Source organism: Carcharodon carcharias, chromosome 26 (assembly GCF_017639515.1).
Source record: "Carcharodon carcharias isolate sCarCar2 chromosome 26, sCarCar2.pri, whole genome shotgun sequence".
NCBI lineage: Eukaryota > Metazoa > Chordata > Chondrichthyes > Lamniformes > Lamnidae > Carcharodon > Carcharodon carcharias.
Window position 1 is genome coordinate 13,838,429 of NC_054492.1, and position 72,089 is coordinate 13,910,517.

At 44.0% G+C, this 72,089-nt stretch overlaps 1 protein-coding gene across 1 annotated transcript; it reads right to left on the reverse strand.

The window, feature by feature from the left end:
* Positions 1–7,162: 7,162 nt before the first annotated feature.
* LOC121269770 lies at positions 7,163–57,455 on the reverse strand. Its single transcript, XM_041174677.1, has 6 exons — positions 57,371–57,455; positions 54,493–54,571; positions 51,317–51,922; positions 47,509–47,678; positions 10,271–10,359; positions 7,163–7,172 (listed from the first exon to the last, which is right to left on the reverse strand). The coding sequence occupies exons 3-6, from the start codon at positions 51,786–51,788 to the stop codon at positions 7,163–7,165; spliced, it is 741 nt and encodes a 246-aa protein (XP_041030611.1). The 5' UTR covers positions 51,789–51,922; positions 54,493–54,571; positions 57,371–57,455.
* Between the last annotated feature and the right edge of the window lie 14,634 nt (positions 57,456–72,089).

Below are 72,089 nucleotides of genomic sequence, written 5' to 3' on the forward strand. Positions count from 1 at the left end.
CAGGTAAACTCCGCTCCGCTCCCTCACAGGTAAACTCCGCTCCGCTCCCTCACAGGTAAACTCCGCTCCGCTCCCTCACAGGTAACTCCTCCGCTCCGCTCCCCTCACAGGTAAACTCCCGCTCCGCTCCCTCACAGGTAAACTCCGCTCCGCTCTTTATGCAGCCACTCCGCTCCCCTCACAGGTAAACTCCGCTCCGCTCCCTCACAGGTAAACTCCGCTCCGCTCTTTATGCAGCCACTCCGCTCCCTCACAGGTAAACTCCGCTCCGCTCCCTCACAGGTAAACTCCGCTCCGCTCCCTCACAGGTAAACTCCGCTCCGCTCCCTCACAGGTAAACTCCGCTCCGCTCTTTATGCAGCCACTCCGCTCCCTCACAGGTAAACTCCGCTCCGCTCCCTCACAGGTAAACTCCGCTCCGCTCTTTATGCAGCCACTCCGCTCCCTCACAGGTAAACTCCGCTCCGCTCCCTCACAGGTAAACTCCGCTCCGCTCCCTCACAGGTAAACTCCCACTCCTGGGTTATCATGGTAGACCCTCAAAAAAATGAAAGCCATCAGCAACTTTTCACAACCAAGCTGGGTTATTTATTCCAGAGGCTCCTTGGAATGGTCAATCAGGTTGTCAAATTTATACCAAATCTAGCCACCATTACGGAACCTTGAAGAGGTCTCCTATGAATGGGCCAACAGTGGTTCTGGGGCATTGAATAAACCAATGTATTTCGACGCATCAAAGAAAGGCATGTGACTACAGATGTGCCGGCACATTAGGATCCAACATTGCCCACAGTGATGACTGCCAATGCATCCCCAACAGGTCTTGGAGCTGTACTCATTCAAGTCCAGAAGAAAAGCAATAGAAAGTCTGTAGGTTTTGCCTCTGGGGCATTGACAGAAACAGAGCAACGCTCTGTGACCATAGAGAAGGAAGCATTGGCAGTGACGTGGGCAGTGGAGAAATTCTCTGACCACCTGATGGGTTTACCTTTCCAAATTGAGACTGACCATAAAGCATTGATCACCCTCTTGAATTCCACAGCGATCATCAAAATGCCCCTACGCATATAAAGGTTCAGGCTTCGCTTGATACATTACCAGTATGCGGCTGTGTATATGCCAGGAAAGTCACAGACCACAACTGCCTATCCAGAGCTCTGGTGGGTCAAACCGTTACCTAGGACTTCATACTCCTTTCCGATGTGGAAGCATTCTCATTAACCAAAATAAATTTCCACCAGTCTCCAAATGAAAGCTGCAAGAGGTCTCAAAAGCAGAGAAGGAGCATGTGGAGACTGCCCAAACCTGAGAATTTTGCCAAGAAGGTTGGTCCAAATAAAATCACGCAGACCAGCTCCTACGCATGTATCATGAACAATGCAAGGCATCTAACAATAGTGGTTGATCCTCTGGTCTTCAACCATCACCTGGTCATTCCCAAGATAATGAGAGAAGAGATTCTGCACAGACTCCATGGCGGCCATTCAGGGGTAGTGAAATGCAGAGCACATGCTCAGCAATCTGTCTGGTGGCCAGGCATTTCATAGGTTATCCAAGATTTTGTCTTGTCCTGCTAAAATGAATAGCCAACCATTCATGGAGCCTCTATTAGCGTCTCACGTTCCAGACTGACCTTGGAAGAAATTGGGATGAGACCTCTTCGACTTTGGAGGAAAGCATACCTCGTTACAGTTGACTATTACTCCAGGTGGTTCAAAATTGCCAGACTCCACAACAGTCTGTATTATCAGGGCATTGCAGAACATATTTTCCGCACGCGTGTTTCCAGACGAGATTGTCTCGGACAACTGGCCACAATTCGCCAATGAGAAATTCAAAGAATTCACAGACAACTGCGGGATCACAAATTTAACCATTTCTGCTCTCTATCCACAGACCAATGAAGACCATCATGATGTTAATGACCAATGATTCTGAGTGGGTTTCAGACCTGCTGCACTACACATCTGCAGCTCTAACAAATGGCTTTTCACCAGCCGAATTGCCCATGGCTGAAGACACAAGTCTGTCTCCTGCCACAGAACCTGCAGCCCAATGTTACAGCAGATAACCACAAGAGGATGAGGAACATGGAGACCAGCCTACGCGAGAAGCAGAAGGACTGGTATACCTCCAGACATGGAGTCAAAACTCTAGCCCCCTTAACACCGGGCCAGAAAATCTGGATTCAGGATCGTAATTATCCTTCAACAAACTGAGCATCCACATTCCTACCTTGTCCAAACATCATTAAGCATTTTCAGAAGAAATAGGGAAGTCCTGCTCTCATTGGCGCCTATGAGAACACATGTTTGATTACCACATGATTTGGGATGAAGCTCCCAAGGATACATTGATCAGCTTCCAGAATGCTGTCCCATTCAATGACCTCGTTCAAAATCATCACTCCCGCTCAGCGGTCACAGCCATGTGATCACAGAGTGTTGTGAAGTCATCACAAAGACTTAACCTCTGAACTGTGGCCGGTGAGGGAGGAGGTGGGAGGGCAAATGCAATATAGTCTAAGGAATAGTTTAACATCATTGTTAAAGAATTTGATGGTATACTTGGGGGGAGGTTTGGTATAATGGGTTAATGGGCTAGTTATGGTACTGAGTGATGTATATCATGATGTAATAGTGAAATCAGTCGGCAACCTTTCAGAAGTGGCATGCTAAGTCTTCATTAAGTCACTCTAATTTAAGGTTTTGCGTGCCAGTAATACATTTTAACATTTATAAGTTCTTTCCATATAATTAAACTATGGTTGTATGTAAAGTAAATAAGGTTTTTAAAATGCTTCAGAAGCTTCATTTAAAATTAAATTAAAATGCAGATCTTACCGGTTTAGTGTGATCCTTGCCACAATCCTTTCCTTACAGTGAAAAAATTCATGATGGACAATATCAAACACAAAGCACTGTTCCACATTAGGTGATACTGATGTAAGCAGCAAATCAGGACTTAAAAAATATACCAGTAATGATTAAAAGACAAGCATTTACTATTTAAATTCTATACCTCTTTTATCCATGTAACATACCATCTCAGGATGAGTAATGACAAAATATTATTTTCTTTAGAACTTTTTGTCCTGTTCATTGGACTAGCAGTGTGAGTGCCACACAAAATCATCTTGCATACCACCATGCCAACCCCGGTGCTAGAGACTCTGGAGTGCAGATGGAATAGTCTGTACTAAAGATAGATGTGCCTACCTTGTAGCTTATCATATATGTAGTATTTATAGTATAAATAAAGCAGCCTGAAGTAACCCTCCAGAATCAAACCTCAGCTACTCAAGATAAGATTGCAACTGGCGTACGAACCATCTCCCACAGGGGTGATCCCTTCAGCATCCACTCTGCCAAGTCCCCTCAGGGTCCTATGGGCTGAATTCTTCGGTCGGCGAGCAGGGGCGGGGCCTGCTCACCGATGCGTGAAATGATGCGTGGTGACGTCGGGCGGGTGTCACCGTGCACCATTTAGATTTTCAGTTGGCGGGTGCGGTTGCGCGCCGGCTGAACTGTCAAAGGCCTATTAAGGCCTGTTAAAAGTGAATTTAAGCAATTAAATGAGCTGCCTGTCCAACCTCAAGGTTGGCGGGTGGGCAGGCGAAGAGCCCAGGCAGCCTTCGCATTTTTCATGGAACCTCATCCACAGGCGGAATGAGGCTTCATGAAGCATTTGAAAATTCAATTAAAATTTTTTTTAAAAAATCATTGATATGTCCCAGCTCATGTGACACTGTCACAGGAGGGGACATGTTTTCAAATGCTTTATTTAGAAATTTTAACCTTAAACAAATCTCCCTGAGGCTTCTCTGTGCCTCAGGGAGATTTCTGTGCTCTTCCGCGCGCAAGCATGAAAGAGTGCACTCCCGACTCAGGGAATAGCCCCCCCAACTACCTGCACAGGGAGCGCTCAGCACTTCCAGACAAGTGTCACACTGGGTGGGCCTTAATTGGCCTGCCTACGTAAAATGGCGGCGCAAATCCAATCGGGGCACAGATCGGGTTCACACTCGCTCCCACCCGCCGCCCACACAACCCCCCCACCGCACCCCCCCCACCTCCTCCAACGGGGGTCAAAATTCAACTTCATAAGTTTCAATAAGATCACGTCTCATTCTTCTAAACTCCAATGGATACGGGCCAACCTGTCCAACCTTTCCTCATAAGATAAACCCCTTTAAACAAACAAAAAAAAATCCCATTTGGCACACTGTTTTGGATGACTCTGCTTCACTCTAATTCATCTTTAAGCTGCGTATTTAAATAGCTGGGATGATCATCAGTTATTGCAATATCAGGTAGAGCTCTCAAGAAGGACTGCCAGCAGCAGAATAAAGAATTCCAAGCTAACACTTGCAGTGTGTATGCTGGCAGGCTGAATACAATATATGAATTTGACTTTCCATGAACTACTGATATCTATGGTATACTGCCATACATCTGGTGAGGCTTATCTCTCAGTTCACTGCCACCAGCCAGGCCCTGCAACACTAAGGCACACTCTCTGAATGTACACTTAGCTTCTTAACCCACCAGGCTCCAGGCTGTTAAGACAAACACACTTGTGTTCAGAAAGTTACAGCTGTGGCCCCGAATATTTACAAGTGGAAGGTAAAATGGCACAGAAGGTTTAGATACAAGTGCTGCTGAATGGATTTTAGGTGAATGTATTAGAACATGCTGGTTATGCAAGTAGATAACATTCATAAGAAAATATATATTATTGTCTGTCCTTGGCTTGCTGCATTGTTCCAGTGAAGCCCAACACAAACTGGAGGAACAGCACCTCATCTTCCGACTAGGCAATTTACAGCCTTCCGGATTGAAAATTGAATTCAACAACTTTAGATCTTGAACTCCCTCCTCCATCCCCACCCCCTTTCTGTTTCTTCCCACTTCCCTTTGTTTTTTCCAATAATTTATATAGATTTTTCTTTTCCCACCTATTTCCATTATTTTTAAATCTTTTATGCGCTGCTAGTCTTTCCACCCCACTCCCACTAGAGCTGTACCTTGAGTGCCTTGGCATCCATTCTTAATTAGCACATTCATTTAGATAATATCAGCACCTTCAATGCCTCTGTGTTCTTTTGTTCTTTTGTCTATGACATCTTTTGATTATCTGCTCCTGTCACTGCTTGCTTGTCCCTACAACCACACCACCACCCCCCCTCCCCCCACCTTAAACCAGCTTATATTTCACCCCTTTCCTAAGATTCACTCAGTTCTGTTGAAGGGTCATGAGGACTCGAAACGTCAACTCTTTTCTTCTCTGCCAATGCTGCCAGACCTGCTGAGTTTTTCCAGGTTATTCTGTTTTTGTTTTATATTATTAACTGGGAATCTAACTTTGAGAAGTGGGACTGTCACAATGTTGATTAAGAATAGCTACCAAGACATGATCCTGCAGCATCAGCCACACTTAGATTACCATCACTCAGGTCTGTGGTGATACAACTCTGTGAAGCATTTTCTATTATTGAATACTCCTGTGCTCTGCCGTTAAGTCACACTTTAGCGATTACATTAGGAGATTACGAGTTGCTTCACTATTAAAGATTAGACAGCGTAATCGCAAAGGTATTGAAGTAGCATTTATGAGAAGTAGTAAAATGAAAGAATTATTACTTGTTCCTTATCAGTTGTCTGTTCTGATGAAAGACTCACTTCTTTGTTCTTCAATGCTCGTCTGGATCCAAGGCTAACACATTCACCAATACATTTACATTTAACTTTGAAAGGAATGTTCCCAGGGTAGCATTACTTTACTGTAATTTATCCTCCATAAGACTAATTTCATTTTTTTTAACACTTTTTGATACCTGCTTATAGATGTAACTGAGAGTTTAAATAAGATGGTATAATAATTATAATGGTATAAGTGAATGTGCATTTAGAAGTACCATACCATGGGTTTGAGAGGTTCTAAAGGGTCAGACTTGAGTGAGAATGTTAGCCCTATCACTGACAGAATCTCATCTACATATCTGAGCAAAATGCAGAAACTTAAATTGCTAAATTAGATGGTGCTTGAACTTTAAATTTATGATAGAGCTCAGATCTGTGCCAATGCCAACAACAACTTGCATGTATACAGCGCCTTTGATGTAGTAAAACATCACAGGGGCATTATCAAACAAAAGTTGACAGTGAGCCAAGTTTTGTCAAAGAGTTGGGTTTTAAGGAGTCTCATCAAGTAATAGAAAGAGATAGAGAGATGTAGAGGTTTAGGGATGGAACTCCGGACTTTAGCACCTTGGCAGCTGGACATAGAATCGCCTTTTTCCAAACCAATGAAAACCTGGGATGACGAAGAGGCCAGAATTGGAGGAGCGCAGAAATCTCATAGGGTTGTAAGGCTGGAGGAAATTATAGAGATAGGGAGGGGCAATGCCAAAGGGGGATCTGAAAATAAGTATGATAATTCTAAAATCTGGGCATTGCTGAACTGGGAATTAATGTAAGAATGTGAGCACAGGGGTGAGGGGTGAACAGGGGTAATAAACACACACATAGCAAAACATGCAATCAGTGAAGAATATCCTGGCACATTGTCTGTCCACCATAATTCAACTCTGACCGCTCTTTCCTCTAAGTCAACAATTTGTGTGTTCAAGTCCAGGGCTTGAGCATTGAAATCAAGTCTGACACTACAGTGCAACACTGAGGGAGTGCTACGCTGCTGGGTGTGCAGTCTTTAGGACAAGATGTTAAAATGAGGGCCTATCTTGCCTCTCAGGTGGATGTAAAATATTTTGTGACATTATTTCAAAGAAGAACAGGTGAGTTACCCCTGGTGTCCTGGCCAATATTTATCCCTGAATCAACATCACAATATCAGATTATCTGCTGATTTTTACATTAGTTGGGACATTGCTATGTGTAAATTTGCTGCTGTATTTCCTACATTTCAACAGTGACTACCTCATTGACTATAAAGTGCTTTAAGACATACGTTGGTTGTGAAAAGTGCTAAATAAATGCAATTTCTTACTCTTTGTTATGTTTAAGAAAAGCTGCCACCCACAAATCTAATCTATTTCCGCGCACACAATGAATAATATAAGGCTCCCTTGCAAGCTGCCCAATAACACGATGGCAGAAATGACAAACAAAAATCAAAAATGCTGATTGGCCAGAAAATATGTTTACAACTTCCTGTTGGAGAAAGATTGATTAAACATTAACATCTTAAATATTTAGAAACTGTATAAACAAAGGTTTTATTAGAAAAAGCTGTATTTTGCTGCATTCACTCACAGACAGCCATTTACTCAGTCAGTGGTCAATTTAATAACGTTATAAGCTACATCTGGCTACCTTACTGAGGGTTCCCCCCACCACTTTTCTTAAAACTTCTTACACTTCAAGACTTAATGAAGCCCTCGGTACAAATAAAAAGCTTATTGTCAAATCTGAAATATGGTTCATGTTAATATGACAATCAACAGCTGGTGACCATTTTCACCTTTGTCCACTTTTCTACTATAAGAACATAAGAGCAAAAGAAACAGGAGGAGGAGTAGGCCATTCAGCTCCTCAAGCCTGCCGTGCCATTCAATAAGATCATGGCTGATCTGCCCTAGGCCTCAACTCCTCTTTCGTGCCAGCTCGTCATAGCCCTTAACTCCCTGATATTTCAAAAAGCTATCTATATCCTCTTTAAATACTTTTACTGATCTAGCCTCCACAACTCTCTGGGGTAGAGAATTCCAGACATTCACTACCCTCTGAGGGAAGTAATTCATTTGCATCTCAATTTTAAATGAGTGTCTCATTATTCTGTAACTGTGTCCCCTAGTTTGAGATTCCCCCATTAGTGGAAACACCTTCTCAACATCTACCCTGTAAAGCCCCCTCAGATTCTTGTACGTTTCAATAAGATCATCATTCATACTTCTAAACTCTGATAAATAAAGGCCTAAACTGTTTAGCCGTTCTTGATAAGTCAACCCCTACATCCCAGGAATCAGCCTAGTGAATCTCTTTTGAACTGCCCCAATGCCAGTATATCCTTTCTGTACACAGTACTCCAGGTGTGGCCTCACCAACACCCTGTACAGTTATAACAAGACTTCACTATTTTTAAGCTCCAACCCCCTAGCATTACAGGCCAAAATTCCATTTGCCTTCTTAATTACTTGCTGAATCTGCATGCTAACTTTTTGTGCTTCATGCACAAGAACACCCAGATCCCTCTGTGCTGCACATTTTTGAAGTCTCTCTCCATTTAAAAAATTGTCTGCCTTCTGATTCTTCCTACCAAAGTGCATGACCACACACCTTCCTACATTAAACTCCATCTGCCAAGTTTTTGTCCAGTCACTCAACCTATCTATATCCCATTGCAGATTCCTTATGTCCTCATCACAACATGCCTTCCCATCTATTTTTGTATCTTCAGCAAATTTAGATACATTACACTCTGCCTCCTCCTCCAAGTCATTAATACAGATAGTAAATGACTGAGGCCCTAGGACTGAGCCTTGTGGCACTCCATTAGTTAAGTCTTTCCAACCTGAAAAAGATCCATTAATCCTGACTCTCTGTCTTCTGTGTGTTAACCAATCCTCAATCCATGCTAATACATTACCCCCAGTACCGTGAGCTCCTATCTTGTACGATAACCTTTTATGTTGCACCTTATCGAATGCCTTCTGGAAATTCAAATACACTACATCTACCGGTTCTCCTTTATCAGCTCTGCTTGTTATATCCTCAAAGAACTCTAGCAAATTTGTCAAACATGATTTCCCTTTCACAAAACCATGTTGACTCCATTTGATTGTGTTAAGCTTTTCTGAATGTCCTGCTATTTCTTCCTTAATAATGGACTCTAGCATTTTCCCAACAACAGATGTTAGGCTGACTAGCCCATAGTTTCCTGCTTTTGTCTTCCTCCGTTCTTGAACAGGGGTGTTACATTAGCAGTTTTCCAATCATCTGGGACCCTCCCGGAATCCAGTGAGTTCTGGAATATTTTGACCGTTGCCTCCATTATCTCTGCAGCCACTTCCTTTAAAACACTTGGATGCAGGCCATCAGGTCCTGGTGACTTGTCTACCTTTAGTCCCATTAGCTTGTCAAATACTTTGTCCCTCGTGATAGAGACTGTTACCAGATCTTTCCTCCCATTACCCCCTCACTTATCTGATATCTTAGGGATGTTTATAGCATCCTCCACCATGAAGACAGATGCAAAATATTGGTTTAAATTATCTGCCACTTCCCTGTTCCCCGTTATCAATTCTCCAGTTGCATCCTCCAAGGGTCCCACGCTCACTTTATCCACCCTCTTTCTTACTATATATCCCTAGAAGCTCTTGCTGTTTGTTTTTATATTCCTTGCCAATTTACTTTCAGAATCAATTTTCTCCCTCTTTATTAGCTTTTTAGTCATCCACTGCTGATTCTGAAAAAATTACCAATCCTCTGGCCTACCATTAGTTTTCGCTGCTTTGTATGCTTTAGATTTTGATTGGATTCTCTACTTGACCATCTTTGTGGTCATCCTTTCTGACCGGGATAAATTTTTGCTGAGCGTTATGAAATATCTGTTTAAATGTCTGCCACTGCTCATCCACTGACCTTCCCCTTAGTCTATTTTTCCAGCCGGCTTTAGACAACTTTTTCTTCATACCTCTGTAATTGCCCTTATTTAAGACCCAAGATATTCGCCCTCAAACTGAATTTGAAATTCTACCATGTTGTGATCACTACCCCCTAGAGGATCCTTAACTACTCTATTGCTTATTAATTCCATCTCATTAGATCTAGATTAGCCTGTTCCCGGGTAGGTTCTGTAACGTATTGCTCTAAGAAACAATCCCTGATGCACTCTGCAAATTCATCTTCCATGTTATCCCTGCCAATCTAATTTGTCCAGTCAATATGCAGATTAAAATCACCCATGACAATTGTAGCACTCTTCTTACATGCCTCCATTATTTCCCGATTTATACTTTGTCCTACAGTGAGGCAACTCTTTAGGGGCCTATAGACAACTCCTACCCATGACTTCTCCTCTTTGCTATTCCTTATTTCCACCCAAACTGATTCCATATCACCTATATTACTACTCACCAACGCATTGATACCTTCCTTTATTGACAAAGCTACCCCATCTCTTTTTCCTTTTTACTTATTTTTCCAGAATGTTGAATATCCTTGATTTATAATCCTCTGTTGTCCCAACACCTTCAAAGTTCATTTTTTATCTCCTCTTAGCACACAGTCATATAAACATGTTGCCTTACCTCCCAGTGTGACCGTAGGCATACTGTGCATCAGAGACTACAAGAGCAACTTCATCCAATTGCATTGAAAATGCACAGAATTCAAGAGCCTACGGATAGTAAATACATATTAAGGCATTAATTGGTGTAATGAGTTACAAATATTCTAAATTGTACAAAGTGTCTTGCGGTATTATCAATTCTTGGGCAGCAATCTAATTGTTTTTGAACATCAGGATATTTTTTAAAACTATGAATAGAGGCCTGATGTAAATTACAAGGGTTGAAAAGCAAAGATTCTCCAATACTGTATATTTTATGTATGCAGAGATTATGCTAGTTTCTATGTGTAACAGCTTTTATTCACAGTGCTTTAAAATGTCTGCTCCATGCTAACAGTTCTTGCCTCCAGCAATTTCTGCAGTTTGCTTACTTTTGAGACCACACCTAGGTTTAACCAATCAAGCACAGTGAGCATCAATACTAAACAGACTCACATAATCAAACTCGGAACAATTGAACAATACAGCCAACATCCTTGGCCCCACAGCCATCATTGGGTTGCCCAACTGTTTGCCCCACACCAAGCCCTGAAGGCATAAGAGCTTTGTCCAGCTTGGCATTGGCAAAGATTAATCCATTTTGTTCAGCTCCTGCTAAAAACTGCACCCTAGCCATCAATTCCATGCTCCAGTTGCTCAGTCAGTGTAAGTGCAACAATGCTCAGCCTCAGTGTTCCATTAACCTGGTGTCATGAAAGCGGATTACAGCCCAAATTACTTATGGGCATATTGAACTTTTTTAAAGGAAGATATGTGTTTTTTTAAAAAATGACATACAATCAAAACCTGGCTGAGGATGTAAAGCAACCACTTTCTGGGAAATTCCTGTGCAGATTATACTTGGCTGACTAGTCCAGGGAACTTCAAAATTGTGTGTTAAAAGGTGTCAGGGCCTACTTCAGACAGAGACACTTGATAGGGAGAAATGCAATGCAAAAGACTGAGCTTTAGAGTCCTATGGTTGTGGAGACAATGGAGACTAATTACCATTTCAGCAGAGACCATCCCCTGTTGGATTATATCTCAGAATGTGGAAACGATCTGAATTGAAAGAAAGCAGATTCTGGGTGAGAGACATCTTTGTTTCTCCCTTCCAGGAATACACAAGGAAATGGATTAATAAGCCAGTTGCAAACCTGCTTGGTGTGTTCTAGTTCTGGTGTGCTTGTGTCTGCTGTGAAGGTCACAGTAGAAGATCAGCAACTAGGCATTCCTGCAGCTTGCAGGTAAAAGTCTCTCTCATCTTTCTCTCTCTGTTGCTGGAGGCAAGGCACAAGTCAGCAAAGCCACAGTCAAAAAGGAAACAGGACAATTCCTTCAGCTAACCTGCAGAGCTAAGTGTGTCCAAACCGACTGCTCAAGAGCCAAAGTCAGATATACCAGTATCACACAAATTAATGGCTGCACCATTTCGCTATCTACTCCTCATGGACAGGACTGATTTGTATATTTTTTTAAAAAACTTTTACTTTTTGACTCAACTTCTCATTTCTGATGTGTGTTGTGTCTTTATTGTTGTTTTCTCTGGTTTTTAGTAACTAATAAACGAACTCTTTCTTTGACTCAAGCAATTCTGATTAAATTGGCTCCTTCTAAAACTATATTACATTTGGACTGGAAACAGCTATCCAAAAGGATCCTTTTTAAATTAACCTTGTTGTGACCAGCCAAGGGGTGTTAAATAAAGAATGGGAGCCTGCTCATTCCTCCTCATCCAGGATCAGAAAAAAATTGGGGTCCCGTTCAGGAAGTTAACCATTTGGAGTATCTCATTCGGGATCATAAGAAATTGGGGGACCTCACCCGGGGACCGGTTGTGACATTGAGTTGAACTTCAAATTTTCTTTTCCATCCATCACCAATCCCATCTACATTAGAAGTACTAGTTGGTTTATTTAGCTCACCCACACTACTGTTAAGCACTCACTCAAAATTATGGTCCACCCAGTTTCTTCTGCCCAACACTGTCCTTTGCAGCCTTTCAATTTTTACTGCCACGGAAAATGCTTTATGCCAAATAATGATTTTTTTTAATCCAGCAGCTGGAGACCTGAATTGAACTTTTAAAACAGAGACTTTTTAAGACAAGGATGCATATTTTTGCTCCTGGGTCAGGTCTACTGAGACAGGAGAATTCCCGGCTCTGCAAACATGACCTTTAAAAATGGCAGCCTGCAGTTCAGATTTTCGTTCCGGGGGGGGTGCTGCTGAGGGGGTGGGGTGGGGGGGTGCGGGGGGTGGGAGGGTGGTGAGTTGGGTTGGAAGTGGGGCCAGCTGCCCCCCGGAATGAGTGCAGAGGCTGTTGGCTGCAGAGGCGGGCTTGGTGAAAGGCCTGACCCTGTGACCTGGCACTTTATTTAAGTTATTTTTAAAAAGATTAAAACAAAAAAGAGCCATACAATTCTCACCCACACATTCCTCAACACCCCACACATTCTTCATGCCCCACCTATGCCAACTCATGCTCCCCATCCATCCCTAGGGCCCTCATACCCCTATGCCCCCCACATCCCCTTGGCCCTTTATAGCCCCATGCCAACTTAGTGCCAACCCTTGCCCACCACCTCCTCCATGTCAATTCACCTCGTTTGGCAGTTTTTTGAAGTTCCAATGAGTTTATGCACTTTACACACAATCATATTTATTTCTAACAATTCCAAAAGGTGCCTCGCTTCTCCCAAAGGTATCCTGGGATCATACCCAAAGGAGTACCTTACCTTTTCAAATGGGTACCCTGGCCATCCAAACTAATCCATCAAATTCTGACCTCCTCTTACCTTGTCTTGTCTGCACGTTTCAGGTTTCACACTCCTGACCTTCCAAAATCCCACTTCAGTGGACACAGCTGGTGATTTAAATAGTCAGCTACCCACGTAAATCACACATGCACAAAACTCAGCCAAACTCCAGCACTGGCCCCCGAAAATAGGTAATGTCATGTTCAGGGTGGGACTTAGAATTTCTAGGATGTTCACCATGATGGAGGGCATCTCCATTATAGGGAAAATCTGAGCCTAAGTGTAACTTGATTCTCTGACTGGAAACCTGAATTTGACCTTTGGAAAACAGGTTTTTTAAAACAGATGCTAAGTATGACTTGAACACACAGCCAAAATGACTACCTAATTTGCATTACTGTACTCTCCATTTTCCAATCCACTGAGATGGAGACTCCATGTCTGCAACAACCCATTAAGGACAATGACCTCAGGAGAATATGAGTGAGCCATATATCCTGTCGCCATTAGCAAGGCATCAAGGCAATTACCTCAGGTTCCCAGACATGAACTCAAGCTACAACGGGAATATGCTTTAAACCCAATCACTTAACCAAGGAACCCTGGCTAAGAGAGAGGTTTCCCAAACCTGAACTGATTACGTTACAAGGGGGAATAGACCAGTAACAGCTATGTTTGAATCACTGGGTGACAGTCATGTGACAGGCCTACTCCTTAAGCTGGAAGGTTCAGAACCATCGAGGGAAAATGGCAAGATCACCGAGTTCAGCCTGAAGCCAGCTGAGTCACCAACCTACAGAATGTACACCCCTTTTATTCCTCTGGACTATAATTTTATTAATCGATCCTTCTCCACCCTGTGATCTATTTGTGTGTGCATTTGTGTTTGTGTGTGCGCATGAAAGTTAGTGAACATTTTGTTATTTTTCCTTAGGCTGGGTTAAGTATAATAAAGTTAACCTTTTTCATTGGTAAACTCAAAAGAAAATCTGTCTGATTGGTTCTTTTATGGTCACAGTGCATAAACAGTTAAAAACTCACTGAATTGGCAAGTATACCCTTTTAAAAAAAGAGCCTCTTGCAGTTAAATTAAGGGAGTGAAAAGAGGGCAGCCATTCGACACCTTTTCAAATGATTGTAACAGAAATTTGGGGGGCTCTACATTCATGGTCAAACCCACAGACAATTGAGAAATTGGAAATGGGAAACAAAATTGATCCCTTGAGGTAATTTTAAAACTTCAGCATAGATTTTGTTGTGGTTTTCAATGCTACAGTGCAAAAAATTTCCACATTCAAGGCCAGTGCCTTCCTAGAATAGAGTGAAATAACTTAGGACAGTTTAAAAACTCTATTCATTGAAGAGTTAAGGAGCATTTGGAGATAAATAGCCAACAAAAGCTATGAAATCCAAAATTCTAAAACTCGTGGCCAACCACTTTGAAATTGAACTTGAAGAACCGGAGGCAGGTGTAGAACCTGAAACAGACAGGCCAGAATTGGCAAAGAATAGTGGAGACTAGAGCTAGAATTCCAGGAAAGCAAAAGAGAGAGACAAGAAAATAGAAAGTGGAAAGGGAGATACAGAAACAGAAGGAGGAAAGAGAATTCCATAGAAGAGAGAAAGAAAAAGTTTCTCAGAAGGAGAGACAGGAAAGAAAGTTAAGATAGCTTGAACTGAGTTGGGGAAGACCCACTGTGCCCAGTGAATGAACCACTAGTGAGGGAACTGCCCCTTGCTCAGGACAAGTGTTGAACTCTCAAAGTACTCCCAGTATATACACTGAAGTTCAATGAGGGGGATGTGGAAGCATTTTTTTGTCTCAGTTGAAAATCTTGCAAAGCATTTGAAGTGGCCATTGGAGAGCCGGACCCTGCTACTGCAAAGCAGATAAAAGAAAAGCCCATGAGTTTTATTCCCTCTTTTCCAACAATAATTCATCAAACTACGAAGTGATCAAAAATGCTATGGACTGGTACCAGAAGTACACCACCAAAATATCTGAACTCTCTGAAAACATCCTGCACAAACTTACATCGAGTTCAAAAGGGTTAAGCAACTTGCTTTTGACTAATGGATACAGGCGCCTAAGATAGAGTCCACTTATAAAAGCCTCAGAGATGTAATTCTTGAGTTCTAAAACTCCCTTTCCCTTTCCTTAAAAACCCACGAGGAAGAACATAGAGTCTCCAAAGCCAGACAGGAAGCCATCAAAGCAGACGACTATGAGTTGACACATAGACCCCTAACTCAAAGTACACTGGGATCCAGTAATTACTGGGATCCAGTAATTCTTATTGCCTAGGGAACAATAGGAAAGAGGTAGATGAAGCTGAAGCAGGCTCAAGAGAAAAGGTCATTAATGAAGGACATGTGGATCAATCCCTAACTTTTAAAAGAAGGAACCAAGATGGTAAACCAATAGGGGCCTGCCCAGTGTGCTTTCAGTGGGATAAGCCTGGCCACCTGAGGGAGAACTGTTGGTATGCCAAGAAACTAACAAGGGGCACTATACGGCATCCATGGCCATAATGGATATAAGCCAATGGAGCCAAGGGCCAGAATGCTTATCAAGACTTTATATTTAAAGGGAAAATTATTCCTAATTTTTCCAAAAAGCCAGGAAATCAGATTAGCATTCTCCAAGACACTGGTTGTTTGCAAACTCTGCTTGTGGCAGGAGATGGAGATTTTCCATCAGAAAGCAGTGTGCTGGTCAAGGGAGTCACTCCTTTAGAAGCTTCTTTAATAAAAATTTACCTACAGACCAGGCTAGTTATGGGCCTTGTAATGGTGGGTTTGATCCCAAGCTTGTCCATGCAGGGGGTGGCCCTTTTACTAAGGAATGACTTAGCCTGGTGTAAGCTTTATTATCCACAAAGAGCCCAGGGCAGTTCATGGCAACTGGGGAAACTGAGGGGAACAAGTAAAATTCTGCACAGGTGCAGAGGGCTGAGGGATTTCCATAAGTCCCACAGGAGGCAATAGACCCCATAAGGACTAAAGAAGCTAAAGGAAAGTTGACAGAATTAAAAGAGGCCGTACATGTTAAAGTGGCCAAAATAGGGCCAGAAGAAGGCCAAGGTGCTAGAACAGAAGCAGCAGGGATTGAAGGGAATGCAGCAGAAGTACGGTTAGCAGAGTTGTTCTTCCAAGATTTTAATAGGGACCAGGGAAGTTCCCAAGCTGACGAACAGAAAGCGAGGGAGACACCTTAACCAGTCAAAGTGTCACAAGGGAGGGCGGTGGTGTCTCAGAGGACATGAGCAACTTTGGGAAAAACACATTCCCAAGGTAAAAAAAGGAGAGTAAAACACTCTATAATGAACATCATTTGTGAAAACCACCAGGGAAATACCAGCAAAATCAGTGTGGAATTATTCATTGGCAAATCAAATGGTGAAGTCCCAATTTCAAATCTCCCCAAACCCATCAATCCAGCTTTAGAAACCACTAAAGTCAAAGCGCAGGAGGAGAACCCATATGCCCCATAATTGCTCAAGGGCAATTTATCACCCACCATCATCTCAAAAATATGATTTATCAATGCACCAGAAATGGGAATGCTAAAGTCATGGTATTTTTAAAACATTACTTACAGGGTGTGATACGTCGCTGGCTGGGTCAGCATTTATTGCCCATCCCCAATTGCCCTTGAGAAGGTGGTGATGGTGAGCTGCCTTCTTGAACCGTTGCATTCCATGTGCACCCACAATGCTATTAGGGAGGGAGTTCCAGGATTTTCACCCAGCAACAGCGGAGGAATGGCGATATATTTACTTCCAAGTCAGAATGATGGGTGGCTTTGGCGGAGGTGGCGGGGGGGGGGGCGGTCTTCCAGATTGTGGTGTTCCCATGCATCTGCTACACTTGTCCTTCTAGATGGTAGTTGTCGTGGACACCACAAGAACTTCACAGGCAAGGCAGCCGTGGAGTAATAGAAAGTTGTGTAGTACAAGCTTCTGATCTCAGCAACTATTTTTCCAGGAACCCAGGGCTGAACTTGACCTCCCATTTAATCCAAAGCCCACCGAACACTGTGTCTGTTGGCATTAATATACCCAGAGTACTACCAGCAGATGTTAGTGAAGAGCCAAAGCCCCTACATAATATCTAGCAGGGACTTGGAAGAGAAAAGGCAGGAAGGCACCAGGTTCTGAAACAATGGACGAATTTTTCATGCCCCCTGGCATCAGGCGTGGTCGGTGGCATGAGTGGACAATATGGCGAGAAGGCCAGAAATCAGTTTCACGATGTCGTGAAACCAGTTTGCAATCATCCGCTCAGCCCATTGAAGGCGGGCCGCGTTTCCCACCATCAGAGTCGGGAGCCTCATTGTAATACATCTGCATACAATTCATCTGCACTATAAGGCCAGCCTGCCAGAATTGTCTCCCCCACCCCATGCTGGATCGTCAGCCCACGTTGGTGGGAGAATAAACCCAGAGCATGTCTTGACAACTGAGATGTGCAGAAATCAGGACTTACCACCAGGGCTTTGCTCACATCGTGGACATCCGAGGAGCAGAAGATGCTGGAGCCCAACACCAACAGCACACTGGAGGAATGTCCACGCCATGCTGGGTGGATTCTCATGGATATGATTCTGCTGCTAAGCAGCGCACAGTAGTTGGAAAATCACCGTTGAGGATCTGCTCACCATGGAGGAACGTTCAGCTATGTTTGCGAGAGGAAGGTGTACCGGGGGATGGGAGAGGAAGGTCTAGGATCGACTGGGAGAGGAAGAGGTGTCAAGGTGGGTGATGTTGGGAGGAGGGAACATAGGCGTCGGGGTGGGATGAGGTTGAGAAGGGGGAAACGAAGGTCTCGGGGGGAGGATGCAAGGGGGGAATACGGGCGGGAGGAGGTGGTAACAGGGGAGAAGATGGCAGCTAGGTGTAAGGTGGGGGGAAGGTGTAAGGGAAGGCATTCGACGGCAGCAAGAAGTGCGGAGAGGGGAAGGTGTCCGGGAGGAGGGAGAAGTAAAGCTGGAGAAAGGAGTTGGGAGGGAGGAAGGACTAAACAAGGAGTAGTCCAGTAGGGGGAATGACTAATGGGGTGGGGGTGGGAGTCCAGTGTGGGGAAGAGTTCCAGAGGGGTAAGCAGTTCCAGGGGGGTAAGGAGTACTGAAGCGGAGGAGTTCCCGGGGCGGGGGGGGAAGGAGTTCCAGGGGAAGGGATTCCGGTGGGAAGGGGTTCCAAGTGGGGAAAGGGTTCCAAGGGAGGAAGGGGTCTGAAGGGGAGATGTGCAGGTGAATGTGCAAGGGAGGGCTCTGTTGAGTTCATGACTGCCTCCTGTGAGTGAACTGAGGGTGGGCATGATACGAGGGAATGGTGAGAATGACTGAGGGCAGAGTGAGGCAGGAGGGTAGGAGGGTAAGGGTTCGACGGGATGTGTAGAAGGGATGGCAAGGGTGATTGGTGGGGTCTCGGAGGCAGACATGGACACTGGGGGTGAGAAGGACGAGGTCAGGGAGGTTCATGTGGGTGGGGTTGGATTTTCAGGAAGGAAGGGAATGTGCACATTCATCTGGACATCTCCAAAGGGAAAGGGTTGTAGCTGGTAGTTCACTGAGGGGAGGTGGAAGGTGATGCCGAGGGGGGATCAACAGTGATGGGGGAAAGAAAATGGGTGACTTGGGGAGGGGAAAAGATGAGGGATTGCACAGAAAACTGAATCCAGATCATGCTGTCTAAGTCGAAAGTGAAACGAGAGTCGTGGTGGGTGAGATCAGGTGCTGCATGGGAGTGTGATCAGTGGGTGGTTGAAGATGCAGGTCAGCTCAGATGGGCAACTGAAAGCAAACCCCAGCAGGCAGCATTGTTCAGAACAGTGAGATTATTGTGATACGTGAAGGATCCACATGTGTGGGAGAGGCTTGCACGAGGCTCCCAAAGGCCCTGCCACCCACATACACTTCCCGCTTCAGAATCACACGTTGGCTGCCTGCTCCCTCTGCGGTGACAGAGGACGAGGTTGAGGGGCTCACAGGCAAAGGGCACTTAAAGGGAAAGGACAGCCTTTGAGTCAATGACCCAGAGGTTTCCAGCTGCCGCTCCTCCTCTCTTCGGGTGCCAAGGGCCCTGGTCTGACTCCTTGAGGGGAAGGAGCACCTGGAGGGATATCAAGGTGCCCTGTTTCCCTCTCGCATTGCCACTGCAGGAACTCACCCATGGTTCCCTCGATGGAGTGCAGGTTTGCACACATTTCTCCGTTCTGTTGGACCAGGGTCTCTATGGCATCCACCATCCTTCCTATGGAGGCCTCCATACATGCACATGTGGGCACCACTTCATCAGAGAGCAGGCAGACGCACTCCAACTTGTGGGCCACTCTACTGAGGGCTCTCAACAGCTCTGTGTGATAGTCCCCTGCCTTCTGCTGACTCACCACGATGAGTTGGAAGGACAAATCCAGACGCTCGTCATCTGACTCAGACCTCATAGATGCCTCTTCCCCAGCAGTCCTCCGAGTGCTGGGGAGCTCGGCTGAACCTGCCTCCTCCTGCTGCTGACATGTGTCCGTGCAGTGACCACCAGATTGTGAACACAAGCCTGCTCTAGATCTAGGTCCTAGCAAGGTGTGTGTCTCTGCATTGGTGGAGGGTGTGGGTGTGACGGGTCTTCCAGGCTGCTTATTTCCAGCTCTTCAATGGAAGAGGTGTCCTCTTGGCTGGAGGTGAGGACCTGGATGGAGCTGAGGAACTGGCTGGCTGAAGATGTCGGTCACTTAGCAGAGCTCCCTGTGAACCAAAGTAGAGATAATGAGTGCATGGCAGCAGAGTCAAAAGCAGGAGAGAGAGCACATATTTGAGTTGAGAGAGGGATGATGTGGCGCAGGATCCTCACGAGGGTGTTCGCCACTGATCTCACAGTCGCTGTGGCAGGGTCCATGTCCTCACCAGTCAGTGCGATGGCACACTCCTCAAAGTGAGTGAGGAGCCTAATGTGGGCCGCTCCACCCCGTGGTCTGGGACCTCTCCCTGCTGATGTGAGCCAGCTTCTCCTGCGTGAAAACAGACGGAGAGAGTGTGAGCAGGACACAGGGCACTGCGTGGAATGTTTGTGTGGTAGTGGAGCAATGGGGCAGGATGAAGATGCAAACTCCAGAGGATATGAGCCTGATGGAGATGTGAGGGTGTGTGTGAGAATTAGCAATGTTGTCCCTTGAGACATGAGGACCCCTGTGGATGTGAGATGGGTTTGAGAGTGTGTGAGTTGGGAGTGATGAGAACATTGACTTGTCCTGGCAGAACGGATAAGACCATTCATATTTTATTGGCACTGGGTGGCTGTCCTCTTTTGCAGGGCATTGGCAGTGACCACTGCTGCCACTGCCTCCCATGCTGGATTGGTGATGCTGCTGCCCATCCAGCGGCCAGAGCAGGTGAGAGGACATCATGGTGGGTGCTTGAGGGATGCGTTACTAACCCGGGGAGATGCAGTCTTTTTGCCTTTCGGGGCCACCTTGTCTTCTGTGCAGCAGTCCTGGGCTGGAAGCACTGAGGGGTGTGCGTACGGCTGCACTTTAAATATGGCACTTGGCGTGATGAAGGGAGATGTCGCAGACCGATGGAGGAGTGTCCCACATTAGGCCCCTCACTCACTTTGAGGAGTGTGCCATCGCACTGACTGGTGAGGACATGGACCGAGGCTGTCCTCTCCCTCCGAGTCCCTTTTGCCTGTTAACCCTTCAACCTCGTGCTCCGTCACCGCAGAGGGAGCAGCTGGCCAATGAGTGATTCTGGAGGCAGGTCTGTGTGTGGTGGAGTCTTTGGGAGCCTCATGCAAGCCTCTCCCACACACAGGGATCCTTCCTGTATCACGATAATCTCACTGTCCTGAACATTTTCAATGCTGCCTGCTGGTGTTCGCTTTCAGCTGTCCATCTGAGCTGACCTGCATCTCTGTCCACCCACTGATCACACTCCCATGCAGCACCTGATCTCGCTCACCACAGCTCTCATTTTACATTTGATTTAAACAGCATGGTGGTGATTCAGTTTTTCATGTGGTCTCCATTTTTTCCCCTCCCCCAGTCACCCATTTCCTCTCCCCCATCACTGTTGACCCCTCCAGCATCACCTTCCACCTCCCCTCCATGACCTACCAGACACAATCCTTTTCCTTTGGGGATGTCCTGGTGAATGTGCACGTTCCCTTCCTTCCCAAAAATCCCACCCCCATCCACATTCACCTCCCCGACCTCTTGCTTCCCACACCCAGGGTCTGTGTCTACCTCCAAGTCCCCACCAACTACCCTCACCCTCCTACCCTACCGCCTCACTCTGCCCTTGGTCATTCTCACCACTTCCTCATACCACGCCGACCCTCAGTTCGCTCCCCAGGAGGCAGTCATGGAGTCATCAAAGCCCTCCCTTGCACGTTCACCTGGACATCCCCACCTCTGGACCCCTTCCCCCCTTGGAACCCCTACCCCCACAGGACTCACCCATCCCTTGGTCCGTCCCATTTCCTGACTCCGTCAGATGCCCTCACTCCTTCAACCACTCTTAGTCCTTCCCCCTTCCTGACTCCTTCAGACACAGTTACTTCTTCCTCCAGCCTGACTTCATCTTTCAGTCTTACTCCTTCTCCCTTTCCGACTCCTTCTTCCACCTTTACTTCTTCCTCCAGTCTTACCCCTCCCCTCTCTGCACTCCTTCCCCGCTCTGAGCTCCTTCTCTTACACTTTCCACCTCCCTTACATCTATCTCCCCAGTTGCCATCTTCTCCCCCATTACCCCTTGCTCCCCCATACTCCCTCCCTCCTCCCAACCTCCCCCAACACCTTCATCTCCTCCTTCCCAGCCTGACACCATCCTGACACCTTCATTCCCTCCTTCCCAACCTCACCCCATCCTGACACTTTTTCCTCTCCCAGTCAATAATAGACCTTCCTCTCCCACCCTGCCCGGTACATCTTCATCTCCCAAACACAGCTGGACCTTCCTCTCTACCCCCTCAACCATCAGCTGTTGTGAGCAGACCCTCAATGGTGACTTTCCAACTTCCATGAGCTGCTTCGCAGCAGGGTCGTGTCCATGAGAATGTGCCCAACAAGCCATGGATGTTCCTCCAGTGTGCCATTGCTGTCGGCCTTCAGCATCTTCTGCTCCTCGGATGTCCACAATAGGAGCAAGGCCCTGGTGGAGTGTCCTGGCTTCTGCACATCACACTTGTCATGCCAACCTGGACGGATGATCCAGTGGGGTGTGAGGGATGCTTCTGGGCTGGCCTTATAATGATATGCAGATGTATTACAATGAGGTCCCTGGCATCCGATGGTGAGGAACGTGGTCCACCACTGACAGCCTGGGTGGACGATTGCAAACTGGCTTCACGACATTGTGAAATCAATTTCTGGCCTTCTTGCATTTTTCCACCCTTGCCGCCGAACTTATCCCACACCAGTGGGCATAGAAAATTCTGCCCAGAGATTTTTTAAAACAAGGGCTAAGTGTGACTTGAGCTTGTGACCAAAGATGGCTACCCAATTTACATCACTGTACCCTCCACATTCCAATCTGCTAAGACGGAGACTCCACATCTGCAAAACCCCATCAAGGACAATGAACTCAGGAGAATATGAGCGAGCCACATGTCCTGTCCTCATTAGCAAGGCATCAAGGCAATTACCTGGGACATTCAACAGACATGAATTGATCAAGCTACAATGGGAATATGCTTTATGTGCAATCACTTGAACAATGGAACCCAGGCTGAGAGAGGGGACTGCCAGACATGAATTGATTAAGTTACAATGGGGAATAGACTAGTAACCACCATGTTTGAATCACTGGCTGACGGTCATGTGACAGGTCCACCCTTTGTGTATTTTAAGCTTCTGCTTTCTCTGCAGTCAGAGGACAAGTAGCTGAGACGCTGACAAGAGAAGACCCTAGAGGGTTCCTCCTTCCTCCCTCTCTCTCCAATCCACCTTGCTTCGAACCCTGTTTGCAGACCATGACAATCCATGGAAGCCCCTGCTGCAGACAGAAACTTCTTGAAGGAAATAAACCACACACTACAGTCTCCAGGAGATCAGCCAAATCAGCCTTCTACATCTTCAAATCTGCACAATGCCAGAAGGATCAGAACCACCAAGGGAAAGATGCAAGATCACCAAATTCAACCTGAAGCCAGCTGAGTCACCAATAGACTGTATACCTCTTTTATTTCTATGGACTCTAATTTGATTAATCTACCCTTCTCCACTCTGAGATCTGGTGTGTGTGTGTGTGTGTGTGTGTGTGTGTGTGTGTGTGTGTGTGTGTGTGTGTGTGTGTGTGTGTGTGTGTGTGTGTGTGTGTGTGTGTGTCTGTGTGTGTGTGTGTGTTTGTGTGTTTGTGTGTGTGTGTTTGTTTTATTATTTTACTTACATCAGTTTAAGTTCAATAAAGCTAACCTCTTGTTAAACTCAAGAAAACCTATCTGCTTCATTCTTTTATGATCAAAGCGCATAAACAGTTAAAGACTGAATTGGCAAGTATATCCTTTTCACAAAACCTCTATTGCAATCAAACGAGGAGAGGGAAAAGTGGGAACCTATTCAACCCCTCCTCACCTGATCATAACACTACTCTGCTCAAATCCTAACCTGCCAAATCTCTGCTGCACACGCTAAATCCTGTTCTTGCCCATCTGTCTACTTATCAACACATCCTCATAGTGGTTTGCATCTCTCGCTATGAATCCACTACCTTCTCAACCCTCATCTACCTTACATAAGTTTCTCTCTCTCTCTCTTCCAGCTCTGGCCTCTTGCAGTGAGAGAAGTTTTAGTCATCTTTATCCCACACACTAGAACAGTTTGAGATGGTTTTCTAAATCCTTATGCCTTGCTACCTCTCCCTGACTTTCAAAAGTCTGCTCAAAATGTATGTCTTTGGTAACCTTCTCCATTAACTACTTGACATTTCTTTACAGCCTAGTGAAGTGTACAGGGATCATTTTACTACACTAAGGTTGTGAGTTGTTTTCTGTGTGTAGACTTGAGGTGAGCAAAGTATCATGTCCAGCTGTGATACTCCCTACCCAGCCCTCATGGAATCAATGAAGGAACTGAGTCTAATGTATCCAAGTTTGGTGATGATATAAAGCCAGATGGGAAGGTGAGCTGTGAGGAGGACAGTACAAATCTTCAAAGAGCTAGAGATACATAACATGAGTAAGCAAGATGATGGAAGGCGGAATGTAATATGGGGAATTGTGAGATTATTCACTTGAATAGGAAGAATAGAGAAGCAATTTTTTTACATGATGAAAAGCTTTTAAATGTTGGTGAGCAGTAAAATTTGTGAGATCTTATTCAAGAAACACAGAAAGTTAACATGTTGGTACAGCAAGAAATTAAGAAGGTAAATGGCATTTTTGCCTTTATTGCAGGGGGTTGGAATACAAGAGCAAGGAGCTCTAGCTACAATTGTACAGGCTTTGGTGAGACTACACTGGAGAACTGTGTACAGTTTTGGTGTCTGATCTTATATTACATATTTGCCTTAGAGGGGGTACAATGAAGGTGGATTGGATTGATTCCTGGTATAAGTGGGTTGTCCTATCAGGAAATCAGGAGGTGAATGGGAGAAAGGAACTTGGTGAAACTGAGATCACTGGGGAAATGGTACTGAGCAAATTGATGGAACTGCAGGCTGGCAAGTCTCCAGGTCCCGATGGACTTCATCCTAGGGTCTTAAAAGAGGTGGCTAATGAGGTAGTTGCTGCGCTGGTTAATTTTCCAAAATTCGTTAGATTCTGGAAAGGTTCCATCAGATTGGAAGGTAGTAAATATAACCCCTCTATTCAAGAGGGGAGGGAGGCAGAATACAGGAAACTATAGGCCAGTTAGCTTGACGTCTGTCATGGAGAAGTTATTAGAATCGATCATTAAGGAAATTATAGCTAGGCACTTAAAAGAGCTCAAGGCAATAGGGAAGAGTCAGCATGGTTTTGTGAAAGGAAAATTAGGTTTAACCAATTTATTGGAGTTTTTTGAAGGAGTAACATGCACAGTGGATAATGGAAAGCATGTAGATGTACTATACTTGGATTTCCAGAAGGAGTTTAATAAGATGCAACATCAAAGATTATTACAGAAAGTAAAAGCGCATGATGTAGTGGGTAACAGATTAGCATGGATAGAAGATTGGTTGGCTGATGAAAGCAGAGACTATGCATGAATGGGTCTTTTTCTGATTGGCAGGATGTGACGAGTGGAGTCCCACAGGGGTCTGTACTGGGACATCAACCTTTTACAATTTATATCAATGACTTAGCTGAGGGGAGTGAAGACATGGTAGCTAAATTTGCAGAGGACACAAAGATAGATAGTAAAGTATGTTGTGAAGAGGACATGAGGAGATTGGAGGTGGATGTAGATAGGTTGGGTGAGTGGGCAAATATCTGGCAAATGGAGTTTAATGTGGGAAAATGTGAAGTTGTTCACTTTGGCAGGAAGAACAAAAAAGCAGAGTATTACTTAAACCTGCATAATTTTGTGGTGCAGAGGATCTGGGTGTTCTAGTACATAAGTCACAAAAAGTTATTATGCAGGTACAACAAGTAATTAAGAAGGCTGATGGAATGCTATCCTTTATTATGAGAGGAATTGAACATTAAAGTAAGGATGTTATGCTTCAGTTACACAGGCCATTGGTGAGACTGCACCTCGAAAACTGTGTGCAGTTTTGGTCTCATTATTTAAGGAAGGATGTAAATGCATGGGAGGCAGTTCAAAGGAGGTTTACTAGATTGACACCTGGAATGAGCGAGTTGTCTTATGAGAGAAGGTTGGACAGATTGGGCTTGTTCCATTGGAGTTTAGAAGAGTGAGGGGTGATTTGATTGAAGTGTACAAGATCCTGAATGGCCTTGACAAGGTGGATGTTGAGGTGGATCTTGTGGGTGAGTCCAGAACTAGGGGGCACTGTTTTAAAATTAGGGGTCGCCCTTTTAGGACAGAGATGAGGAGAAATCTTTTCTCTCAGAGGGTTGTGCGACTTTGGAATTCTCTGCCTCAGAAGATGGTGGAGGCAGGATCATTGAATATTTTTAAGGCAGACGTAGATAGATTCTTGTTAGGCAAGGGAGTCAAAGGTAATCAGGGTTAGATGGGAATGTAGAAATTGAAACACAAGAAGATCAGCCATGATCTTATTGAATGGCAGAGCAGGCTTGAGGGGCCAAATGGTCTACTCCTGTTCCGATTTCTTATATTCTTATGTTCTTATGAGGAGGGATTGAGTAAAATAGGTCTTTACTTTTGGGAGTTTAGAAAAGTAAGAGTTGATCTCATCAAAATACATGAGCTACCAAGAGAGTTTGATGGGATAGGCGCTGAGAGACTGTCTCCCCTGGCTGGGTCATCTAGGATGAGGGGGCATAGTCTCAGGATGAGGGGAAAATCCGTGAGTCCTTACATGAGAAGAAATTTCTTTACTCAGAGGGTTGTGGATTTTTGGAATTTTCTACCTCAGAGAGTAGTGGATGCCCAGTCATTGAGTATATTCAAGGCTGAGATCAATAGATTATTGGATGCTAAGGGAATCAAGGATCTGGGGATCCAGTGGTAAAGTGGAGTTGAGGTTAAGCATCAGCCATGGGAGGCAGGAATTGTGAGGGCGGGGTCAATTAATTTGGTGTGAGTGAAAGAATCAGTTTCCTGCCAACAGAAAAATAGTTTGGAATTTTGTTCTCCTGACTTTCAAGGTGGGTTTCAGGCGGAGTTTCCTGTTAATCTATGTCAGGAACTACATTTGTATTCATTTGCATCTCATGAATGCTCAATAAAAGGCCAGCTTGTCAGAATCAAGTTCCCCTTCCAAATTAAGTGCCTTAAGTAGAACAGTCTGGTTTATGCCTGTATATAGGTAGTATGCATCTGGCTAGCTTCATACATGCCTTAAAGGTCAGTAGATGCTGCTTTCACCCTCCTTTAATGCTTCAACTGCTAAATATTGGGTGCCTGTAGTACAAATTGTGCCAAGGCTGGGCACGGGAGGTACAACCATTGGGGAGGGGTGAGGCAGAGGCAGGACTAGGAGGGGTGGGGGGAAGATGACAGGGAGGGTGAGACAGAGACAGGACAAGGGTAGGGGTGTCAAGGAACAGAGTGAAGAGTGAATGGTTCAGGCACTGTCCTGGGGCTGATGCCGCGCTGTTGGGAGTGTATTTCAGAGACAATCCTGGGGTTGTATAAGCCATGTTAGAGGGCTTTGTGTAGCATGCATGTCTTGGTCCCAGTCTTGAGCAGGGGAAGGCCTCTCTGGGCAGTGAGGGTCATGCACAGGATGGTGTGCAGGGCGTGGTCAGTCAACTAAGGCATTTGTTCCTGGGGGTTCAAGTCATGATACTGGGGGACACAGGGCACAGTACTGTTCAGGGGAGTGTATCGGTAGCTGAAAGGTTATTGGTGGGGGGCATTAGATGGTCTCATGGTGGGGGATTGGGGTTGGGGGGGAATATCAAGTGTTCATGTGGCCTCGAGAAGCAGAGGGGCCAGATCAACAAAGGGCATGGGACATCAACGTTGAAGAGTTCGGTGGGGAGAACAGGAATATTGACGTGTACAGTTATGGGGTCAAGGGTAACAACAGGAAGCTGGATAGTTACAGGAGGGATGGGAATTAGGAGGTGGTGACTATGGAGGATGACTGGGAGGAACTTACCCTGGCGGAGCGGAGCAAAGCAGATCAGTCCTCCTTTTCCTGCACTGCAGCATGGTCCTATTTTGTGGCCCACAAACACTCAACTCCCCGGCAACCCCCTCCCAGGCTGGTGTGGTGATTTGGGAGGACTTCCTGCTCTCATTCCGAGGAAAGAGGACCTCCAACATTTCCTGGACGGCCTAGAGGAGAATTCCCAGGCAGGCTTTGCTGAACTGTGGGTTAGGTTTTCCTTGGGGCCGTTGCTCTCCTGTGCAACACAGCACCTGGCCTGCAGTGGGTGAAGGTCCATCCAGGTGCTGTTTAAATATGGCGTCAGGACCTTTGACCCCATGATGGAACGGCAGAAGGGGTGAATGCCTGTCCACCATGCCACAAGATTCGCTGAGCTCCTTGCAGATGAATAATTAATGAGCTGAAAAGCAGAGGGTCTCACGTGTTCCCAATGGTAATCATGCCAACTTTCCCGCCTGGCACTGGACTTAATTTCCAGAACAGAAAGGACTGCATGATCTTATTAAATGGCGGAGCAGCCTCAAGGGGCCGCATGACCTACTCCTGCTACATCTTGTGTTCTTTTATAAACTAGTCTACTGAAGCTTAACGTCTAGGGTCACCCATGGAGTATATCTACATAGGTGAGGTATTAGAGTTCTACGAGCATTCATGGGACCGCATCAAACGTTGAGTTGCTTTTTTCATTAGAAAGGGAGAAAATCTGAATGAGGTGAATTTAAAATAGCCATTAAATAATTATTTCAATACATAATTTTGTGGCACAAAGAGAAGCAGTTACAGAGGACAAAACAGAAGTGGACACCTATCGACCACGATTACTCTAGAGGGGGAATTGCATCACAGTGAGCATACTTCTTTGTCAAAGCCCCTCAGATGAAAACCTAGATGTACATGACTAAGGCTGGTGCTGAGAACTGCGCGTGGATACAGGGATAATCAAAATGTTTGGCATGACACAAGCTGCCGATGTAGGTCCTTCCAACATGCTGAAGTCAGATGTCTGTCCCATTCTTGATGACAAAACTCAGACTGGCTACGACAACTGTTGTAAGGGCATGAGAACTGGCTGGGTGTGAGAATATTCTCATATTCAGGACATGTTGTTTGCTATATATGTTTTTTTTATATTCATTCCCAGGATACAGGCATCACTAGCAGAGCCATGATTCATTGCCTATACCTAATTGCCCTTGCGAAGGGGGTAGTGAGCCTTCTCTTTAAAGCACTGCAGTCCATATAGTGAAGGTACACCAACAATGCTGTTGGGTTGGCAGTACCAGGATTCTGACCCAGTAACAATGAAGGAACAGTGATATATTTCCAGGTGAAGATGGTGTGTAATTTGGAGTTCAACTTGAAGTTGATGCTGTTCCCGTGCACCAACTGTCCTTGTCCTTCCAGGTGGTAGAGGTTGCAGGCTTGGGATGTGATATTGAAGATAACTCAGTGAGTTGCTGCAGTGCATCCTGAAGATGATACACACTGCAGCCATAGTTGACAGTACAGAAGGGTATGCATTTTTGAAGTGGTGGATGAGCTACAGAACAAGTGAGCTGCTTTATCTTGGATAACATTGAACTCGTGAGTGTTGTTGCAGTTGCATCCATCCAGGCAAGTGAAGAGTATTCAGCCACATCCATGTTTTTTGTAAGTGGTAAAAAGGCTTTGGGGAGTCAGGAGGTGAGCCATTTACCACAGTATACCCAGACCTTGACCTGCTCCTGCAGCCATGGAATTTATGTAGCTGGTACAGTTGGGTTTCTGGTCAATGTTGATCATTGCTGAAAACTCAAACCTCTAACTGTAGGGACCATGATTGAGTAGGGTTTGGTGTGTGCCCACGCTGGGGTCAGGAGGATGAAGGCAATGCATTGTGCTGCTTGTAAGGAGCTTCTAGTGCCTGTTGTACAGCTAATGAAAGCACAAACTGGAATTCATCCGTTGTCTGAAGGCCAGAAAATGGCTGTGCTCCTCAGGGAGAAGTTAAATTGGTGTAATTGGAGCCAATGTAGTTCCAACTGTTAACAGGAGCGTGGACAGGAACAGGAGTCTGCAGCCCCAATCTGCGACAGCCCTGACTCTCTAGGACAACCCACCTCTTAATTGAATCCAAAAATGGTTTTGACAACAACTTTACCACTAGAGACCTAGTGAATTTATTTGCTAGAAAAGAAATAAAGCATCCTTCACTAGAATGTGTAATAACTGGGATAAATCTGGACAGAGATTCTCAACTCGGAGTGTGTGTATTTTGGAATGGGTTCCACAAGACATTGCCTTATCCATTTCACATTGCAATGCCATGAAATCTGTGTCCCTTTATTTGCTTCACTAAATGTTTTAGCAGAGAAAATATGGAATTTCATTTTATTTTACTGTCCTCTATCAAATAGTGCTCTTGAACGTTGTGTTCTTTCCTGGAACAGTTTCAAATTGCTCTGCAGCTTTTCATTGTTTGTTTAGTCTTAAAAATGATTTTCATTTTACTTATCCTTTGGGTGAAACGTTAAATCTCTCAGGTGGACGTAAAAGATCCCATGGCGCCATTGGAAAAGGACCAGGGAAGTTTCCCTCATGTCCTGGCCATTTTTTTTTACCTCAACAAGCACAAAGACAGATTATCTGGTCAATATCATCTTACTGTTTATGGGAGCTTTTGTGTGCCAATTGGCTGCTACATTCCATACAATAGAGTGACTATACACTTCAAAATAGTTCATTGACAGTAAAGCATTTCGGGAAATGCTGTGGTTGTGATTGGTGTTATATAAATGCAAGTCTTACTTTTTAAAAAATCTTTGTGCTTTAACTTTATTTTGTTGATAATCTGCAAAATTAAGTTGCCAACCCTCCAGGCTTGCCCTGGAGTCTCCAGGGATTAAATGCTAAACTCCAGGCCACTGCTGTTGTTAACAAAGGAGAAAAATAATAGTGGCAAGAAAAAAATAAATTGTTTCTTGAAAAGCACTCTTTGAACACTTTTGTTTGCTAGTCATAAAAATATCAGCGAAGGGAAGAAAAAAACATTTGACTGAAATTAAACCCCATTCAGCATCTCAGAATCTGTTTTCACTTTGGAGGCTCCAAGAACCTTAAATCCATTTCTTTGAATGGATTAACAGAGAGCGTCTTATACGAGTTGTGCTGCGATTCAAGACAAGTTTTCAGTGTTTGTCGAGGGCCATCATTTATATTTGTAAAAGATCAAAATAAAAGCTCACATGTGAATGATTGGCCTATTTGGCAGCAAAATGTAGATTTTGGCCCCGGCAGGAAATTTTCATTGACTCTAGGAGTCATGGCAAGGATGGATGAATTCTGTCCAGATCAGTATAATACATTCTGTGCAGCCAAACTGCTTTCCACAAAGGCATTCAATGGATTCATTCCAATCACCTAGAGCCCATGACCCTCCCTGGCATGCCAAGCAAGCAGCACTCGGCTCTGATTGGTGATAAAGCATAAGACCATACGACGTAGAAGCAGAAGTAGGCCATTCAGCCCATTGAGTCTCCTCCACCATTCAATGAGATCATGGCTGATCTGATAATCCTCAATTCCACTTTCCTGCCTTTTCCCCATAACCCTTGATGCTCTTACTGATTAAAAATTTGTCTATCTCAGCCTTGTGAAGGTTATGACTTGTGTTTGGTACTCTAATTTTTGCAGTGGTCCTGTAGTGAAAAATAATATCGGATGAGATCGTGAAGGTAGCTGGCTCCAAAGTCACTGCTCAATTAATTCGGAAATGAAAAGCATTCCATGACTAACTCCACCGTTGGCTTTGGTTAAGCAGAAAAAGAAACATTCTTGTGTTAATGTAAAGACCACATGAGGAGCAGACAATGACTTGCACACCTTGTGAAAGATTGTAAAGTATTTGCTCGCAAGAGTTGATGGATAATGGGTCACTCACAACTACAACAAAGCATAGCATTTAGTGGTCATTACTGAAATGCATTTCATGGCTCCGGATTACTACCCAAGCCACATGCAAATTGGCATAGGGACGCGAGAATAAGGGAAGTAAACACGTGGCTAAAGGAGTGTTGCGGGAAAGAGGGGTTCCACTTCATGGGGCACTGACATCAGTATTAGAACAGGAAGGATCCATACCATTGGGACGGTCCCAACCTGAACTGATCTGGGACTAACATTCTAGCGAAAAGGGTAAATAGGGTGGTCAACAGGACTTTAAACTAGAAAGTGGGGGGGAAAGGAAGGGTAAAGCTCCAAGAAGTATGACTAATGGGAAACAAAGCAGCAGATTAGCGTGTGGGTGGAGTGGATTCAACTTCATGGAAAATTATGAAAAAACTGAAAAGGAAGGAGAGCCCAGGAGAGGCTATTAAAGTCTCCAGAACACAAAATAGGACAGAGTGTTTGGAAAGGGCTAGGAATCTAACTTCAAACACATCAGATAAAGGGATGACAAAGAGAAGGGGGACGGGAAATACAGGACTGAAGGTGTTGTATTTGAATACACGCAGTATACGAAATAAGGTAAATGAGCTTGTGGCGCAGATTGAAATTGGCAGGTACGATGTGGTGGGCATCACGGAGACATGGCTGCAAGGGGATCAGGACTGGGAGCTAAATATCCAAGGATATACATCCTATCGAAAAGATAGGCAGGTTGGCAGAGGGGGTGGGGTTGCTTTGTTAGTAAGAAGTGAAATTAAATCGAAAGCAAGAAATGACGTAGGGTTAGATGATGTAGAATCTGTGTGGGTAGAGTTGAGGAAGCGCAAAGGTTAAAAAATCCAAAATGGGAGTTATGTACAGGCCTCCGAACAGTAGTCAGGATGTGGGGCACAAGATACACCAGGAGATAAAAAAGGCATGTAAGAAAGGCAAGGTTACATTGATCATGGGGGATTTCAATATGCAGGTACACTGGGAAAATCAGGTTGGTAGTGGATCCCAAGAAAAGGAATTTGTAGAATGTCTACGAGATGGCTTTTTGGATCAGCTTGTGGTGGAGCCCACTAGGGAACAGGCAATTCTACATTTAGTGGTGTAATGAGGCAGATTTGATAAGGGAGCTTAAGGTGAAGGAATCCTTAGGAGGAAGTGACCATAATATGATATAATTTACCCTGCAATTTGAGAGGAAAAAGCTGGAATAAAGGTAACTACAGAGGCATGAGGGAGGAGCTGGCCAGAATTGACTGGGAGATGAGCCTCGCAGGAAAGACAGTGGAACAGCAATGGCAGGAGTTTCTGGGAGTAATTTGGGAGACACAGCTAAAAACATCCCTAGGAAGAAGAAGCATAATAAAGGGAGGACGAGGCAACCATGGCTGACAAGGGAAGTCAGGGGCAGCATAAAAGCTAAAGAGAAAGCAAACAATGCGGCAAAGAGCAGTGGGAAGCCAGGGGATTGGGAAGCCTACAAAGACCAACAGAGGACAACTAAAAAAGAAATAAGGAGGGAGAAGATTAAATATGAGGGTAAACGAGCCAGTAGTATAAAAGAAGATTGCAAGAGTTTTTTTTAGATATATAAAGGATAAGACAGAAGCAAAAGTGGACTTTGGGCCGCTGGAAAATTATGCTGGAGAAGTAATAATGGGGAACAAAGAAATGGCAGAGGAACTGAATAGGTACTTTGCGTCAGTCTTCACGGAGGAAGACATGAGTAACATCCCCAAAATTCAAGAGAGTCGGGGGGCAGAGGTGAGTATGGTGGCCGTTACCAAGGAGAAGGTGCTAGGAAAACTGAAAGATCTGAAGGTGGATAAATCACCTGGGCCAGATGGATTACACCCCAGAGTTCTGAAGGAGATAGCTGAAGAGATAGTGGAGGCATTAGTGGTGATCTTTCAGGAATCACTGGAGTCAGGGAGGGTCCCAGAGGACTGGAAAATCGCTAATGTAACCCCCCTGTTTAAGAAGGGAGTGATGTAAAAGACGGGAAATTACAGGCCGATTAGCCTGACCTCGGTCTTTGGTAAGATTTTAGAGTCCATTATTAAGGATGAGATTTCAGAATACTTGGAAGTGCATGGTAAAATAAGGCAAAGTCAGCATGGTTTCATCAAGGGGAGGTCATGCCTGACAAATCTGTTAGAATTCTTTGAGGAGGTAATGGGTAGGTTAGACAAAGGAGAGCCAATGGATGTTATCTACTCGGACTTCCAGAAGGCCTTTGACAAGGTGCCGCACAGGAGGCTGCTCAGTAAGATAAGAGCCTATGGTGTTAGAAGCAAGGTACTAGCATGGATAGAAGATTGGCTGTCTGGCAGGAGGCACGGAGTGGAGCTAAAAGGGTCCTTCTCAGGATGGCGGCCAGTGACTAGTGGAGTTCCGCAGGGGTCAGTGTTGGGACCACAACTTTTCACTTTATACATTAATGATCTAGATGAAGGAACTGAGGGCATTCTGGCTAAGTTTGTAGATGATACACAGATAGGTGGAGGGACAGGTAGTATTGAGGAGGCGGGGAGGCTGCAGAAGGATTTGGACAGGTTAGGAGAATGGGCAAAGAAGTGGCAGATGGAATACAACGTGGGGAAGTGTGAGGTCATGCAATATGGTAGGAAGAATAGAGGCATAGACTATTTTCTAACTGGGGAGAGAATTCAGAAATCTGGAGTGCAAAGGGACTTGGGAATCCTAGTCCAGGATTCTCTTAAGGTTAACATGCAGGTTGAGTTGGTAATTAGGAAGGCAAATGTAATGTTGGTATTTATTTTGAGAGGACTAGAATATAAAAGCAGGGATGTGCTGCTGAGGCTTTATTGTGAGAATATTGTGAGCAATTTTGGGCCCCGTATCTCAGGAAGCATGTGCTGGCCCTGGAGAGGGTCCAGAGGAGGTTCACGAGAATGATCCCAGGAATGAAAGGCTTAACATATGAGGAACGTTTGAGGACTCTGGGCCTATACTCGATGGAGTTTAGAAGGATGAGGGGGGGATCTGATTGAAACTTACAGAATATTGAAAAGCCTGGATAGAGTGGAGGTGGGGAAGATGTTTCCATTAGTAGGCGAGACTAGGACCTGAGGGCACAGCCGCAGAGTAAAGGGAAGACCTTTTAGAACAGAGATGAGGAGAAACTTCTTTAGCCAGAGAGTGGTGAATTTATGGAATTCATTGACATAGAAGGCTGTGGAGGTCAGGTCATTGAGTGTATTTAAGACCGAGATAGATAGGTTCTTGATTGGCAAGGGGATCAAAGGTTACGGGGAGAAGGCGGGAGAATGGGGGGGTTGAGAAACTTATCAGCCATGATTGAATAGCGGAGCAAACTCGATGGGCCGAATGGCCTACTTTCTGCTCCTATGTCTTATGATCTTATGGCCTCCCCTGGAGTTACTAACCAAGCTATCATTTGCCTTGCTGTCTCTATATCTGATCCTAATCAATCCTTCATGTTTATCCGTACCCAAGAGAATGTGTAAACTGTGGTGTTTGCCAGCTCAGGGTTGGGACTGTTCCTTCTCAACATATGTAAGTGATCTGGGTTCAGATACGAGAGTTGCAATGGCAACATTTGAAGATGACACAAACATTTAAGTGGTTTCAGGAGGACAAATAAATTGATAGATACTGTCATATGAAATAGAATGCCAAAAGATTTGAGGTGATGCATTTTAAGAGTAGAATAAGGGGAAGAGATATACACTAAATGATAAGGAGCATAGGAACATGAGGCCATTCCGCCCCTTGAGCCTGTTCTACCATTGAGTTAGATTATTGTTGATCTGTATGTGAACTCCATGTTCCTGCCTTGGTTCTTTGATCTTTAAAGCCTTCACCTAACAAAAATATATCAATCTCATTTTTGAAATGTTTGGTTGATCCAGCCTCAAGAACTTTTTTGGACAGAGAGTTCCAGATTTACACTAGTCTTTGGGTAAAGTCCATGTCTGAAAGCAGCAAGATCTGGACAACATCCAGACTTGGCTAGTAAGTGGCAAATAACATTCATGCCACACAAGTGCCAGGCAATGACCATCGCTAACAGGAGAAAGCCTAACAATCTCCCCTCGACATTCAACAACATAACAATCTCCACTTTCCTGAATGGGAACTAAATCACTGTTCCTTCATCGTCGCTGGGTCAAAATCTTGGAACACTCTACACAGCATTGTGGGAGTACCTTCACCAAACAGACTGCACTGGATCAAGAAGGCAGCACTGTCAAGAACAATCAAGGGTGGGGAATAAATATTGACCTCGTCAGCAATGCCATGAATGCTAAAAATAAAAAAAAATAACCAAATCATTATCACATTGCTGTTTGTGGGGCCATTCTGTGTGGAAATTGGTTGTTGTGATTTCTATGATACAACAGTAACTATACTTCAAATCAAAAAGTTGTTTGTAACGTGCTTGGGGACATGCTGAGGTAATGAAAGATGCTACATAAACACAAATCCTATCTTTTTTCGGCAATAACTCTGAAAACTGACTCCGGCCTTTCTTCAAAAAGTTTACCTTTTAGTGCTTTTACTGCTGATCAGTGATGAGGTCCCAGTTGGTTGCACTTAAAGTTATTTATCCTAAATGCTACCAATTCTTCTTCAGTCCATCTGTTTAATTTACCTTTGACTATTTTTTAGCCTTTTCTACACTGGTTGTTTAACCATACATTTTGACATCATCAACAATTGTGAGAATACTGCTGATGTAGAATACACCCTGTTATGTGTAACTAACAGGGAATCAGACAGGTACTTCTGGAAATCCAAGTCCTACTATTTTCAGCACAAACCTTTATCCATTTTTTATTACCTTTAGGTTTCTACTGACTGGATAATTTTTAATTCAAATTAGCTACTTCAGTCATTATCCCATGTGCTCAGACGTGGAACCAAATTAAATGCTTTTTGAAATCCAATATGTTATATCCACTGGATATTCCTTGTTCATCCATTCATTCACTTCCTCAAAGAATTCCAGCAGATTTGTGGGGCCTGACCTATTGGCTCTTGAACCATTCAGATATCCCTATGGCTCCGTTGTCTTTAGATGAACATAAGTAGCATCCTTAGTTGGAATGCTGCTGAGATTTTTTTCCAGATAATGTTAGATTAAATTCAATCATTTTCTAATTTGCATCAGCAGTCATGACAGAAAATTCTTCACTACTTTCTAAGGGAAAGAAGCAAACTAATGCTATGCAGAGTCATGTTGACACTCTTTACGAAAAATATTGTTTTACTTCATAAAGCTTAGACTAACAAATGTCTTATATTTCAGAATAAAAATCCAGCTGATTTTTGCAGTTACACACACACATATTGAACAGTTTTGTAAGCTATTAAGAATGGCTCACTATCCCTTCATACCCCCACCCCGCCCCACTCCAAAGGCTGGGTCAGCTGAAACTTTCAAAACTAAGATTGATGGGTTTTTGTTAGGTATTCAGGAACTAAATTACCTTCACTGCTCCAACAACTCATCAACACCAACACCCATCTAGGACCCTCCACCCTTGCCTGTCCCTCCGTCCCCACCCCATCTTCCAATCCCAGCCCCAGCTGTGTATTCACTATAACCCCTGACCTTCCCCTCTCCGACCCTGAACGTTCAGTGCTCAGCACAGGACTTAGTTTCATACCCTTACGCCCTTATCTCAATGAATTTCGGGCTCGGCACGATGCTGAACTCTTCTTCTGCTGTCTTCGTCTCCGTGCTCACTTCTTTGGGCAGGAATCCTCTCCCCGTTCAACGGATCCTTTTACCCAGCTCCAATATTCTCCCTCCACCTGGACCCCTCCCTCTGGATTCTTACCTTTTCTTGATCTTTTCATTGAGAACTGTCGGCGTGACATTAGTCGTCTAATTTCTCTGCTCCTCTTATCCATTCTAATCTGTCTCTCTCTGAACTTACTGCACTCCATTCTCTCAGGTCCAACCCTGACATCGTCATCAAACCCACTGACAAGGGTGGTGCTGTTGTTGTCTGGCGCACTGACCTCTACCTTGCAGAGGCTGAGTGTCAACATGCAGACACTTCCTCCTACCTCTCCCTGGACCATGACCCCACCACTGAACATCAAGCCATTGTTTCCAGGACTGTCACTGACCTCATCTCCTCTGGAGGCCTTCCTCCCACAGCTTCCAACCTGATAGTCGCACAACCTCGGACGGCCTGCTTCTACCTCCTACCCAACCTTGGATGGCCCGCTTCTACCTCCTACCCAAAATCCACAAACAGAACTGTCCCAGTAGACCAATCGTGTCAGCCTGTTCCTGCCCCATGGAACTCATTTCTCGTTATCTTGACTCCCTTCTCTCTCCCCTTGTCCAGTCCCTTCCCACCTACATCCGTGATTCCTCTGACACCTTACGTCACATCAACAATTTCCAGTTCCCTGGCCCCAACTGCTTCCTCTTCCCCACTGACATCCAATCCCTCTACATTTCCATCCCCCACCAGGATGGTCTGAGGGCCCTTAACTTCTTCCTCGAACAGAAGCCCGAACAATCCCCATCCATCACTACTCTCCTCTGTCTGGCTGAACTTGTTCTCACACTGAACAATTTCTCCTTTAACTCCTCTCGCTTCCTCCAAATAAAAGGTGTGGCTATGGGTACCCGCATGGGCCCCAGCTATGCCTGTCTCTTTATGGGGTATGTGGAACATTCCTTGTTCCAGTCCTACTCCGGCCCCCTCCCACAACTCTTTCTCTGGTACATCGATGATTATTTCGGTGCTGCTTCATGCTCTCGTCGGGACTTGGAAAAATTTATTCATTTTGCTTCCAATCTCCACCCCTCCATCATTTTCACATGGTCCATCTCTGACACCTCCCTGCCCATCCTTGACCTCTCTGTCTCAATTTCTAGTGATAGACTGTCCATCAATATCCATTACAAGCCTACCGACTCCCACAGCTACCTGGACTACAGCTCCTCATACCCCGCTTCCTGTAAGGATTCCATCCCATTCTCTCAGTTCCTTCACCTCCGTCGCATCTGTTCTGATGATGCTACCTTCAAAAACAGTTCCTCTGACATGTCCTCCTTCTTCCTTAACCGAGGTTTTCCACCCACGGTCGTTGACAGGGCCCTCAACTGTGTCCAGCCCATCTCCCGCGCATCTGCCCTCACGCCTTCTCCTCCCTCCCAGAAACATGATAGGGTCCCCCTTGTCCTCACTTATTACCCCACCAGCCTCCGCATTCAAAGGATCATGCTCCACCATTTCTGCCAACTCCAGCATGATGCCACCACCAAGCACATCTTCCCTTCACCCCCCCCAGCGGCATTCCGTAGGGATCGTTCCCTCCGGGACACCCTGGTCCACTCCTCCATCAACCCCTGCTCCTCAACACCCACCTATGCATCTCCCCATGCATACGCAAAAGATGCAACACCTGCCCCTTCACTTCCTCTCTCCTCACCGTCCAAGGGCCCAAACACTCCTTTCAAGTGAAGCAGCATTTCACTTGCATTTCCCCCAACTTAGTCTACTGTATTTGTTGCTTCCAATGCGGCCTCCTCTACATAGGAGAGACCAAACGTAAACTGGCGACTGCTTTGCAGAATACCTGCGGCCTGTCCGCAAGAATGACCCAAACCTCCCTGTCGCTTGCCATTTTAACACTCCACCCTGCTCTCTTGCCCACATGTCTGTCCTTGGCTTGCTGCATTGTTCCAGTGAAGCCCAACGCAAACTTGAGGAACAGCATCTCATCTTCCGACTAGGCACTTTACAGCCTTCCGGACTGAATATTGAATTCAACAACTTTAGATCTTGAACTTCCGACTCCATCCCCACCCCCTTTCCATTTCTTCCCCCTTCCTTTTGTTTTTTCCAATAATTTATATAGATTTTTCTTTTCCCACCTATTTCCATTATTTTTAAACCTTGTATGCCCTGCTAGTCTTTCCACCCCACCCCCACTAGAGCTGTACCTTGAGTGTCCTGCCATCCATTCTTAATTAGCACATTCGTTTAGATAATATCACCACCTTCAACACCTCTTTGTTCCTTTGTCTGTGACATCTTTTGATTATCTGCTTCTATCACTACTTGCTTGTCCCTACAACTGCACCACCCCCCCCAACTTCTCTCCCCCCACCACCACCTCCCCCCCCCGCCCCCGCCAACCTTAAACCAGCTTAATTTCACCCCTGTCCCAATATTCACTCAGTTCTGTTGAAGGGTCATGAGGACTTGAAATTTCAACTCTTTTCTTCTCTGCCGATGCTGCCAGACCTGCTGAGTTTTTCCAGGTAATTCTGTTTTTGTTTTGGATTTCCAGCATCCACAGTTTTTTATTTTTACCTTCACTGTTGCTGGGTCAAAATCCTGGACCTCCCTTCCTAACAACACTGTGGATTTACCTACATCACGAGGACTGCAGCAGTTCAAGAAGGCAGCTCAGCACCACTTTCTCAAGGGCAATTAGGGATGGGCAATAAATGCTGGCCTAGTCAGCGATGCCCACATCCCATAAAATTTTTTTTTTAAATTACATGGATAGAGTTATATAGGTCGACCACAATCTAACTCAATGGCAGACATGCTCGAGGGACTGAATACATGCATACAGACTTGACAGGGAGGAAAAGACCAACTGGTTCATCAAGTCTGCCCAATGCCATGATAGGTACAGCATCTTGACTAAACACTGCCAAGCCCCCTACCTCCCAACCCTCCATATTTTGCCCAAAAGCTTCTAGGAGAGGCAAAATAAAAGCAGAGGAAAATCTCAACGCCAATAAGGGGAAAAAGCATCCAGGAAAATCCAATCCTCAAAAGATGTCCCTTTTCTCATACAAATCACTGATTTCACTACAAAGGGCATAACGCACAAAGCTTACTTCACCAAGCTCCACTGTGTGGGAGGTGAATTAGTGGGAGGGCTTGACAAACTAATTCAATGTGAAGCATTAGCCTATGGGGGCCTTTCAAACTCTTGGAGTAGTAATTCACTCCTGGAATAGACACAGTTCATCAGAGAACAAAAGTGAGCCTCAAGTGAACTGACCAAATGTTGGGGGTTTCTGGTGTGAATGTGAACTTATCCCAACTCATTTACCTAACAACCATTTAAATAGAAAACTGTTGCCAAACTTAACCGGTGTGCATGAGATGAAATACATGGAGAAATTAATTCTTTAAAAGACTGTTTTGCCCACATTTTTCTTTAATTACTTTCAATGTGTTTGGCCGGCTGCCATTACTGCCATTGCACTGGGCTTTTTTTTCATGAATGACTTCCCACTGTCTAAACAGCAAAAGAACAAAGAAGCCATACTATAAGCTTGCTGATATAAAATCAAAGAGCTTATTAAATGGAGCCTAGGCAAAACAAGATGAAAGGGCCGACTTGGCAATCGGGAATGTGCTTGGTGTTCACACAGTGCTGGGTTTTGCACAAGATGTATTGATGCTGTGCCCAACAAGTACAAATGAATTCGCAGTATCACAGCAGTGGGGCAGTACTGGCAGTCCTTGATCTGAGGGGTCAGCAAAGCTGGGCTGTTTGATGGGCTTCCTGCAAATATAACCAAGAACTTTGATGTGCTATCACTTCTCATAATGCAGCAGTATGTTTCCTTCTTGTAAAAACAAAGGCTTAGCTCGTGCTTCCCCTACTCGCAGCTATCCCTTTTCTCAGGACACCTAGGCATGTTTTGTCAGACATGGTAGTGAGGGGGTTTTTGATACTGTATAGTACCAATCATGTTTGCCTTAGGGAACCAATAATATTTTCTTTATAAATCATATTTAATTACTCCAATTCTCAGTGTGTCATCAACAAACATACCATTGGCTGGAAATTTAACATTAAAGTACCTCCACTGTTATCTAGTTCTATTACTATGTCAATATTTTTACATTAAGTATCTGGTCGAAATTTTATAGCTATGCTTCTAAAAAAAATTGTAATACAAATCAGCGCAAATTTTCATCAGGAAAAGCTCGTGAACAAGAGATATCATTTTCTTTTTAAAATTCTGTTATGTTAAAACATAGATAGAGCCTGTTCTATTTCCTTCCCTTAACCCTTTCTTTCCAACCACATACACTAGCTGTGGTTAAGAGGATGGGCAGATATCTGTGGATTTCTCTATAACCTTTCCCAATTTCTCCCTGTATGTGGTCACCTGGTACAAAACACAATAGTGCTTTGTGCCAAGTGCCCTTCCAAGATGGAACAGCTGTCAACGGTCTTTTCCTACTGTTGGCCAGTCACCTTCCTTCCACTCCACAACATGATTGATGGCTCTGGAAGAAACCTGACTTGTAGCTGTCAACACAGGCTTGACATCCCACAGTGTGGAACATCAGTTCAAACAAGTTAGTCAAATAATCATTTGGTAGTACAAAACTTGAGTAGTGCTGAAAAAAGAGACATGTCTGAGCTTTTCATCGTGTACTCATCAGGACACTAGCAAGAATACCCATATAAGAGGAAAAACAACACATACTGTAGGTGAAGAGAGTGCTGTTTGGCTGGCAAGTGGTGTTGCCATGGAGAATGTACCATTGATGGTGGCTGACAGTTAACTGCCAAGCATCGTTTGAAATTTAAACCATGCAGCTTGACCCTGATTGGTCAAGGCATTGCCCTGAGGAATGAGTCAGTGAATGGCTGTCACTTATCTAGTTTATCTAAAACAGGCGCATTGTGTGTTCCTGTTCTTTCTATTTGCAAAGAGCAGGACCCAGTGTATTAATATATACTTCTTGTGCATGCATATGCACCACATTGTGAACCCAACTGAAAATCTTAAATTGGTCGTCAGCGTAATTTTTAGCACATTGAAGCTTATTTAGCTAATGTTGTCCAATCGCGGAATCACATCTAATGTTGCACACTGTGTTTTGAGTTCTGCAAGCAAGGGCTGGCTGGGTTTGGTCTGTACCGTGCCCATTGTGAACAGCGGCTGGGACATGCTGTTTGATACGATGCGCTAGTCTTTGGGACGTACAGCCTACATACCTAGTATCACACTGGCACGGAAATTCATATACCACATGAATCATTTGTGTAAAAGGCAGAACGTCTTTTTGGCTTGACGGCAGCATCCTGGTAGTGGTGAATACCACTCATGTTGCTACTGCATAGTGGCATTGTGAAATAGCTAGCTTCACCAGTTTCTCAAATGTTTGAGATACCTTGCCCTTTCAGGATAATCTAAGGTAGACTGGGCACTTTTCAGGGCTGGAAGTGACGGCCTTAGGCCTGTTCATGAGTTTGTGTGATATACAGCGTGAAATGATCTGAGCCATTATACTGCAGGGTACCTTTGATGTGCCCTATTTCAGCATCAAGCTTGCACGGTGAGCAAATGGCTCGAGCCCTATTTACAAGGTTACCGATAAGGCCAATCTTAAACACCACTTGCCAACCAATTAGCACTCTCTTCACGTACAGTACAAATTGTTGTTTTTCCCCTTATATTGGTATTCTTTTGAGTGTCCTGATGATTGCAAGATAAAAAGCTTAGATATGTCAATTTTTTCAGCAATACTCAAGTTAGTCAAACTTTATTTTAAGGCAAAAACAGAATTACCTGGAAAAACTCAGCGGGTCTGGCAGCATCGGTGGAGAAGAAAAGAGTTGACGTTTCGAGTCCTCATGACCCTTCAACAGAACTGGGTGAATCCAAAAAGAGGGGTGAAATATAAGTTGGTTTAAGGTGGGGGGGTGGGGGGGGGGTGTGTGTGTATGGGGGTGTGGGGGGTGGTGGGGTTGGGGGGGGTGGTTGGGTGGGGGGAGAGAAGTGGAGGGGGGTGGTGTGATTGTAGGGAGTAAACACCTTGTCAAGCATCCGCAGTTTTTTGTTTTTATCTCTTTGTTTGATTGACTGCCACTCCTCTTCAAGAAATGCCTACCTTGAAGAAGTTTTGTTCCTCTCTGTGACAAGATTTCCGTATCTCTCTTTTGCCTTGTTCACCTTCATTGCTTTCCATTTCTCTCCTGGTGTTTGACAAGGTGTTTACTCCCTACAACCACAGCACCCCCCTCCATTTCTCTCCCCCGATCCAACGCCCCCCACCCCCCTCCATCCAGCACCACTACCTTAAACCAGCTTATATTTCACCCCTCTCCTTGGATTCACTCAGTTCTGTTGAAGGGTGATGAGGACTCGAAACGTCAACTCTTTTCTTCTCCACCTTTGCTGCCAGACCTGCTGAGTTTTTCCAGGTAATTCTGTTTTTGTTTTGGATTTCCAGCATCTGCAGTTTTTTGTTTTTATCTCTTTATTTTAAGGCAATTTCTCATACAGCATATTCACAAGAAAATAAGAACCAGGAGCAGGAGTAGGCAATTCAGCCCCTCAAGCCTGCCCTGCCATTCAATATGATCTCCTTTCGGCCTCAACTCCAATTTCCTGCCCTCTCCCCATAACCTTTCAACCTGTTACTAATTAAAAATCTGTCTAGCTCCTCCTTAAATTTATTCAAGGTCCCGGCATCCACTGCATTCTGAGGTAGTGAATTCCACAGATTCACAACCCTTCCAGAAAAGTAATTCCTCCTCATCTCTGATTTAAATCTACCACCCCTTAGGCTAAAACTATGGCCTCTTATTCTAGAATGCCCCACAAGGGGAAACATCCGCTCCACGTCTACTTTGTCCATCCCCTTTAGCATCTTATATACCACAATTAGATCTCCTCTCATCCTTCTAAACTCTAGCGAGTATAGACCTAAACTGCTCAATCTCTCCTCATAAGACAAGTCCTGGATCTCTGGAATCCATCTAGTGAACCTCCACTGAACCGCATCCAATGCAACTACATCCTTCCTCAAGTAAGGGGACCAAAACTGTGCACAGTACTCCAGGGGTGGTCTCACCAATGCCTTATACAGCTGCAACAACATTTTTAATACTCTTTTCCTTTAGTAATAAATGCCAAAATTCCATTTGCCTTCCTTATTACCTGCTGTACCTGCGATTTATGATGGTAATATGTTTTAAACCGAGATCTATGGAACTTAAACAGCCTGCAAGGGGGCCTTAATAGGCCCATGAGGGCATTATCTCTATTCCATTTATGACTAGGCTTATTGTGTGGTGGAATCATAGTTTCAAGAATTCTGCATTTGATGTTTTACTGGTAACTGCTGGTACATACTAATAATCATTTTGTAGTGATGTCACTGTCTTCAGGGGGCAGTTATATGCAAAGTAAGGATGCATAGAGTTGGGGGTAATATTGGTAAACAGAGAGGAAGCAGACGGTAGGGATAAACAAGGCATTTCCAAGTTGGGAAGCTCTAACAAGTGTAAGGATCAGTGCCGGGGCCTTAGCTATTTACAATCTAAATTCATGACACAGACAAAAGAGGCCAAGAGTAACATATCTAAGTTTGCTGACAAAGCTAGGTGGGAATGTAAACTATGAGAGTGACACAAAGAGGCTGCAAAGAAATATTGACGGGTTAAGTGAATGGGAAGCAAGATGGCAGAAGGAATACAATGTGGAGAAATGTGAGGTTATTTACTTTGGTAGCATTTCTTTCTTTATTCATTCATGTGATGTGGGCATCGCTGGCTAGGCCAGCATTTATTGCTCATCCCTAATTGCCCTTGAAGGTGGTGGTGAGCTGCCTTCTTGAACTGCTGCAGTCCATGTGGTGTAGGTACACCCACAGTGCTGTTAGGGAGGGAGTTCCAGGTTTTTGACCCAGCGACAGTGAGGAACGGCAATATATTTCCAAGTCAAGATGGTGAGTGGCTTGGAGAGCAAGTTCCAGGTGGTGGTGTTCCCATGTACTTATTGCCCTTGTCCTTATAGATGATAGTGGTCTTGGGTTTGGAAGGTGCTGTCTAAGGAGCCTTCTAAAACCCCTTCAAGGATCAATGCACATGAACCCCAGGTCCCTCTGTCCCTGTACATTCTTTAGAACTGTGCCAAATCTATATTGACTTTCCCTGTCTCTTCTGCCTCATACTCTCTGTATTAAATTCCATCTGCCCATTCTACTTGCCTATCTATGTCTTCTTGCAGTCATTTGGTATCACCCTCATTGTTTGAATAAGGATGTCACTTTTGCCACTTTCCAATCCTCTAGCAACTTCCCCGTATTTAAGGAAGATTGATAGATTATGGCAAGCCCTTTCTTTTTCTCCATCCCCACTTTCCTTTGCAACCTGGGATGCAATCCATCTGGACCATGCGACTTACCCACTCTAAACATAGCCAGCCTTTCCAGTACATCCTGAATATCAGTTTTCACCCTATCCACAACCTCTACCATTCTATCAATATTTTGTCAGCATCTACTTCCTTAGTAAGCACAGATACGAAATATTCATTAAGTATTCTAGCCTTCCTCTGTACTTCTAAGCATATACCACTGTCCCTAATAAGCCCAACTCTGCCTCTTAAAACCACTTACAGTTTACATGCCAGTCAATTATTTTTGGGTTACCTTTAATGCTGACTATCATTCTATTCTCATATCTGTATATTCATATGTAATCCTATAATAATAATCATTGGCTATAAAGTGCTGTGGGATGGCCTGAGAATATAAATAGTGTAATATAGTGTAATAGTGTAATAAGTTTTTTCTTTAGGTTAAAATTAATTGCAGTTAAAGATAGAAAATCTTTTCCACCTAATTCCACGAAGTGACTTTAGTTCAACAATAGATATCTCCCATGAGGGAGCTGTGATTTCCAGGTGCAAATTGTTGGGAAATTCCAAATGGTGGTTAAAGGCTGGTGAAAACAGTTTAGAGCAGTATGAACATGAGCCACAGGTTTTGTTAACAGAATTCTCTTCATTAATTTCCACTTCTATGAAGACAATATGAATTTCACGAATGGATAACTATCAGGATCAACCTTTAAAAACTAAGAACGCACTGCGAACACACAGAGGGTTAGACCAGGACCCTTCAGCAAGACTCCCACTAAAAATGTTAAGCCCATTCTCATTCAGAATCTAATTAATTCCTTTCATATTTGTACCATTGCCTGTTTGTATTTCATCATGTCCCTCACTTGCCATATTTCCTTTTGTATCTTTAATCAGTCGTTACATGTAGTGAGATATTCTAATGGGTGTGAAAACATAGGGTAATGGTAACAAGTGACCAGAATTTCACGCTCCCCCACCGGTGGATTTTTAGGTGGGGGTGGGAGCATGAAATTGAAGGCACGAGATTCCCTCCGGGTTCCCGCCTGCCTCAACTACACAGCACACAGCGCTGTTATGCTTGAGCGGGCCAGGCCTCAGATGGGAAGCCCACCCTTGCCCCAATTGAAGCCGTTAAGGGCCGTTTCCTGCCCAATCTCAAATGTTAGGCTGGTGGTAGGGTTGAACCTCCATGGGGTTGCCTGAAAAAGAATGGGGTTGCATCTCAGGCGGAAAATGGGGAGAAGGGGGGGGCTTGCCACCATTAGAAGCCCCCTTCTGAAACCAGTTGTCGACCCCCCCCCCCAACCCCACCGCCTTACTGTCTGGTGACCTCTGGACCTCATTCCCCCCGGCCTCTCCCCCAAGAACAAGATTGCCTCCTTCATGCCTCCCCACAGGCCTTCCCTACCCTCCCCCACTTTTGGATCCCTCGAATTTACCTGGGGTCTCCAGCGCCTGAAGTTAGGCTCTGAGGGCCTCCTGCATTTCTTCTTCTGTCCACTGCAGCACTGTCACTGCAGGGACTGGAGAGTCCTCCCTAGTGAGCGGTGGAAGTCCCGCCTGCAGCCACTTAATGCTCATTCAAGCATGAAATGGCTGCGGGCCACTCAAAGGCTCTTCAAATGATGGAAAGTGAAACCCCCACCATCTGAAAAATTCAGGCCAGTAAAGCTGCAAAGATATAAAGTAATGAAAATGGGACCAACCTGAATGACGTCACCATCACCAATAACAAAAGTAAGCTTTGGATCCCTGTCTATAATGGTCTCATCTTCCAGCACTCCAAGCAGCTTTATTGTGACCTCTTGACCAACATCAGGTTTGGTAGCTTGCCCTTGTCCTTCTTTCAGTATTTGTTTCTGAAGCAGCCAGTCATCTGTAAATTGAGTGTGTTTTCAAAGTTATTATAATGAGGTTAAAACGTGCCTACGCTCAATAAAAGTGCAGCTGTACTAAAGACACTGTTGAGAGCAATGTCCTGATGATAGACCCAAATTATAATGCTAACTGCACCTCACACCAACATTCGCGTGAAAGGAGTTGAGCACCAAGTGATCATACTCCCAAGGGTTAATTTTTCACGCTGCAGGAGGCTGCTTTCTCCTGACTTTGATAAGATTGAAGGAATATAGTTACAAAGCCCCCAAGGAATTTATTGTGCACTTGTAGAATGCCAAGTGCACAGTTCTGAAGAGGAGCCATATTAGACTCAAAACATTAACTCTGTTTCTCTTTCCACAGGTGCTGCCAGATCTGCTGAGTTTTTCCAGCACTTTCTGTTTTTATTTCAGATCTCCAGCATTTGCAGTAGTTTGCCATTATCTTATAGAATGCCAGTTGACTAAAATAGATTATCTGGCCTTTATCACAGTTGCTGTTTGTGGGAGCTTGCTGTGAACGAACTGGGTGTCACATGTTTCCCAACATTCGAACAGCAAATATATTTTGAATGTTCTTTATTGGCTGTAAGATCCTTTGGGGCATTCTGAGGTCATGAAAGGCACTATATAAATGCAAGAAATGTCTTCTTTCTATCCTGCAGCTAGTTCACTCTCCAAGCAGCGTGAGGCAACTTAATCAAAATTTTACAGGTAATCTTGCAGGATTGTGTTCCCACTCCTTCAAGCTTCTCAAAGTCAGGAGAAAGCAGCCTTTTGTAGCATGAGAAATTAGTCATTGGGAGTGTGGTCACTAGGTGCACAACCCCTTTACTGCTGATGTCACTGCAAGGTACCGTCAGCAGTATAATTTGGGTCATTGCTCAATGATCACACGTATTTGAATATCATGGTCATGGTACTCACTTTCATCTGCCCAGCAACAGAAACTATGCAATGAACCTATGATTTCCCAATTTGCGTGAGCTACTGTAAGCTCAATCTTTAAAGTGACCATCTTGGTATACCAGCTTCAACTTGCTGCAAAATCACAAGAGAACCTGGAGGCAGGGGTTCAAAGACCTTACACCTGACTAAAGATCTGGTCTTAGTCAGGTCATTGGACATGGTGTGGGAATACTTAGCAGCAGCAGAATGCCTGTAGCTGCCATGGGTTGGAAAGATTTCGAAGGACTTGCACTTATGTAGCACCTTTCGTAGTCTTAGGATGTCGCAAAGCAAGTTACAGCCAATTAAGTATTTTTGAAGCGTAGCCACTGTTTTAATGTTGTAATTATGCAGGAAGCGGTCCAGAAATGTGACTGTCAGGCCATAATAGAAGCAACGACAGCACTTGCATTTATATGGTGACTTTAATGTTGCAAAACATCCCATCTTAAAACATTATCAAATAAATTTGACACTTTGACACAAAGAGATAATAGAATAGGTGAAAAAAATGTTTGACCAAAGAGGTAGGTTATAAGGAGCCTCTTCAAGGGGCACAGTTTCAGGATAAGTGGCCAATCATTTAAAACTGAGATGAGGAGCAATTACTTCACTCAAAGGGTTGTGAAACTTTGGAATTCTCTACCCAAGAGGGTTGAGGAGGCTTCATCGTTGAATACATTTAAGGCTGGGATAGATAGATTTTTGGCCTCTCAAGGAATTAAGGGATATGGAAAGTGGGCGGGAAAATGGAGTTGAAGCCCAATTAGCCATGATCGTATTGGATGGTGGAGTAGGCTAGATGGGCCAAATGGTCTACTCATGCCCCCATTTCTTGTGTTCTTGTGGCTGTAGGGCTGGAAGAAGTTACAGAGGTAGTGAGGGGCAAAGCCATGGAGGAATTTAAAACAAAAACAAGAATTAAAAAATGGAAGCTAAGCTGGAACAGGAGCCAATGTAGTTGAGCAAGAACAGGGTGTTGGTGAGCAGGACTTGGTGCAAACTAAAACAAACTTTGAATAAATTCAAGTCTGCAGAGGGTGCAAGATTAAAGGCCAGCCAGAAGATCATTGGAGTAGCTGAGTCTAGAGTTGGCAAAGACATGGATGATAATTTCAGCAAGAGATAAACTGAGACAGGCAGAGAAGGGTGACGTTGTGGAGATAGGAGTTGGCACTATGGACCACATATAGGACCAGAATCTCATCTCAGGTTTAAATAGGGTGCCAAGCTTATGTGGTCTGGCTCAGCCTCAGACAGTGGTCAGGGAAAGGGATAAGCTGGTGGCGAGGGATGATACCAGTGCCCCCCTGAAGTGTGGTGCCCTCAACAACTTTTTCAACTGCCTCAACCCTTTCATGGCGACGTTGATTGCTGGGCGAGGTCCATGGGTGGGATGCACCTGTCTTGTGCCACCAGTGACACTGAGCGTTCCATACGACAGAGAATCTCACTCTTCCTGAACATGTCAGTGTATGGGTGCAGCACCCACTCAAGTGATGTTGCAATGGTTCTCCAAGAGGGCAGAGGGGGTTGATTTTTATTTAGTATGCCTAGCAGAAATCTAAAAGACCATGAGCAATGCTAATTTTACACTGTGACCAATTTTACTCTTCATTAGAGTCAGTGAAAATTGACTTTCTACCTGAAGCCTTGGGTTTGCCATTCTGCTGGGTTAAGTTAACTTGCCCCATATACAGTTTCATTCTTCCCTCACCTAGAAATTTTTTGACTGTGGGAAGGAACATTAATGGAGGCCTAGGTGCTATACTCTCAGCCTTTGCTTTATTGTGGCCTAGGGAGAAGATAAAAGGATTTGATAGCCTCAAAAAATAAGTTAACATTGCATTCTGAAAACAATTTGATGAAATAATTAATCAAAAACAGCACTTTGAGCACAATCTAGATGTCTGTTCTCCGGAAGACAAGGCTCCAATATGACTGAGGGAATGGTTAGCAGTAAACAGAGAGATTCAACTGGCTTTATCTCACTGCTGGCAAGGTAAAACAAAATGAAAATCAAAGGACAGATCGGTAGATTAACTCGTTCCTTTCCTGACACTGTCTGGTAGCTCCTTGTCACCAGCAATAAGTGAAAGTGGGGAGAAATCTGGCAGTTTCTCTATCTTAATGCTGCTGACAAGTGATAATTGCATTGTCTCTCCAGGTGCACATCTGGCAAAAGGTATATCTTAACCTGTATCTGAAGCCTCACTCTATTAGAATTAAGTTAATATTGCACTAACCATATGACAATCACTGCAGCACAGAGAGCTTTCATTAAAATAATTTACAGTATTTTTATTATAAGAATTGTTTGCAATTACTGATTAACAGCTCTTTAAACAATTTCCAGAGAAATAAACATTATCGCAAAAGTTAATGTTTTGTTATTAAATTAGCCCTTTGATTCAAAGATAATCTTTTGAAAAACAAGAAGCTTAAATTTAAAGGGAGGTAAGATAACATGTCTTTAATCATTTTGGTTTTAACGTACTTGTTTAGACTTTAGTGCTCTGTGTCAATTCTCCTATCTTTTAACTATTAGAATGACTGAATAATTTGATTTATGTATATGGGCCTGGATGCCTTTATATGTATGTGCAGTTTATTGCTAATATAATGACTATTTCTAATTCTAGATCAAAGTTAAAGTAACTAATCAACAGGTCAAAGGGCCAATACTTGCCTGTAATGCCAATCCAACTCTCAGAGTGGCAAGTATTCATAAAAGTGCTGACACAACATTCTCCAAGGCCATCGATCTCAAAAAATGGGGCCTGTAATTCATCGACATCAGAAGCCCTTATTGTCTCTGGAGGCAGCTGGAACCTGACAGCTTTACTGAGGCTAGGGACTTTGTCCAGGTTTGTTTGTTCTGCCTCCTCAGGACCAACAGATCCCATGATGGACTCGTTAATGGTTTTTAAAGCTGCCTCATTGATGTTTTCAGGTCCTTCGACCATTTTTGCTCCAAGCACTAGATGCTGTTTATCCACTTCAGCAACCAAGGCCTCGCCATCTGGACAGGTCTTGGGTTGTATATAGCACTGAGCCTCGTCGATATCTGCCCAAATAACAGACTGCTTTTTATCCTCTTCCACTTCTGCCAAAGTCTCACCATCTGGACAGGCCGATGGATGTGCGCAATGCAAAAACATTTCAGTCCGATTAACTGATTCCTCTTTAGTTTTAGAAAACAGTCCTTGGTTTGTCGAGTTTTTGGAGGATATTGCTAAATTGAAGAATCTCTCAGGGGCCGTCAATCCATCAGTCCACTGTTTATCAACTAAAGCTGTACAATGTGAGACATTATAGACTTCAGTTAACTAGTTCAGCAGACAATCCAGCATTTCCACAACAAAACAAATACAGGCCAAAGTGAACAGCTAAAGTGATGTTACAAGCGCACCAAACAATGTCAGTAAGGAGTCTGCGGAGATAATCTCTGAAGATTAACTCGACAAAATCCAGTAAAGTGTCAGTCAAAACCAATTAATTATCGAGCACTCCCATGATTCCTTGAATTTTAAAAGAACAACCTCAGCTAAAAATAATCGCAAAAAATTTTTAAAAAGCAAGAGCTCAAAGACGCCAGATTTTTCTTTGCTATTTCCCAGAGTTGCTACAGTACCCTGGTTTACCTGATCAGGAACAAAACAATGTTTTCAGTCATTCTTATTCCAGAAGCCCATCCTCTGTAAGATTGTTCTACATTTATCCCTGCTCCATTAACACAATGCTAGCTGTATGTTCGACAGAGCCCCAAGAATAAATTCTTTAGAGTATATTGGGTTATGGTGCTGTTTCGGATTCATAATCAGTGGCATGTCGATTCCCTGCTTCCCGACTAGGTGGCTAGACCCTAGGCTGGAATTGGTCCCCAGGCCTTGCTAACTCTGTTTGTGCTGTCACATTGCCACAGGTGTGGGCATAGCAAGCCACTGAAGGATTCTGAACAGAACAGAGTCTGTGGCTCCACTCATCGGAAACCAATTTCTGAGTGAGGTCCTTAAATAGGCATTCTGCTCCTCTTTGATATATGCCTAAACCCCTGTTTTAGGCAGCCTCTTCGTGTGCCATCCTTCCGTTAACTGCAAACATACCAATTAAATGACAAGGATTGGTAAAACAACAATGTGGGTTCTTTATTTGAAGATAAGACTATATCCATAAAATGGTAACAGGGAGGTATAAACACGTCTGACTTGTATGACTGCTTCCTTATCCTGTCTACAGATTCATGGGATTATGCATCACATCCTGTCGCGTGGTGGATAAGTGATGGACAGTAGTTTAAGATACGCCCCATTTAACGATACATTAACATCACAAAATTTGAGATCGCTGAAAATGTGCTCAACGGGTTTAGCAGAGGCCTGAACAGGGGCGGTTTGGGCTTTGGACATCTCTCAGCAAATTGGTCGTTTTTTGCCCTTATTTCACACTGAAAAATGGCTGCGAAGCACATCAATTTTTACTCCAAGCATGTTTCAGTTATTATTATTCTATCTTTTCCACCTTATGTATTGGCACGGGATATTGGAACTATGGCAACTGAGCTTTACCTTAAAGACTTTAAAAGGCATCTTTAGATATTTTAAAAGACAGAGCAAACTGTTCCGTGCTGATAGAACTTTGAAGACAAAAACAAGAACTTGCATTTATATAGCGCCTTTAAAGTAGTTAGGTGTCTCAAAGCATTTCACAGGAGCATCATCAGGCAAAAGTTGAGGCCGATCTAAAGAAGGAGGCATTAGGACAGGTAACCAAAAACTTGGCCAAAGTGATAGTTTTAAGGAGCGGAGAAAGGCAGAGAAGTTTGGGGAGAGAATTCCTGAACTTAGCACCTAGTCGACGAAAGGTACAGCCACCAACAGAGGGCCAGAATTGGAGGAATGCAGTATTTTCGGAGGGTTGTTGGCTGGAGCAGATTACAGAGATAGGAATGGGTAAGGCCATGGAAGGACTTGAAGACAAGGATGAGCATTTCTAATTTGAAGCATTGCTGGATTGGGAACCAATGTAGATCACTGAGTAACCCTGTCTAATACATAGAGCTGATTTCATTCCAAGCAATGAACATTTTGAGTTTAGCAAATTTAAACTACAGATTTAATCTGGGCATCTGAGAGAATCAATAAACCAAATTCCCTTTGCCCTTTTAGGGCACAAACAGATACACATTAATCTTTGTTTGAATTCTCACAGGGGCAGGGGGATTATTTTAGGTTTTTCTTCCATTTTGCTTAACTTTTAAATTCTTTCTTGGGACATGAGGAACACAGGTTAGGCCAGGATTTATTGTTCATCTCTAGTTGCCCTTGAGAAGGTGGTGGTGAGTTACCTTCTTGAACCATTGTAGTCCATGCGGTGTACATACACCCACAGTGCTTTTATCTGTAGTGATTTGATGCAATTGAGTGGCTTGCTAGCCAATCCAGACAGCAATTGAAAGTTAACCACATCACTGTCTGTCTGGAGTCACATGTAGGCCAGGATAGGTAGGGATGGCAGATTTCCTCTCCTGAAGGACGTTAGTGAACTGTGCAAATTTTTTTAAAAAGCATTTGTGTCGCCCATTCACTCTTTGTGTAAATAGATTTACAGGGAAAACAAAACAGTATCTGCAATTAACCTATAGGAAAAATTGAACACGAAGTAGTCTGTGTTCTATACTGCCTAACTTGCGATTATGCCTACATTGTTCAACTGTGGTGTTGCAGGCAGCATCAAAGAGTCACTAAATGTCATTTATAAGAAGCAACAATCAATTATTTTGGTTTGAAAGTGTTACCTATTTTGATGTATAACATTCTTAAAAAGTAGTAATATAAGGTTAAAGCGGTTGAAAATGTTTCTTACTTGCTAAAATTTTCTCCCACTCTTCTTACCCATGTTCATTAAACATGTGCCAGACTACGTGGACATGGTACTTCAACGTCTGTAAGGCAATGATTTCCGGTACATGATTCTTATTCACCAGTCCTTAGCCCAATAGCATTATTGTAGTTTTTACCATTTCATATTAATGAGTTCAAACCATGTTTACCATGAATGCTGAGGTCTGCTTTGGACTTGGTTGGCAAAAACTCTTCTAATCGCTTGGGGTGATAATTCAAAGAAACATGCTGCGACTAATTTTAAAATGTATAGGATTTGAACTAGTGTCATTCATCAGGGTTGCATGAACAGTGGGGTGGTCCCCAGCTGTACCCACAATTCTTCCACCATGTTCCTGGGTCATGGTTTCCCAGATTTTCCACATTTTTCTCCCCCTCTGCCATTACCATTCCCTCCAGACCCATTCTAGACTCTTCCCATTATCATTCCTTTTGTCACTCAATCAATCCTGCATCCTTCCCTTTGCAATGTCCAAGATGTCCATCTTTTATTCTTTTCCTGCCCCATCCCCCACTTCCTTAAAAGCTGCTCACCTCTAACATTTTCCAGTTCTGATGAAAGTTTAAGAACCTGAAATGTTAACTCTGTTTCTCTCTGCACAGTTGTTGCCTGAACTGCTGTGTGTTCCAGCATTGTCTCTTTTCAGTTAATTTATTTGGCTGATGCTCAAGCATTTTCTTAAATCCAAAATGTTAACCACAAAAGATTATTAAAAATAATTTGCTTTAATCCAATTTCAGTAATTTGTATATTAATAGAAATACATCTTAACCTCAGAAAGAATTTTCAATTAACCTATGACGCTGTTACCTCACAAAAGCCTCATTGCAATTTAAACAATTTATGTAGTGGTTGCACCTGGATCAGCTTTATGCCACATTAATATCTATTATAAATTCAACAGTAAATCATTTTTTAAAAATTTTATTAGTCTGTGACTTATTTCCAGGAATGATCCCCTTAAAACTTGTACATAAACTCTAGTAAATAAAGATCACCCTAATTTTAGGATTCTTGTTATCCACATTAAAGGCAAGAAATCCCAGATACTAGGATTAGAGTACTTTTTTAGATAAAATAATACATTGGCCTGAATTTTCCCATCAGCGATTTGGGGGCGGGACCCGCTCGCCGACGGGAAAATGATGCAGGATGACATCGGGAGGAACCCCTGACGTCATCCTGGTCCCTTTAAATTTTTAGGAAGGCGGGTGGACAGCGAAATCAGCTGTCCGCCCACCGACCTGTCAATGGCCAATTAAGGCCATTGACAGAGTAAGTAAGATCATTAAAGACCTGTCCATCCAACCTTAAGGCTGGCGGGCAGGCCAGGAGCCCCAGGGGGCTTCTGATAATACATGAAACCTCATCCACTGGCGGGATGAGGTTTCATGTCCATTTTTAAAGACTTTAATACATTTTGTGCGATATTTATTAACATGTCCCATCTCGTGTGACATTGTCACATGAGGGGAACATGTTAATAATTTTTTAATTTTTCTATTTTTAAAATTTTCTGGACTGTCAGTAATCTCCCTGAGACAGCACTTTGCCTCAGGGAGCCGTGCGCAATTTCGTGTGCACGCGCGAAAAAGCGTACTTTGACAGTTGCTGTTAACTAAAATATCTCCCTCCTTTGCCAGTGCTAGGGGTCTGCAGGTTGCTGTACTGTTGGTTAAGCTGGGGATTCCCTCCCCCTCTGCACAGGAAGTGCATAGCGCTTCCTGTCGGGCAGGCCACTGGGTGGACCTTAATTGGCCCACCCACCGCCGAGCTGGTGGGGCCCACACGCCCACCAAAGGCAAAATACTGCCCTTTGGCTTTGTGTGGTTTGGTACAGAGATGTAAACAATGGTTAAAAGCTTTATAGATAGGGGGCGAAGATGGCATAGTCGTAATGTCACTGGACTAGTAACCCAGAGACCCAGGCTAATGGTTTGGGGACCTGAGTTCAGGTCCCACCATGGCACCTGATGGGATTTGAATTCGGTTAATAAGTCTGGAATTGAAGTCTAGTCTCAGTAATGGTGACCATGGAACCATCATTGATTGTCAGTAAAACTCACCTGGTTCACTAATGCCCTTTACGGAAGGAAATCTGCCATCCTTACTTACCTGGTCTGGCTTAGATGTGACTCCAGACCCACAGCAATGTGGTTGACTCTTAAAAATAACTTGCAAGGTCAGTTCAGTGGCAATTAGGGATGGGCAACAAATGCTGGCCTTGCCAGTGACGCTCGCATCCCATGAAAGAATAAAGAAATTTGATAGTTTACATCGACCTGACTGGATCTTGGTTGAACACCTTATGCAAAAGTTGCACCACTGGCAAAACAGCATTCCCTCAGTATTGAACTAAATTATCATCTTAAATATGCCCTCTCCAGAGTAACACTTGAGCCCATGACCATGAGCAGTCAAATTGCTATCAATCTAGTTAATTTATAAAGTTCCTAAACAATGTTTAAATCTCTGTACACACAAAACCAATGCATTATTTTATCTAAAAAAAATTAAAGAAGAGGAAAAATAACCATAATAATACTCAGCTTAAATTCAAGTTTGAGGAAATCATGTCTGCTCATACTGTGACTGAAAGTATAAATTGCAAAGGGCATTTAAGGTAAATCAAGAGCCACATAGAGCCTAATTTCAGATTTCTGCCAAAGTAGAAATATTTATTGGCATGGAGTTCAATTTTCTTCCCTGCTTTTTACAAAAAATAATTCCATGTGACATTTTTTATCACATTTACACCTCACAGAAAGTTCCTTTTTTCCATTGACTTACACCAGTAAGAATAATTCGCATTGTTAAATGTACACTGCGCTTTTCTCACCGTTTCTATTGCATAGTTTCCTGGTATTTAGCTGCCTTGGGCTTTATCCCCAGGACTTCTGCCACAGCGCCCTTTGCTTCACTCTTTCACCTGTAGAAACCTTCTCAAAGCCTGTCATGTTGGCCAGCCTATTAATTCATGTACTATGACTCAACACATTTATTCCTTTTATCTATTTTTATTTCTATTTAAGTCAATTGCCGGAGAATATTTTCTCCATTAAAGGCTCTATGTAAATGGAAGTTGTTGTTCCGCCGACAATGCAGTTCTACTTTGAACAGGAGTGAAACGTAAATTTAAAAAATAGACACCACTTCTTAAACTACGTCCAAGAACATGCTGTGTCATTAACTAAGTGAGCTTAAAATTCACCCTTCCATTAATTGCAAGTTAAGGAAGTCTGTGTGTGCAGGCAAGAGATTATCAGTTCTCTACAACATGTGAAAAAAAGATCCAGCCCCTGCCCTCATGAGAATGGTCAGCTTTTTCACTTTTTCTTGTTTTAAGTGCAGGACCAAATTAAGGGCCAATGCATATGTAGCAATAATAAATTCAACAATTACTAGTTCCCTCACTCGCTGCTGTGGCATCTCACCCACCTACCATTTTATGTTCATCCTTGATGGCAGCCAGAATTCCAGGCAATGGATAACAACTGCAACAAATGCACTGCCATTTTTCCAAGTCTTTTTTTCGATTGGACAATTTATGCAAAGATATGATAAGGAAGGTTGTCGATCAGCATAGAACCATAGGAGTCATAATTGGGACAAGGACCAAAATATGATTTAGAAACTCTTTTGAGCTGTTGGGGATCCCAAGTGCTACTTTGTGTTTGTAACTGAAGTTCTGCTCATCCGGTAGGGGCGAGCATGTAACTATGAACCAAGCAATTTATTGAAGGGAGGTATAGACATCTGAGAGATCAGTGCTGAATCTATTTGTTCTTTTGCACAGCAATGTATTAAAAAAGAGATGTTCTGTTCCGCTCAATAGCCCACAGTGAGTCTGTATTATTGCTTCAGAAGACGGGAAAGTAATCTCACAACTTTCACAATCAATTTACTTAGTTTCTTTATTCATTCATTGTATGTGAATGTCACTGGCAAGACCAGCATTTATTGCCCATCCCTAATTACCCTTGAGGTGGTGGTGAGCTGCCTTCATGGACTGCTGCAGTCCATGTGGTGTAGGTACACCCACAGTGCGGTTAGGAAGAGAGTTCCAGGATTTTGACCCAGCGATAGTGAAGGAATGGTGATAAAGTTCCAACCAGGGCAGTGAGTGGCTTAGAGTGAACTTGCCAGGTGGTGCTGCCCTTGTCCTTCTAAGTGGTAGAGGTTGGGGGTTTGGAAGGTGCTGTTGAAGGGGTCTTGGTGAGTTGCTGAAGTGCATCTTGTAGATAGTACATGCTGCTGCTACTGTGCATTGGTAATGGAGGGAGTGGATGTTTAAGGTGGTGGATGGGGTGCCAATCATGTAGGCTGCTTTGTGCTGGATGGTGTCAAGCTTCTTGAGTGTTGTTGGAGCTGCACATATCCAGACAAATGGAGAGTATTCTATCACACTCCTGACTTGTGCCTTGTAGTTGGTGGACAGTCTTTGGGAAGTCAGAAGGTGAGCTACTCGCCACAAGATTCCCAGCATCTGACCTGCTCTTGTAGCTGCAGTATTTATATAGCTAATCCAGTTCAGTTTCTGGTCAATGGTAATCCCCAAGATGTTAATAGTGGAGAATTCAGTGATGGTAATGCCATTGAATATCAAGGGGAGCTAATTAGATTCTCTCTTATTAGAGATGGTCATTGCCTGGTATTTGTGTTGTGCGATGAGCCAAATGGCCTCTTTTTGTGCTGTACTGTAACAATTCTGTGATAGCTATTTTGTGAATGTTACTTGCCACTTATCAACCCAAGCCTGAATGTTGTCCAGGTCTTGCTGCATATGGACACAAAATGCCTCAGTATTTGAGGAGTCTTGAATGGTGCTGAACACCATGAAATCATCGGTGAACATCCCCACTTCTGACGTTATGTTGAAGGGAAGTTCACTGATGAAGCAGCTGAAAATGGTTGGGCCTAGGACACTACGCTGAGGAACACCTGCAGTGCCATCCCAGGACTGAGATGATTGACCTCCAAAAACCACCTTCCTTTGTACTTGGTATGACTCCAACCAGTGGAGGGTTTTTTCCACTGATGTTTACTGACTCCAATTTTGCTAGAGTTGGATTTGTCCTGCTTTTCGTGAACAGGACATACCTGGACACACCTGGGCAATTTTCCACATTGCTGGATAGATGCCAATGTTGCAGCAGTACTGGAACAGCTTGGTTAGGGGCAGGGCTAGTTCTAGAGCACAAGTCTTCAGTGCTATTGCCAGAATGTTGTCAGGACCTGTAGCGTTTGCAGCATCCAATGTCTTCAGCCATTTCTTGATATCACATGGGATGAATTGAATCGTCTGAAGGATGGCATCTGTGATCCTGGGGACCCCAGGAGGAGCCGAGATGGATCCTTCGCTCGACACTTCAGGTTGAAGATGGTTGAAAGCTTTAGCTTTGGCTTTTGCACTGATGTGTTGGACTCCCCCATCATCAATGATAGTATTTGTAGAGCTGCCTTCTCCAATTAGTTATAAAATTGCCCACCGCCATTCAGGATTAGGACTGCAGAGCTTAGATTTGATCTGTTGGTTGTGAAATTGCTCAGCTCTGTTTATCACTTGCTGCTTATGTTGTTTGGCATCCAAGTAGTGTATCGTTATAGTTTCACCAGGTCGACATCTCATTTTTAGATATGCCTGGTGCTGCTCCTGGCATGCCCTCCTGTACCCTTCATTGAACCTGGGTTGTTCTCCTGCCTTGATGGTAATGGTAGAGTGGGGGATATGCCAGGCCATGAGGTTACAGATTGTGATTGAGCACAATTCTACTGCTGCTGATGGCCCACAGCGTCTCATGGTTGCCCAGTTTTGAGCTGCTAGATCTGTTCGAATTCTATTCCATTTAGCACTGTGGTGGTGCCACACAACATAATGGAGGGTATTCACAGTGTGAAAACAGGACTTCATCTCCACAAGGACTGTGCAATGGTCACTTCTACCAATACTGTCATGGATAGATACATCTGCGGCAGGTAGATTGGTAAGGACGAGGTTAAGTAGGTTTTTCCCTCTTGTTGGTTCCCTCACCACCTGCTTCAGACCCAGTCTAGCAACTATGTTCTTTAGAACTCGGCCAGCTCAGTTGTAGTGGTGCTACCAAGCTATTCTTGGTGATGGACATTGAAGTCCCCTACCCAGAGTACATTCTGTGACCATGCCACTCCCAGTGCTTCCTCCAAGTGGTGTTCAACATGGATGAGCACTGATTCATCAGCTGAGGCGGGCAAGGTGAGGGCAGTATGCAGTGATCAGTAGGAGGTTTCCTTACCTATGTTTGACCAGATGCCATGAGACCTCATAGGATTCGGCGTCAATGTTGAGGACTCCCAGGGGATGTTGGCTTAGGAGAGGATGCTGCTGTTGGACTACTTTTCTTGCCACTGGATTTGGAGGATCATGCAAAGGCATCATTGATGGTTCTTCTCCAGTGCTTTGAAGTGCCTGCTGAAAGTTGTCTACATCTCTGATGCATACTCAGTCAATTGCTGCCTTGATGTCAAGCCAGTCACTCGCACCTCAACTCTGGAATTCAGTTCTTTTTTTCATGCTTGGACCAAGGCTGTAATGAGGTCTGGGCTGAGAGGTCCTAGCAGGACCCAAACTGAGCATTAGTGAGCAGGTTATTGCTGAGTAAGTACAGCTTGATAGCATGCCCAATGATATCTTCTATCGCTTTGATAATGATTGAATGTATACTGATTGGTCGTGAATTGACCACTCTGGATTTGTTCTGCTTTCCACTTTGTCAGGTAGATACCAGTGTCATAGCAGTACTGGAATAGCTTGGCTAGACTCATTGCTAGCTCTGAAGCACAAGTCCTTAGTACTACACACAGGATGTTGTCAGTACCCATAGCTTTACCTGTATCCATTGCATTCAGCTGTTTCTTGAAATCATGTGGAATGAATTAAATTGGCTGAAGACTGGCGTCTGTGATGCTGGAGACCTCAAGAGGAGGCTAAGATGATCCACTTGGCACTTCTGGCTCAAGGTGGTTGCAAATGATTCAACCTTGTCCTTTACACATGTGCTGGGCACCACCATCTTTGAGGATAAAGGTGCTCTTGAAGTCACATCCTCTCGTTGATTGTTTAACTGTCCATCACCATTCACAACTGAATGTAGCAGAATTACAGAGCTTTGATCTCATCTGTTGGTTTTGGGATTGCTTTGCTCAATCTTTCACATGCTACTTCCACTATTAAGTATGTATGTAGTCCTGTGTTGTAGCTCCACTGGATCTGCACCTCAGTTTCAGGTATACCTGCTGCTACTCCTGGCATGCTCTTCTACATTCCTTATTGAATCAGAGTTGGTCCCCCAGCTTGATGGTAATGGTAGTAACTGTGGGCATAGCCTCTCTTGCTGTCTATCAGGGGTCACATGATGTTCTGGGAGGCTCTGGCCAATGAGCCCTAAGCATGGGCAATCCGGGGTGGGGCTTAATGACAAGAGTCCTGATCGAGCATGTAGCACCTAAAAAGCTCTCTGTAATAAAGTTCATCTGTTTCTTGTTGAAACTTGTCTGTGCTGTCAAGTCATTACAGTAATGGTAGAGTGAGGGATATGCCAGGGATATGTGAGGGTACAGATTGTGGTTAAATACAATTGTGCTGCTGCTGATGGCCCACAGCACCTCATGGGTGCCCAGTTCAGCTATAAGATCAGGCATGATTTAATTGAATGATGGGGCAGGTTTGAGGGGCTGAATGGCCTACTCCTGTTCCTATGTTCCAATTACTATTACTTCCATTTAACATTTCAAATAAGGACCCAAACTCACGAGACACATGATAAAATACCACTTAAAAAAATAGTAAATCTTGCTTGTTTTATAGGATCCATCAGTTAATTTCTGTTGATTAGAACAACATGATGTTTTGCTTCATGTATTGGTTGACACACATAAGATATATGGCACAGAAACAGATGCAGCCCACCCAGTTCATGCTGGTGTTTACGCTCCAATCAAGCATCCTCCCATCTTTCCCCATCTAAATCTATTATCATCATAATCATCTTTTCCCTTCTCCACAGTACACTTGCCTAACTTCTCCCTAAATGCATCTATACTATTTGCTCCAACCACTGTGCCAGTTTCACTTTCATACCATTCTTTGGGTAAAGAAGTTTCTTCTGAATTTGGATTGGATTTCTTGCTGTCTATCTTTTTTGATGGCCTCTTGTTATGCCCTTCACCACAAGAGGAAACATTCGCTCTGCGTCCACTTTATCATAGGCTTTCATAATTTTAAAGACCCATATCTGGTCACCGCTCAGCTGCTTTTTTTTTCAGGAGGAAAAGAGACCCAGCCTGTTAATCCTTTCCTGATGTATAACCATACACATTTCTGGAGTCATCCTTGTAAATCATCTTTCCACCTCCTCCAATGCCTCAATATTCTTTTTACAATATGGCTTTAACTATTCTCCTATGAAGAGCCTTGGAATGTTTTACTGCATGAAAAGATGCAATATAAGTATAACTTGTTCTTGCTTATTGATATTATGAGACAGAAAATAAAGTTGTGAACTGCTGGTCATTCAGCCGCCTCTATTTCTGTCCTATCTATCATCCTCAGTTAGCATTGCTGATGCTGGATCTACTCATACAATTAGGCCAATCATAGGAGCATTTGAGCACAAGTCGGCCATTTAATCCCTAAAGCTTTTTCTGCCATTAAATGAGATCATGGCTGACTTGCCACCTAATTCTGTATTCCCGACTTTGCCCAGGCCATTTCCCTTAATATCTTTGATTACCAAAATTCTTATCAATTTCAGTTGTAAAATTAACAATTGGTCTGATAGCAATTGCCACTTATGGAAAAGAGTTCCAAACTTCTACCAACCTTAATGTGTGTTCTCTAACTTCACTCCTGAAAGTCTTGGCTTTGATTATTAGGGCATAGTTTCCTATTCCCAACTAGATTTCCCCATAACAGAAATAGTTTCTCTCCATCTACTCTATCCGTTCACCATAATATTGTGACAACTTCAACCTTTAATCTTCTAACTTCTAGGGAATACAACCCTAGTTTGTGTAATTTCTCTTTGTATTTTAACCCTTGGAGTCCAGGTATCCATCTAGTAAATCTATGCACAATGCCCCCAAGGCTAATATATCCTTTCTAAGGCGTGCAGAACTGATCAGAGTACTCCACGTGCCATATAAACAGTGCTTTGTATCTCTTTGTTACTGACAGTGTAAGTGTAATATCTTTGCAATGGCAGTACTCTCTTTCTGCTCAGCCATATGTTCAATAGACATTTTGTGACTTGTCATAAGTAAGAATCACAGGCAGTAATCCTAGTCGCCCAGAGGGAACATAGGAACATAGTAAATAGGAGCAGGAGTAGGTAATTCAGCCCCTCGAGCCTTCTTCGTCATTCATGGCTGATCATCTACTTCAATGCTGTTTTCCCACACTATCCTGATACCCCTTGATTTCTTTAATACCTAGAAATCTATCGATCTCTGTCTTGAACATTATGACTGACCCTCCTGGGCGGAGTTCCAAAGAGTGACCATGCTCTGAGTGAAGAAATTCCTCCTCATCTCAATCCTAAATGGCCTACCTCTTATTCTGAGGCTGTTTCCCCTGGTTCTAGCCCAAGCCACCCCTCACCGACCACCACCAACACGCACCCCCCCCCCCAACCCCCCACCCACCCCCAATCCAGGGGAAACATCCTTCCTGCATCTACCCTGTCGACCCCTGTAAGATTTTTGTATGTTTCAATGGGGTCATCTCTCATTCTTCTATACTCTAGGGAATACAAGCCCAGAGGGTTGAGCAACCACAAACTAACTTAAGTTACTTTTCAATATTTCTCATCAGATTACATTTCGCACAATTTGCTTTGAATGCTTCAGGGGGTTGGAATGCTTTTCCATGGGTGGAATTTTATGGCCCCTCCCGCCGGCGGGATTTTCCAGTCCCATCGAAGTCAATGGACCTTCGAACGGCTCACCACAATTTACGGCCCCGCCCCCACTGCCCCAAGTTAAAGGCACAATGAAATTGCAGGTTGTTGCAGTTCTGCAAATCGCAACTTAATTGTAAAGCTGAAATACACTTTCAATCAGCAATTCCATATTTGTAATTGATACATGAAAAGTTTTACAAGACTCTGAATTAATTGAGGGAGTATGACAATGTTGCAGGCTGTGAGAGTGCTTTCTGCTGTATTCAGAACCCGTATTTGAAGCCTAGCATCACAACCCTCCAAGTCTCAGTTCCATATAATGTAATTGGGACTTTAAAATGGAAAATTAATACTCACTCCACAGAGGCTGTTCCAGAGTGCCATCTAGGTTTGTCTGCTAATGGGCTATCTTCCAAAAGTTTTGTCTTTGCCTTTCAACAAACTGTCCTCAGTCCTAACGAATAACGATTACACAAGAACACAAGAAAGAGGAACAGGAGTAGACAATATGGCCCATCAGACCTGCTCGACCAAGATATTCGACCAAGATCATAGCTGATCTAGGGCTTCAACTCCATTTTCCCACCTTCTCCCCGTCGTGGTTCTCTTCTATTTTACAGGGCTCCGTTCTACCCCAGCCCTTCAGCCAGGGGCCAGTAAAATTCTGCCCAAACTGGGCGTAAGACAGTGCAAAATAGCTTAGTGGCAGTTAGCATGAAAAGTGAGTTTCTACCCAGAACAGAAGCAATAATGTGTAGTGTGTCAATTTATTTTACAAGGAAATAAAAGAAACAGATGCGTCTCACTGTGAAATTTTCATATGTTCTGCGTAAAATAAATCAGCCTTTTGACTTAAATTGACCCTCTTACTGCGAAGTTTGTGAAACTGCTTTCTATAAAGACAGGTGAACACACAAGGTGCGAATTGTAAGACCACTGTGTCTTATGCAGGGAATAGCAGTTTATATCCAGCACCCCAGAGGAGGTTATCCAGCAAACATTGTCATTTATGCCAACAGCTAACCAGGGGGTGGGGGGAGGATCACTCGTGCCCAATCGAGGGACCCTACATCAGGAAGGGGGGACCCTACAGCAAGCCAATCCCATTGCCTTGCTTCCGACCCTCTCTCCCATCGCTGGTGACCCCCTCCCCACCACTGCCATCCCACTCACACTCACCTCTATCTCAGGATCCAGCACAGAACCCCTCCTGCAGGCCCCACTGTAGTACTAACAGTGGCCGCTGCTCCTAGTGGCACTGCCAGTACAACAGAACTGCCGGCCTCTGATTGGCCAGCAGCTCTCAGGGCCGAGATTTCCACCCTACTGGGGGTTTAATTGAATTGGAGGCCCGACACTGCCTAGGTAAGTGCCTGATTGGAATTAAATAGTGTTATAGGCCTCCTGGAGAAAAGTCATGCTGAACTCCCATCGGTTCTCCAACCAGTGTGCGAGATCCCCATCACCAACATTAAATCCCAGCCTTGGTCTCTGATTTTTTTTAAAGTATGCATTAATGCTCCAACTTCCTCAGTCACTTGTGTGTCTGAGCTGTAGAGATCAGAAAGTCCCAGCTTCTATTTTTGTTCTTTGCTGATTACGCTGTGCGCCTGTTTTACTGGCTTCTCTATCCTAGGGCTAAGGAGGGGAAAATCAATCAAGATTTCTGCTTCGGGTTGTTCTTACTGACTTCCTTCAGAATGTATGTGTGTGTGTGGTTGTTGGTTAAGATCAATTCTGCTGCTCCCGTAGATAAATAAACTGCTGACACCTGTTCACTTGGACAAGGGGGTGCTGCTAAAGCCCTTTCCAAGAGCTAAACACTCTCACATACAATAACTTACATTTAAACAGTAGATAAATTAGCACACAGAACTCAAGCACTTTCTCCTGGGACTGGCCATACACACTGTGTCTGCCTTAAGCTGCCAGGTATCGAGGACTGGTGGTGTCTCTCAAAGCTGTTTTGAGGTTGATAGGGAGCTAGGAACCATTAGTAGGTCTAACCAAACATACGAAGCGATGTGGGAAAAAGGCAGGTTTATAGAGTTAAGTCAGAGGTCAGCCATGCTCTCAGTGAACAGTGGAATAGGCCCCAGGGGACAAATGGCCTCCCCCTCTTCCCATGTTCCAATGGGATTGCCATTCTCCTAAGTAGGCTATTAATAAACAGCCCCAGCTCTCAGCACTGGCAGTGATTGTGCACCCCGTACTTTGAGCAGACTTGGTTTACTCCCCTACTCACTCAGCATTACATCGCTGGGTTGCTACAGCATTCAGGCCCTAATCTATTGCAGCAGCAAATGACTTCTCCACCACAACTGGGAGTGAGGATAGACTTGGTTGGAGTGCTAGATGTATGATATTGAATTAGTTGCCTGCTTCACCCTGCTTCAGCCTACTCCCAGGCAATGGGGAGCACAAACCTACATATGCAGCAAGCATAGGAAGCATTGATAAAGAAGATGCAGGGGAACACAGATGCAACATGCGTTTATATAGCACTGTTAGTGAAATAAAAGGACCCAAGATCAGAACCAAATGCTAGAGATATGGGTAAGTCATATTGAGGGCAAAGTTGGTGCAGTGAATTAGAACATGATTTTTGGAAAGATTTGTTTGTTTTCTTATATTTATAGAATTATAAATTTAATTATATACCACATGCTGCTAAACCATAAAGACATGTTAATCTTCAGGCATATGATGTTAATACTGGTGGCAAGGTGCAGGGTGGTGGGAGTAATTTTAACTTAAGTCATTAGGCTGGAAACCGATGTGTTGGATCAACTTCCTGTTTTACCCAGTATTGTTGACTTCATTAGAGAGTGAAAAGGGCAGGGAGTAAATCAGAAGGGGTGTAAATCAGGACGGGTATAAATTGGATGGGTGTAAATCAGGTTGGTGTAAATTGGGCGGGTGTAAAGCAGGTGGGTATAAAATGGGCAGGTAAGACATGTAGTATAAGTTGGACGTGTCAAAATGTCTTTGGGAAAGAGGAAATGCAGCAACTGAGTGGGTACCTGCAGCAGCTGAGGACGTTTGTGTAGCTGGTGCTACCAAGAGATCAATACACCCCCCAGGAATTCAACAAGGATGGCAGTGGCACTGATTAGCCACCAATGACAGGGTATTTTTTTTTATTAATTCATGGGATGTGAGCACCACTGGTTAGGCCAGCATTTATTACCCATCCCTAATTGCCCTTGAGAAGATGGCGGTGAGCTGCTTCTTGCACTGCTGCAGTCCATGTGGTGTAGGTACACCTACAGTGCTGTTAGGGAGGGAGTTCCAGGATCTTGACCCAGCAGCAGTGAAGGAGCTAAGGGTTAAGTATGAAAGATGGTATTGTCTGGAGGATGTATCACTTAGACAGCTCACTGTCTTGTCAAGCTCATTGAGCTGGCAATACAATGTCTTGACATGCTAACTGTTATATATACTGAAGTAACTGGCTACAGCATGTTACCAATTAAATCTGAGAATGGTATGTAACAAACATGCCAACTGGCCATATCACTGATCCTTCATTGTCGCTGGATCAAAATCCTGGAACTCCCTTCAGATCAGAACTGTGGGTGTATCTACACCTGATGGATTGCAGCAATTCATCACCACTTTGCAAGGACTATTAGGGATGGGCAACAAATGCTAGCCTTGCCAGTGACGCCCACATCCCATGAAAAAAAAATCAAGCACTTCAGCAGCCATTAAACAATTTTCTTCAGTGCCAGCTCCCTGGGTGTTGGTGGACTGAGGGCTGTTATGGGGGTGATGCCACCTGGTGAATCCCCTCCAATTCCAGCTCTAAGAGTTCCCAGCCTGGTGTACTGAAGTAGGTGCTGAATGGGTAGACAACCCCACATTATGGAAAGCCTTAAGGCAGAGACACTCAAAGCAATTAGCTGCCCTCAAGTTACTGGCTTATCTCTGTCACAAAAGCAAAAATTGCTGAAAAATCTCAGCAGATCTGACAGCATCTGTGGAGAGGAAGACAGAGTTAATGTTTCACGTTAGTATGACTCTTGATACCTGCATTCATTTAATTCCGGCCTCTTGAGCATCACTGATTTTAATCGCCCCATTATTGGCAATGGTACCTTCAGCTGTCTAGGCCTTAAGCTCTGGAGTTTCCTCCCTAAACCTCTCCTCTTCTGTAGCACCGCCTTTCCCCATAAGACACTCCTTAAAACCAACTGCTCTAAGATCACCTTATGTGATTCAATGTCAAATTCGTTTTCTAATGCTCCGGTGAAGGGCTTTAGGATTGTTTTTATGCTGAAGATTCAATATTAATACAAATTGTTTTGTTGGCTTTTCTCCACGGGCACCAAACTTTGAGGAACAACCTTTGTCTTCCCTAGATCGCCCAGCACCAATCGCCAACTGCTGGCTTCTGCCCCTAATTTCCGATCGCCCCCCCTACCCACCCTTTGCAGGTGCCTCTGCTGCACCAACACTGAAGTCAGTGCCCACCCCCTCGATGGAAACACCCCTGATGCCATTGAGGCTGGGGTGATCGGGGATGCATGGGGCCAGCAGACCTAAGTCCCACTCCACTATGGTTATGGAATTGTGAATTTGTTGCTCTGATTGCAAGTGAATAGTTACTTGGAAAATCAAGGCCACTGCTTTGTAAGTTACAAGTTTGCAAATTAGCTGAAGGTTCATAGAACATCCTAAGGCACAATAGCAAAACATGAACAACTTACAGGTCTAAGCTCAGAGACTATTAGAACCTTTAATTTGCTGAGAGCTTTGAAGTATTATTTATAGTATATTCAATTTTCTTAGTGGTATGTTTTTCCATAGCTGTGAAACATGTGCAGTGGGAAATATTTGTATTTTTGAGGCTAATATGAGCACTGACGCATGTGATAAACAAACTGCAGGATTACTAGTTTCCACAGGTTATCTTTGACAATGATCTCGTCTGTAAGTTATTGTCCTGTATATATTATTATTAATTTGCAAGGTGCGAGATAATTGCTGCATACAGTTTATACTGCAGGTAGTTAATGGCATCAGATAACACAGAACACAGGTCTAACAATAGTAACATCAATCCAGTCCTGGGAATAAGCACTTACTGGTAGCGTCAATGAGGTAAACAAGTTTTAAATGTTGTCTGGGGACTTTGGCCTTCAGGGACTATCACAGTTCACTAACAAGAGCACAGAGAATACTGTAAGGATATATTTATCAGTGGATAGGGCTCAAATTGCACGAACTTGTTCAAGATTTGAAGATACTGTATGAGCTGCCTCATGAAAAAGGCAAAGGGCTAAGCACATCTTGTCTGTAATAATGCTGATGCTTACAATGGCATGCTTCTCCTGGCACAAGACCAGATTTAGCATAATTACTATAAGTCTGTACATTCTGCACAGAATAATAATGAATAATAACCCAGCTGTGTTATGCTAGTGCACAGAGTTAAAGTGCCAATGAAGTTACTAATTAGGAGTGAAAGTAGTAAGTGGCTTTTTTGGGTTAATTCTCCAGTTCTGCACCCCACAGGCCTGATGGATGGGAGCAGAGGTTGAAGAGTTGGCACACAGTGTTGTAATTCCATCTCCATTCAAGCATGGAGCCCTGCTGCAAGTATGATGTGGCGGGCATCAAGGAGACATAGCTGCAAGGGGATCAGGACTGGGAGCTAAATATCCAAGATATACATCCTATCGAAAAGATAAGCAGGTTGACAGAGGGGGTGGGGTTGCTTTGTTAGTAAGAAATGGAATTGAATTGATAGCAAGAAATGACGTAGGGTCAGATGATGTAGAATCTGTGTGGGTAGAGTTGAGGAATCGCAAAGGTAAAAAAAACCACAATGGGAGTTATGTACAGGCCTCCGAACAGTAGTCAGGATGTGGGGCACAAGATACACCAGGAGATAGAAAAGGCGTGTAAGAAAGGCAAGGTTACAGTGATCATGGGGGGATTTCAATATGCTGGTAGACTGGGAAAATCAGGTTGGTAGTGGATCCCAAGAAAAGGAATTTGTAGAATGTCTATGAGATGGCTTTTTGGATCAGCTTGTGGTGGAGCCCACTAGGGATCAGACAATTCTAGATTTAGTGATGTTTAATGAGGCAGATTTGGTAAGGGAGCTTAAGGTGAAGGAACCCCTTAGGAGGAAGTGACCATAATATGATAGAATTTACCCTGCAATTTGAGAGGAAAAAGCTGGAATCAGATGTAACGGTATTACAGTTGAATAAAGGCAACTACAGAGGCATGAGAGAAGAGCTGGCCAGAATTGACTGGGAGATGAGTCTAGCAGGAAAGACAGTGGAACAGCAATGGCAGGTGTTTCTGGGAGTAATTTGGGAGACACAGCAAAAATTCATCCCTAGGAAGAAGAAGCATACTAAAGGGAGAACGAGGCAACCATGGCTGACAAGGGAAGTCAGGGACAGCATAAAAGCTAAGGAGAAAGCAAACAATGCGGCAAAGAACAGTGGGAAACCAGGGGATTGGGAAGCCTACAAAGACCAACAGAGGACAACTAAAAAAGAAATAAGGAGGGAGAAGATTAAATATGAGGGTAAACGAGCCAGTAATATAAAAGAAGATTGCAAGAGTTTTTTAGATATGTAAAGGGTAAGAGAGAGGCAAAAGTGGACATTGGGCCACTGGAAAATGATGCTGGAGAATTGGTAGTGGGGAACAAAGAAATGGCGGAGGAACTGAATAGGTACTTTGTGCCAGTCTTCACGGTGGAAGACACGAGTAACATCCTCAAAGTTCAAGAGAGTCGGGAGGCAGAGGTGAGTATGGTGGCCATTACCAAGGAGAAGGTGCTAGGAAAACTGAAAGGTCTGATGGTGGATAAATCACTTGGACCAGAGGGATCATTCCCCAGAGTTCTGAAGGAGATAGCTGAAGACATAGTGGAGGCATTAGTGGTGATCTTTCAAGAATCATTGGAGTCAGGGAGGGTCCCAGAGGACGGGAAAATTGCTAATGTAACCCCCCTGTTTAAGAAGGGAGTGAGGCAGAAGACAGGAAATTATAGGCCGATTAGCCTGACCTCGATTGTTGGTAAGATTTTAGAGTCCATTATTAAGGATAAGATTTCAGAATACTTGGAAGTGCATGGTAAAATAGGGCAAAGTCAGCATGGTTTCATCAAGGGGAGGTCATGCCTGACAAATCTGATAGAATTCTTTGAGGAGGTAATGGGTAGGTTAGACAAAGGAGAGCCAATGGATGTTATCTACTCGGACTTCCAGAAGGCCTTTGACAAGGTGCTGCACAGGAGGCTGCTTAGTAAGATAAAAGCCCATGGTGTTAGAGGCAAGGTACTAGCATGGATAGAAGATTGGCTGTCTGGCAGGAGGCAGAGAGTGGGGATAAGGGTATCCTTCTCAGGATGGCGGCCGGTGACTAGTGGAGTTCTGTAAGGGTCAGTGTTGGGACCACAACTTTTCACTTTATATATTAATGATCTGGATGAAGGAACAGAGGGCATCCTGGCTAAGTTTGCAGATGATACAAAGATAGGTGGAGGGACAGGTAGTATTGAGGAGGCGGGGAGGCTGCAGAAGGATTTGGACAGGTTAGGAGAATGGGCAAAGAAGTGGCAGATGGAATACAACGTGGGGAAGTGTGAGGTCA

Bases quoted from the DNA above. Each gene is read 5' to 3' on its own strand.
- LOC121269770 (XM_041174677.1), bottom strand. From the start codon at position 51,788: ATGTTTTTGCATTGCGCACATCCATCGGCCTGTCCAGATGGTGAGACT. The intron at 47,679-51,316 runs GCAAGTATTGGC...CTCAATTTACAG, and splicing joins GAGTTGGATTGGCATTACAG to ATGACTGGCTGCTTCAGAAA. The intron at 10,360-47,508 runs GTTGGTCCCATT...TACTATCCGTAG, and splicing joins GTGATGGTGACGTCATTCAG to GCTCTTGAATTCTGTGCATT.